Below are 60,948 nucleotides of genomic sequence, written 5' to 3'. Positions count from 1 at the left end.
CATTAAAATTCAGTTCAAGAGAAGTCCGAGTCTGATGTCAAAAGATGTAACAAAAGAAAATAAATAAAATGACAATAATACATAAATAACAACAGACTACTAGCAGTTAACTGACATGCCAGCTCCAGACCTCAATTAAACTGATTGAAAGATTATGTCTTCATCATATGAATATCAGGTACAATCCCTCCCGTTAGGGGTTTAGTATCATACTATCATAAAATATATTAGAAGAACATAACCCGTGTCATGCCAACAACTGTTTTTTTAGAAATAAATGTGTTTAGTTCCGATGCAAAGACCCTATCAGTGAATCAATGTTAAAGCCAAAATATGCAATCTTTAATGACCTGACAACAGTATCGTAACTATATCCCCTTTTAATAAGTCTATTTAAAGGTTTTGTTAGTTTCTGAGGAGAATACTGACATTTTTGTGCTTTATAAAGAATATTTCCATAAAATTTTGGATGTGAAATACCTGAACGTATAAGATGTCTGCATGTTGAGTTATATTTACGAATTATTTCCTTATACCGGTGATAAAATTTAGTAAATGTTTTGACCAGTTTGTGATATCGAAAACCCTGGTGTAATAATTTTTCAGTAATACATAAATTTCTCTCGCTAAAATCTAATACATTGTTACATACACGAGCGAATCGTACAAGTTGAGATATATAAACACCATAAGATGGTGACAAGGGAACGTCACCATCTAAAAATGGATAATTAACAATAGGAAATGAAAAATCATCTCTTTTATCATAAATTTTTGTATTAAGCTTCCCGTTTATGATATAGATATCAAGATCGAGGAAAGGGCAGTGGTCATTGTTATCATTAGCTTTATTTAAAGTAAGTTCTACAGGATAAATTTCTTTAGTATACATACTGAAGTCGTCATTATTTAGAGCCAATATATCATCCAAATATCTAAAAGTATTGTTAAATTTTTGTATCAAATGTTGTTTTGATGGGTCTTTGCTAATTTTAGTCATAAATTGTAACTCACTACTAGTCTGTTGATACCCTCGGGGACGAAACGTCCACCAGCAGTGGCATCAACCCAGTGGTGTAAATAGTTATCAAAGGTATTATAGGTCAAAGTATGGTCCTAAATGCGGAGCCTTGACTCACACCGAACATCAAGCTATAAAGGGCCACAAAAATGACTAATGTGAAACTGTTCAAACGGGATTACCAACGGTCAAATCTATATATAATACGAGAAACACTTATGAACTACATCAACAAACAACAACTACTGAACATCAGATTCCTGTTATACATGAACAGAAGTTGATCAATAATTCACAATTGAAATCTTTCTTTTTATAATTTTATTTGGGTGTAAAATCGTGAGCCGAAGAGGCGGGCCCCCTTTTTTTGGAAAAATTTGGTTGATTATATAGGGAATCTCTGAAGCATGACCGGAGCGGGCCACCTCCTGCGCAGTCAGTGGGCCCCTACTTATGAACATTTCTGGATCCGTCACTGAGCCGAAGCATATTTGGTATGAAAGGTGGAAATTAAAATAATGGAACCGTATGGAACGTTTTTGCAATTTTCTAATGATTAACTAATAAATAATTTAAAAACTAATTGAAATGAAAAGAGTGAACGATGTGTTTTTTTAACTTTTTTAATTTCATTTCTTTGTTTTGGAGTTAAGTGTGATGTTCATTTTATCTGACCTAGTTTACATTTTCGTTTAGATGCCAGCTGAAGCCCGACTTCGGATGTGGAATTTTCTTGCTTTATTGGAGACCCATTTGGGACCATCTTTCGGTGTTGTTTTTTTAATTTTGGTCGGGTTGTTGTTGTTTTTACACATTTCCAATTCTCAATTTTATGTTATCAAATAAACTATAATAACTTTAGAATGAAGTTAGGAAAATTTCGATAATATGCAACAGTCGAATCTGCGCATGCCTTTTTATTTTCTAATTAGCGAACTTCCAGTTTTGACAATTATATACTATTTTTTGTAATACTGACTTTTGACTCTGGAGTTGATATCTTTAAACAGGTAAGCGACTTCGCCGGTTGGACATTCTGGTACTCTTTCAAGTAGGAGCAATGAAACATATAAAATCAAGCTTTCAATCGGCACATTTTTTTTTGGAAAAAAGTAAACCACTTCTCTCCTGCCCACCCTTCCCCCTCAAAAAATGAAAAAAAATGTACCGATTATGTATTTGATTTTACTTTTTTAGGAAGCTCTTACTTGACCGAGTACCAGGATGTCCTACAACATAGATGGTAACCTGTCGAAAAATTATACAATCCGATGTCAAAAGTCGGTAATATGAAAATAATCCGTCTATTGAAGAGTGGAATTGTCAATTTGATGCTTACAATGTAACTGTAGATATTAAATTACTTTGAAAGCTACTTTTGAATCTTAATTTCCTAGAAAGATTACCAATTATACATCTTTAAAACTTGCAAGAAAAAGTTTAAGCGAAATTTCTATCAAAATAAAATGCAAATATTACTATCAAATATAAACCAATCAAAATGATCAATTAAAGAAAAAAATACTAGCCACGACAAGGACGAATTGTGATAATTTCTATGTAAATATAAGTCACATATTAAGATCTATATCAACGATATTTAATCAGTATATGACAAAGCATTTTTTCAAACTATTTACCTGTTATATACCTGTTATGAGTATAACCACAAATATCACAAGAGGATCAGTGTATAAGGAAAAATAAAAAGGAAAAACAAAGATGGGCGTGAAAGTTCATGTTGAATATTGGTAAGTTATTCGTTTAATTTCCATTTATTATTTAAGATTTTTTATAAATTTAACAAAATCAGCTGTGAAATTGATTTTTTCCTTTATCGGTATCAAGTTTCAGGTGAATTTCAATTTAGTTTAGGTAGATCGATTGCTTGTTGTTTGCTCAACGTCAAACGCAAATATGTTCTTATTGTTCGGGACATAGTTTTGATAGATAATAATTCCTTCCCCTCAAACAGATAAATAAATTCAAAAAAAAATATTAGAAGGCCCCATGCAAAAATGAAATTATGTTTATACTTGCGGAAATCGTATGATAGGTCAAAATGTACCACTGATAAGAATAACAGAGCTTATGTAATGGTATCATTTGAAAAAATAAAGAAAGAAGTGTGTGTTACTGTTTGGATTAAGCAACAATTATAGTAACAATGCGAGTATTCATTTGTATGTTTCGGAAATAAGTGCGGCATATGTTGTCTCTTTGAAACATTACTCATTTCCATTTTCTAATAATTCTATCTATATTTTAAAAATATTATTTATCAAATTTAAGTCGTTTAACTTGAATATCAATTTACCATAGAATCAATAGTGTATTTGGCTTGTTTATAAGAACAAGCACATACAAATGGAAAACTTTCATAAATATCGATATATAATGCATGACCTAGACTTCTTTTGTAATTAAGTAATTTTTAAAGGTACATAATACATTAAACACATATTATATAATCTATTATAAAATGGTCTGTGAACATATAAAGGATTATTCAGATAATGATGACACAGCAAGTTTTTAATTTCGAAAATAATACCTGAATAGGAACTAATTCTATATTTTATATTTTAAATTTATATGTTCCCCGACATGAGAACACCCTCAGGGTTACAATCAATTAATCGATCTTCCGACCTGCAGTAAAGCGACAACCGCATCCCCTTAATTAGGGGGGGGGGGTAAAATTAGATGCCTCATGTATAAATAGTACGTCGCTCAATGCAAGTGATGAAACTGTCGAACACCGGGGGTGGGGGTGGGGGGGGGTGCTATTGCAACTCTTTTATTCAACTGTCATGCAATTGTGAGCTTTAGCTAGCTACAAAACCAGGTTTACTCCACGTTTTTCTACAAAAGAAAATGCCTTTACCAAAACAGGAATATTTCAAATGATATCCATTTGTTTGATGTGTTTGAGCTTTTGAATTTGCAATTTGCTTAGGGACAATCCGTTTATAATTTTCCTCGGAATTTGGCATTCTTATATTTTTACTTTTTATATATAAATTGCTAACATATGACTTTACTTTATTTTACGTTTCAGTTGATTGAGGTTAAACAGGCAAGCTGACCATGGTATGGAACCAAAAGAGTTATAAACGTGCAGGAAAGCTAGTTGTGTGATTTATTAAACCGGGATGTCATTAAAAAGACGGGCATAAAAATGAAGCATTTTGCAAAATGTAAAATAATTCATGACGTTAACTGAATGAAAGAAAAGATGTGATAATAACCAAACATTTAACAAACTAAATTTAAAAAAAAGTTGAACTCCGAATAAAAAAAAAAAAACCCGAAAATTGAATATTTAATCTTTGTATACTAAACTGAAACTTTACGATACAATATAATAATTGTGTTTCTGATAAAGTAATTGAAGTCTATGGGGAAATAAAGTATGATAAGTGATGGAATATTTTGATAAAGATTAATGTATCTTTACATTAAAAACTTAAAACTATTCCGTTACTTGTATAAGAGAAATAAATTGGCGAAAAACTTAAGGAGACAACCACTACATTAAACAAAACTAGATTTAGTTGATAAACTACACAAGACGAAACTATTCGTCTTTGGTTAGGTCAAATCAAAATTATAAAAAAATGTTCATCAAAAAGTCGAGTACACCGTTCATATTTTTGATCTTTTTAATCGCTCTCATTTTATCAATAAATGAAAACTGTGGTAAAAAGCGATGAAGCCACAGTTTGATGTAGACTTGATGAATGACAGGTTTCTTAATCAATCACAAACAAAATTGTTCTGTATTTAGACTCAAAATTATTAAAAACATTAAAATTGAAAGTGTTTTTTGTCTGTTTCTTTAGTTATACTATGTTGAACATTTCGTCTGTTCTGGGTTTTTTTTAACGGAAAAAAATAAATGACGATAAAGGGGGTAATACCATAGAGCGAATACAATTATACTATATGTTGAATTCTACAGACAAACAATAAAAGACGAGCAGACAAATAATTGTCGACAAGCACTACATACTACATGTTAAATTACAGAACATCCCCCTCCTAAAAAAAGGTTGGGAACGGTTGGGAACTCTAGCTATATATATATATATATATATATAGGTGAATTGATGACACTCGTCAACATGACAAGTTTACAATTAGGATTCATAAAGCTATACGAAATGACATACATTCTATCGGCTTGTCGAAAGTTAAAACAAAAATCTAGCAAAGCTAATCCCATACAATGTAGGAAGACATTCTCACTATGGAAGACCTATTCGCTGTCAGGACAGTGGATGGTTTTTGACTAATTTCTATCAAGGAACCAGTTCGAACACAGTAGGAGGTGTTGGAACTTACACGTAACACGTTCTCAATTCATTTGCAATCACAAATAAAACAACCACAGTTATCACCCCTGAATATGTCTAGTTGTAATTTTCTCAATTATTAAACAATAGAAACATCTTAAGCCTATTACACTCAAAAAGTGAATAGAATGGTTAAAAACCATTTTACAAATGATAGCAAAATAACATGCGTTTCTTTTATGAAAATAAAACTGCAAGTAATTAATTGGAAAAATACCACAGCATACAAAATTTCTATTGATATAACATGTTTCACGTTCACTATAAATTTTTGCTCCTCTCCTAATGAAGTGTAACTGAAGGTGAGGGTGCCGATCGGATACTGGTAGGCAGTGGTGTTCTCCTGAATAGATGGACTTGTTCATTCAAAGTCTTGACGGAGCAGAACATAAGCACTGCCTGTACCAGACACCGCTTTGATGTAACTCCTGTTCGGCTGTTTATTGCACAGGAAGACGGATACTGGAAGGCAGTGGTGTTCTCCTGAATAGATGGACTTGTTCATTCATTGTCTTGACGGGGCAGAACATAAGCAATGCCTATACCATACACCGCTTTCATGTATCTCCTGTTCGGCTGTATATTGCACAGGAAAATATCCATTACATCAGCTTCTGAAGAGGGAAGCAAAGAGTTGGTAAGCAAGAGAGATTGTGAGGTAGCGAGAGTGGGAGACAGTGCAACAAAGCTAGAAAGCAAAAAAGTGAGAGTGGGACAGAACTAGTGAGCTAAATAGTGAGAGTGGGAGAGAGCTAAAGTGGGTGAGAGGGAGAGAGAGTGAGAGTGGTGAGAGAGCGAGAGAGACTGATAGTGGTGAGAGAGCGACAGTGGGATAGATCGAGAGTGGGAGAGATCGAGAGTGGGAGAATGGACAAATGGGTGAGTAAAACATGTAGAAGAGCAAGTAGCGAGAATGGGATAGTGGGAGAGAGCTAGAGAGTGAGAGTAGGAGTGCGCGAGAGTGGAAGAGAGCGAGAGTATGAGTGAGTGAGAGTGTGAGAGAGCGAAAGAGTGTGCGACAGTGGGAGAGCGAGGTAGCGAGGGCGGGAAAGTGGGAGAGAGCGAGTGTGGGAGTGAGCGAGAGTGGGAGAGAGCAAAAGAATTGGAGAGAGTGAATTCGAAGCGTGAGGGAGAAAGATGGAGAGCGAGTGTTGGAGAGAGCGTGGGATAGTGACAGTGGGTGGATGAGAGAAAGTGAGGATGTAGGAGAGAGGACAAGAAGGAGAGACACAATCACTAATAACGACAAGTCTTTCTTCGTTTTTGCATTAAGAATATATTTTCATCACTTTACCTATTTTGATACACATAACGCATGTAAAGGTATTCACGGAAACTATGAGCGTAGAATATGAGCAGTCCTTGCGCACGACAAAAAATGATACGCATACCTTGTGTCTTATTCTTCAGGTAGCAATACATGTTGTTTAACTTCAGTTGTACTTTCTTTTTGTCTATTGTTTTGAGTTGTAGGATATCTTTAATGTAAAGAAAGTTTATTCACAAAACAATTTTCATACTTGATGAAAATAAATCTTTCCTTGCCTTTTCTTTTATTTTACATATTTTGTCGTGAAAAACAATGTTTTAAGTAAGATATAAGCCTCTAACGGTCCATTATGTAAAATATTGAACAGGTCATCGGCGTGCGGCCTCAAACCTGTCCAATATTGTACAGAATAAACTGTTATCGGCTTATATTCCTTACTTAGTGATCTGGCCTTTTATCAAATTTCACAAAAAACAATCGAAATGATATATTTCATTCATATGTGTAATAAACAAAGTGGAAACTGGCATTTGTTTGACGTTCTTGACCCGTTCGGACGAATGCAGTTTTAAAACTACTATTGACATGCAAATGATTGAATAGAAATTAGAAATAGGAAAGCTAAATTTCAATTTTGGTTTCGTGTATTTTTTTGAACTGTACAATGTAGCAAAAGTGTGTACCAAATTAAAACAAAACTATTGCATATAAACAATTGAAGTCCAAAATGTGATGAAATAGCTTTAAGAAAAATGACGTAGAATAAAGAAAGAAGTATCTTTACATTTCATAGACGGAAGGGGAATTGATCTACATATAGATTGTCTTTTCTTTGCATGATTAAATATCGAAAATGTAGGGAAACGCGCGTATAAAGATGGCAGAAAAACCAAATGCACTACTATAAGAAAATCAATATACCAAAGAAAAGCGTTCCACTATTGCACTTTTTTATATTTCAAAGGTCAAATCCGATACAAAATAGCCTTGGGTGAATAGTGCATGTAACTACATGTATATACTTATTTACATAGGGTGTAAGTTGTCGTCTGTTGAAAATGTTCATAAGTTCAAAATAAACAAAGTGTTTCTCATTGCGATTACGAATGTTTTCATTTGTTATGTTGTTAGTTGTGAGTTGAGAGTATGCTTCAATCAGTAAACTCCTTCATGTATAATAAAGAAAAAAAGCCCTTTTATTTAACATCAAATGGATGAAGGTTCAATGGCATTTGATTCATAATACTTCGGATTCACTTATTTTCGTGGATTAAGGAAACCTTACACATGTTACATTTACATGAATTTCTAATTATGTGGTTTTGAAGAAGTTTTTATACAAGCGTATAGGAAATCTGTAATGTTTTGAAAATTTAGTTTTGTGGTGCACCCACACCCACGAAATGCACGAAATTTGGTATCCACCGAATAATAAGGTATCCACAGTATTCCATTGTTGATGCAGTCAGTCAAGGGAGGCAATCATTTTCTCTTTCAGAAATGAACATATGACAATGTAATATATTACGATGTAAGCATGTTGCGATTCGAGAGTGAGAGGGCATATATTTTGATATGAAGGACTTGCGGGTGTCTGAAGTATCAATGTGGGTCGTTTCACTCATCTTCGTTTGCCTTAGGGCGCTATCATATGGTTTTCAATTGGGGGAGGGTGAGCTAGGATGAGAGTAAAAAAGACAGGACATATTTTTTGAAAAACAAATGCAGCATGTCATTTTATGTGAAAAAAAGTCAGGATAAACAACTTAACCAAGGCTAGACCGACGAGAGTGAATACAAAAATGCAGGACAGAGATTACAACTAACAAAATGCAAACGTTTGGACTCGGAAGACTCAGATCTTGACCTAATGACCCATTGTCACCTTTCATTGTTTGAGACAATCACATATATAGTTGTTGTCTTACATTTTATAGTTATTTTCTGTGTTCGGTTGTTTTTTCCTTGACGTATGACCCACATAACCTTTTATTCATCTTTGTAGTTTGAAGCCTGAAGGCAGAGTCTTTTTTCTTTCTTTTATTTATTTCCTTTTATCTTTTGGTATCTTGAGAGATGGAAAGCAATTGTCATGTCGGCCTCGGCTTTAACGCCCTTGAACTGAAAACCAGAAATATGAATAGTCCATTTACACGGTTGATTCATATCAAATCATTTTGAGCGAGATAAATACGGTCAGATTTTATATCGTACATTTTCTATAGAAAATGATTCGCTTAGTATGTCTCAGTTTTGTTTGTCTTTGTTTTACAATAAGCCATGTTTATGGAAAACTGGAAAACGACAGAATTGATTTAAAAATTATTTATAAAGAAATGTTAGAATTGCGCGAAACCGTTCACAAATTAGATAATGTCGTTCAGGAACAAAGTGCCCGGATATACGATCTTGAAACAACAGTCACTATCCAAAGAACCCACATTAAAGATTTAATGACCGATAAGAAAACTGACATAGAATACCGTAGAAAACTGGAACATCGTTTTAAAATGATTGAAAATAATTTTGTCAGGAAACATTCCGATCCGAAGGAATATAGTGTGAAAAGCAGTAATATTTCTCCACTTGAAAATGGAGATATACCGGAAAATACGGATAATAAAAGTGGAATCGTTGATGGATTGGTCAAAGAAATAGTAAATACTAAATTGAATGCAACTTCTCGGAAAGGTAAGGTTTAAGTATTATATCTACCACGCTATTTACGAGTTACCATATCTAAACGACGAATCCGTAAGAAAAGTTCGTTTAAATATGTTAATGAGTAAGGCGTGGTGTATATGTTTTGTAATATCATTCAAAAGTAGCCTGGTGATTTTTTATCCAATAAATAACCAGTGGGATTGTCGTTCTAGCCCGCTGCTTAGTGCGCGCAAGAGAAAATCGATCCAGTTTGGAATACGGCACATCAGATATGACAAAAAGTCTTTTTTTCTGAATTGAGCGACACGGGTTCCTCTGAGGCACATACCATTCGATTTTTTGGGGGGCCTGGGAATTTTTAAAACAAATTATTCCGGCTCTGTAAAAAAAAAAAATCTAAAAAAAAAGATTTTCCCCACCAAAATTGTATTGCAACAAAATTTGATTGCTTTTATTAAATAAAAATATTGCGGCTCAGGTATAAACAGCACCCCCCTCCGATTCGTAAGAGGTGTGTCTAAAAAGTTCGTTAAAATAATAATAAGTCAGTGACGGAAAGTAGAAAGTAGAAATCATTTTTGTAAAACAAACGAAATCCTTGTCCTCATGCATTTACTGAACTGTTAATCACATGGAGACGTAACAAAGTGGGGGAGTTTCAGTTTTGGTTTAACATAAAAAAAAAATTATAAAATTAAACCACAGTCCAATCTCCGCCTATCTACATGAAGTTGCAAGGACAAAGTACGTCATGATTCTTTTTATAGGAATAACAAATCAATCTTTATATTTAACCATGGTTTTTCAAAAACCGAACTATTAAGCAGATTATCACGTAAAAACGTCAAAGGAAAAATGCCGTATTATTTTACAAACACTTTTAATTTAATATTTCGATATCGGATATGACTGTCAATTAAAGACGTAAACACTAGTAGCACGATTTCAGTCTGAAACGGTCATTTTGGTCTGATCGTATCTTAATTGACTGGATTTACCGCTAGAGGAAAACGTCAATACTTGTCAGATCGTTGAGTCTCCGTTCGGATCGATAGTCTCATTAGGTAAATTAGTCTGTTAAGACATGTCAAGATATTTAAGACTGTATCGTCTAGCGAGCTGTTTAGATTCGTTAAGACCGTGTCAGACTAAAACAGACCATGGATACAAACTGACGTCAAGATGTTGTCAGACCGTGTCCAGTCGTGTTCAGATTTTAATAATTTGGACACAAAACGAGTGAAACTTTCCCATTATTTATCAGGGGTTGTTCCCCTTTCAAGAATAAAATAAAACTGTGAAAGAAGACGATTTGTTTAACTGAAAGTCTACCACGTCCCCTTAATCATGTTATTTAAATAAAGCAAATATTCAATTTGAATTCTAACTTCTTCCTATTTAATTATTTAACATTGTTTTATAATTATATAAATAAAAAAAAAGTAGCTCAAAGTCATACTGCTGCACAAATCGCCGCGAATTGACTAAAAAAAAATCAACAGATTGCCGAAATAATATTTATTAATTGAATATAAGCACCTGAACCTTTATATTTAATGGTTTACAAGTGATTGCAATACGTTTTACATGCAATTACAGACTGTCGTACGTGGTGAAGAATTTGTCATTCATTTTTACACCCTTATTTAATAATAACGGATGTCGGCCGTGAACACTTAAAAACGTGATCTTAATATGTTAAATTAAATTTAAGATGTAACTATTTTTAAATATTGTAAATGAATGCATTATCATTTATCTTTTTATGTTACCTATATAAATTGCATTTGAGTAAATTTGAGGCAGGGAAAAAAATATATATATAACTCTGTCTTTTATCGTTTTCCGTTTATTGTCATGACATTGTCCGTTTATTTTTGCCAGACTCATGCGTTTGACTTTCCATCTTTATTTTTTAATGTGTCTATAATTCGAGAGCCTTTTGTAAAAAAAACTACATACCAGAAGCCTTCGTTAAAAAATAAAGTTTGAATATTATAGCAGAAAAAGGCTTATAAATTCATTCAAATTTATATTTGAAATAGGATAAATAATCAAGAAAATGTTTATAAATACGTCAGACACTGTACTACATTTAAAGACCAGGTTACATATATATTACATGCATACAGCATAATAAAGCTGGTTTAATTTGAATGACTATCCATTAGGGACATTTTTCGACGATAATTAATCAAATCTGACAAGTTTAATTAAAAACGGAAAATAATTCTTCGCCCGTAAACGATTTAACGTTACCGTACCCTCTTTATTTTTGTTGCATTCATGTCGCATGTGTGTCGGCAGTGTCAGCGCTTCTAATAGCTAACTTATTTTTACACAAAATCGTTGACATGGTAGAAGGAAACTATAGTACAATATAAGCTGAGCTGGAAATTGCAATTGGTGAGTAGAAATGAATATTTTAATACATGTCTATCAGAATAATCATTGATCATGGTCCATGCATCATCACCCAAGAGTTTGAAGGAAAAATGTTCACATTTGTTAAATTTGTGCATACAGGTATGAATCGACGTTCCAATACTCCACACTCTTGGATAGTGGCCTGTTCAAAGGCAAAGTAAGAATTTGGGCTTGTTAAAAAATTGTTCCTGTGATTGGACCCCCCCCCCCCTTTTTCATGTTTTATGGAAGATCAATGCATGATTTAAAAAGTTATATATAAACTAGTATGGTTTAAACCCCCTTTTAAAAATGGCTGGATCCACCCTGTTTATTGCCATTGCCTAACATGCATTGACATGTGGGGTATTCACAATGGTATGGTTGTGCTGGATGGCCTATTACAACAGTTACAAGACCTAAACCCCTGATCGAGTAATCCTACATATTGTATGTTAATGTATTGATAATGCCACGTCCTAAATTTGCATGAAATATTTGTCACTTTTTTTTATTAACCAATAACCAACCAATCTTCACATGTTACAATGTAGTCCGAGACAAGCTTGTCTGGCAAAACAGCCGTTTGGACGTCAGAGTAATCTCGGACTAGTTACGAAGATGATATACCTATTTATATAGCCACTGGTGGGTGATGTACAATAATTATAATTTGTCACATATGTGTTATGAATACCTTCAACATGTTCAAGGCTTGGGTTTGTATATGTGCAATAACCTCAAAATTGCCCGGTGCAAAAAAAGAGTATATTGATATTGTGCCCTGACATGCCTGATTCCAAATGATGAGACGGCATTGCGTCCTTAACAACAATTTTTAACACTTTTTCATCTTTTGTGATAAGAAATTTAAGATTTTACCGGGTATGATTCATTATTTTGTTATAAATGATTTGTTATGCTCTAAATTTTGTAGAACTTAAATATATGTTATAACAGAAGAAAAAGAAATTATGTTGAAATTTTTATTTTTATCTTTTGTATATTATTCACTGTCATGACTGTCATGACTAAATAAAAATTAGATCCCACGCATGCGCGGCATAGTTAAATAAGTGCCCGACACGTTATCATCAGTATGTTGATGGATTATAAAGAAGAAGAAGAAGAATCTTATAAATACTATTTGCTTTGTCACCATGTCACGTTGGTAGTAATATTCAACAAATTTTATTTTAAAAAAAAAAGTATTATAAATTGATCACAACAAGGATAGTGCTATATAGCCTCTATTAGCCAGTAACCCTTCATTGAAGTATACACCTAAGAAAACATTGATGTTGAAAGAGAGAACATTTTGTTTTAGAAATAGAACCTCAAAAAAGGGTTTTATTCTTCTTCTCATAAGGGACTTATCAATTAAATTGTACAAGTCATAAATTCATTTCTTTACATCATTAAACTTTGTTGTCAAGCAAATTATGATAGCTAGTTTTTCTTGTAGATAAATACAAGTTTATATATAATAAATACTTAATGTATATTTTTTTTGTAGATAAGATATCACATTGGTTTGAGCATGATTCCCAGCCAGATTATGAAGCGGCATATATCATGTATATCAATGTATATATAGGAAATATATAGTGTCACTAAGTTACTCTCATATGGTACCTCATTTGTACCTGTAGCTATAAATTGTGAAATGGTGGATTCATTCATAATTTTGTGTTACTTATTGGTTTGGAAATAACGTTGATAGAGCTAACAGCATTATGTCATGATGTACAGTTGACGGGATGATCTGATTCGACAAAAAGAAAATTGTGAATTGAACAAATAGCAAACTTACAATTCATAGAAAAAAATGTAGGAAATACAATGTACTACATTACTTGGTGACAGAGCATACCTTTGATATATATATATATATATATTTGAAATAAGTAATATTAACAATTTGAAATAAAGAGAATTTAAAGTTTTCTAGGAATATTAGTAGTGCATCATATCTTAATTCCATGATTACCTTGGATAGTTATATCATTAAGAATAGAAAATTGGAATAATGGAAATTTCTAGTTTCAGTGAATATCAATCATTGTCAATACTAAAAGTGCAGCATCATGATCATACATCATCTGATTCACCTTGGATAATTATTCATTTGAAATAAGAATTTGGATATAATAAGAGTTTCTATGCTGCCATTGCTATTGTTGGCTACATGTACCACCAGGGAGTGTTAAACCTCCTTTACTTTCCATGAGGGTCTGTCACGGTCCATCACTATTGGTTAGTGTCATATATATGCATGATGATGAAAGTTTTTACCAACCTAGACAAGCTTTACAGCCCTGGCATGGTTGTTGGTTAGAGTCGAATGACAGCTTGCTGTATAGTTATAATAGTCTGAATGTATCTACATGTATTTTAATAATCTTCTAAATTACTGTTCATTCTGAAACTGGCATTTTATAATAGTAGTCAAACATATTAAACAATACATGTACTTCAAAGTATCATTTTATTTTGTCTCGCCTTACACAAAAGTCATGAAAGTTGGTTGTATACAAGAAATTTGTATTACAGTCTTGGGGTGATGATGTAAGCTATTTTATAGAGCTTTACATTTTAAAAGCTAAAAGAGCTGGATGTTTCTTGTCTTGTATTCAGATTTCAGATGCTAGTAGCTAATTAATATGTTATGATGTTTCAGTTTGCCATTATATGTACATTGCACCTGACCCCATTTTCATGGTTCAATGACTGCATGTAAAATATACTGTTACTTAATCAATGAAATGCTCTCTTATACTGTATATTTTATATATGTAATTGGATACATTTTATTGTATATGAGTATCTTGAAAGATCTACTTGTCTATCAGGTTGGGTTGACCTGACCTTGACCTTCATGGATAATTTAAGTGATTAAGGTTATTTCAGTTTGATACAATGTTAACATGGTTAGGTTTGTTTCTCAGTTTATACTTCCTAATAAAATTGACACTGGAAATGGGGAATGTGTCAAAAAGACAACAACCCGACTACAGAGCAGACAATAGCCGAAGGTCATCAATGTTTCTCATAAGCTATAAGCTACATTGTACATGTATAGGATCACTACTTTTGGCATATTTATGGAATAAATGTAAGTTGTACATGTTTGACATTTTTGAATGGCTTATTTCATCTGACAATGACACCATTTTCATGGTTTTTATGTTTAGTCTTTTTCTCTGTTTCTATGGTTACTATAAACGTTTAACCATAAATTTGGGGTATGGAAGAACTGTGTAAATTCAAAAATTCATGAAATTCATGAAATTATCTGTCATATATCTGTCTGGCATGGTTATTTTGACTGGACTTCATTTTAATGGATTATTGATAATGTAAAGTTTATGTGATACTTATAGACTAGTAAAATCTTCTTATTACAGAATTTCAATAAAAAGGTCATGAATAAGGCCACATTTAAAAGAATGTCTGTTTCCCATCCCAGGGGGATTATTTTTTACCTGGGTGTGGGGAGGGGAAACAAACAATTTTTATTTTGGCCTAAGGAGATATGGTGAGACGACTATCAACCATTTAAACCATGTAGACCAAGTAATTTACTTGTTAGTCACTATATAATAGGTCACTGCACACCCTTCAACAATGACCAAAAACTAAAACTTTATAATGAGCACCCTATAAAAGGTTCAGCCTGTAATGAGGCATCTGACACAGTTAATGTAAAATATTCAGACGAGAAACCCAACAGTGATGACAATTTGATTTATTATACCATACCCTCCCCCCCCCCCCTTTGAAGTTAAATGTCTAATCCCTTAGTGTACTGATATGAATAGTATTTTACTGGAAATGTTTCGGAAAATAGATATTGATGCTAACGTAAATATTTTATCCAATAAAAAGACAGGAAATAAGTCGGTGAACCAAAAAGTTCAAATCTAATTGAAAATTAAAGTGCCCATGAACTCACTGATCATGCACGAGTGATTCTATTCATAAAAAGTGTCCGTGTAACAATTAAGAAGAGTCTGTGTATCATCGAAAAAGAGTCTGTGTAACAACCGTTAATGTACTGTTTTTCTATAGCTCTGCAAAGGGGGGGGGGGGGGGGGGGGGGGGGGGGGGGGTCAAAGTCATTCAAAGGTCACTGTACGGCCTTTAACAATGAGCAAAATCCATACAGCATTCTAGTACGGCATACGTTTTACCTCAGCGAACTCTCTGTCTTGGTGATGTATCAATCATTTGCTTCAGGTCGATCCATTTCGCATCTCGTCATGAATATGCGTGATATATTTGCCACTGGACATTAAGGGAGCCATCAATTTATCAGTTTCATTTAGTGATGCATGCTAATTATATATAGTTCTCAAATGATAATTGTCTAAAACTGTTTCCATTTTTGTGTATTTTATTTTTTAGCGTAAATTTTAGAATTTCTTTCCGAATCTTTCTCTTTGCATTTATTTGTTTGTAAACATTTAATAAAGTAGTCCATGTCAGGGGTTAGATTGTATACAGCCAATCTAAGACAAGGGCAGTAGAACAGAAAACAGTCTCCATTGTATACATACATATGCATTTATGTTATAGCGTAAAACAACGACATGTAGCTCGTTTTGTTGAAACAATTACTTAATTCTTTATATATATATATATATCTGGTATAGTTGTCATAAAAGCAAAAACGGACGAAAAAGTTGGCAACAATTTATAATAAGACTAAACTTATTTTGGCGGTTTCGTTTCTTCTAAAGTGTTAAATTCAACCATGCGACTGGCTTACTTGGAGATTCAGGTGACCTTTTTCGTTTTTAGAAATTTCAATCGAAGTTCGTATATCCCTTCAACGATTTATTCAATTTTTTTTAACGTATAGATAGCGCGAAACTCTCACTACACCATGCATAGACTATTTTTTTTCGACCAAATACGGCTGCTTATTTATACAACCGAACAACCAAACGTCCGCACCCAATTTTAGCAAAGATATACTGTCGAACGGGGTAAGTCAAGAGATGTGAATATTTCTATACCCAATCAATCATTTGGTTTTGAAAACAATTTTAAAGGTATACATTAAGACGACATCAACCCAACGACACATATCAATCAAAACATTAAGAGTCAACACACAGATTTTTGTTATTGAAAGAAACCTATACAGAATAAAAAGCCTAAACCGCAACAAGACTAAAGCAGTAATTTTTTTTAGACAAAAATGCAAGTGTTCCGTAGAAATATTTCACGTACCATTTTTTTTTATTTCGATCGTTGAAAATTATAGCAGGTGTGATATAAATCAGTAGATTTAGGACAAAACTATAATATGGAAATATAATATGAAAATTAAGCCTGCTTTGTACTAGACCGACACACTGAGATTGATTTTTAACGTGTAAGTTCACAAGCTAACAGTTCGAAAGAAAGAAAAAACTCTTTGTTAGACCCGTTTGGGATTCGGACTAAAGTCCTCTCGCTGTCGAGGTGAACTTATTCTCACGAGACCAACCAGGAGAGAGGTAACATACTCATACCAAAAACTCGAGCATAATAAACAATACAGTTTAACAGAATTATCACCGTTACTAATGCGATTTTAAAGTCATGATCTTATCTAAATTAGATACCGTTATGTGATGTTGGTATCTACACGTATGAATAGAGATGGCCGACATCAGAGTAGATTGAGAGGACCATCGCTCTCTGCAAATTGAAAACTCTCCCTCAATGATGTTAGTGGTCCCACTGTAGCGAGCTGTTGCAAGGCTAAATTTCTATCCTAATTAAATCTTCTCTCATTATCCAGTGGTATTTCAAGTTTACTTTTAATCTTATTGTCGAACGACTATTTGAAGTGCTTCCTATTATATTTAAAACTTGTGTTCTCGTTATGAACACGAATGAAATATTTGCAACTGGAGGTGACTGAGGCAAACAACAATGAACCACCATCACTAAAATATAAGTATTTGTTCTCACAAAATACTTTGTAATTAATTAGAAGAATGATGACAATTTCTCATCTATTCACGTTTTGATCGAGCCGCTTCAACCTCGAATCTTGCTGCAATTGTTTTACATTTAGGCTACTAGTATTAAATACTAAATATTGTATTCATTGAAGTTTACATGCGTAGTTTTTTTTTAATTCAAAAGAATAAATTAATATTTATAAATAAATTGGACTGAACAAACAACACTAATTATTTCGCATTTGCATGTAACGCAGTTTAGAAAAATAAAAGATTGGATTTTTTTTCCAGTAGATTAGCACACATGCAACGCATCCCCACTTAGGAGTCTTCCAAAAAGGTAAAATTTACCTGTATTGGAACATGTATGTGTGGTGTATGTAGATCACTCGTTCCATCTACAATATACGGAAATGACACGACCGGGTATTGTAAAGCTTTGAGGGACTTTTAATGTCAAATTCATATCCATGGGCGAAGAAATTACCTAGTTTGGAAAACACCGTGTGTACACTGACTTATAAAAGTGTTTATGTCTTTCATGCTGTCTAGTCTGAGAATGAAAGTTTGAGCAGTTTTTGAAGGTAAAAAATAAAGGTTTAATATTATTGCAAAAGTCTGTGAATTATTGAAAATAGGACGTTCCGGAAAACACAAGTCGCTATATTAAATGCTTGTAAATCTCTATTACATGTGGTGCGCTTCTATTTAAATACCTTTCTGTTAATTAAGAAAGTGTAAAAACAGTTATTGAAATCCGGCTGAAAAAAAGGGAAAACGAATAGTGACTATCTAACTTATTTTTCAAATATCGAATACACAAATAAATCTCTAACCATCCACGCTTACAATTTGTTTTTACTGACAGGTGTCTGCTGGCATTCGATTGGATATCAGTTTTATGTAGGCGTAACAATTCATCCCTTTTATCCAATCAGCTGTCTTGTGTGCGATCTCATACGGTTCACATAGTCTAGTTTTTAGCTCACCTGGCCCGAAGGGCCAAGTGAGCTTTTCTCATCACTTGGCGTCCGGCGTCCGGCGTCGTCCGTCGTCCGTCGTCGTCGTTAACTTTTACAAAAATCTTCTCCTCTGAAACTACTGGGCCAAATTTAACCAAACTTGGCCACAATCATCATTGGGGTATCTAGTTTAAAAAATGTGTTCGGTTACCCGGCCAACCAACCAAGATGGCCGCCATGGCTAAAAATAGAACATAGGGGTCAAATGCAGTTTTTGGCTTATAACTCTGAAACCGAAGCATTTAGAGCAAATCTGACAAAGGGTTAAATTGTTTATTAAGTCAAGATCTATCTGCCCTAAAATTTTCAGACGAATCGGACAACCGGTTGTTGGGTTGCTGCCCCTGAATTGGCAATTTTAAGGAAATTTTGCCGTTATATGGTTATTATCTTGAATATTATTATAGATAGAGATAAACTGTAAACAGCAATAATGTTCAGCAAAGTAAGATCTACAAATAAGTCAACATGACCGAAATGGTCAGTTGACCCATATAGGAGTTATTGCCCTTTATAGTCAATTTTTAACCATTTTTCGTAAATCTTAGTAATCTTTTACAAAAATTTTCTCCTCTGAAACCACTGGGCCAAATTTATCCAAACTTGGCCACAATTATCTTTTGGGTATCTAGTTTAAAAAATGTGTCCAGGGACCCGGCCAACCAACCAAGATGGCCGCCATGGCTAAAAATAGAACATAGGGGTAAAATGCAGTTTTTGGCTTATAACTTAAAAACCAAAGCATTAAGAGCAAATCTGACTATTAGAAAATTGTTTATCAGGTCAAGATCTATCTACCCTGAAATTTTCAGATGAATCTGACAACCTGTTGTTGGGTTGCTGCCCCTGAATTGGTAATTTTAAGGAAATTTTACTGTTTTTGGTTATTATCTTGAAAATTATTAAAGATAGAAATAAACTGTAAACAGCAATAATGTTCAGCAAAGTAAGATTTACAAATAAGTCAACATGACCGAAATGGTCAGTTGACCCATATAGGAGTTATTGTCCTTTATAGTCAATTTTTAACCATTTTTCGTAAATCTTAGTAATCTTTTACAAAAATCTTCTCCTCTGAAACTACTGGGCCAAATTAATCCAAACTTATCCACAATCATCTTTTGGGTATCTAGTTTAAAAAATATGTCCGATGACCCGGCCATCCAACCAAGATGGCCGCCATGGCTAAAAATAGAAGATAGGGGTAAAATGCAGTTTTTGGCTTATAACTCAAAAACCAAAGCCTTTAGAGCAAATCTGACAGGGGGATAAATTGTTTATCAGGTCAAGATCTATCTGCCCTGAAATTTTCAGATAAATCGGACAACCCGTTGTTGGGTTCCTGCCCCTGAATTGGTAATTTTAAGGAAATTTTACTGTTTTTGGTTATTATCTTGAAAATTATTATAGATAGAAATAAACTGTAAACAGCAATAATGTTCAGCAAAGTAAGATTTACAAATAAGTCAACATGACCGAAATGGTCAATTGACCCCCTAAGGAGTTATTGTCCTTTATAGTCAATTTTCAACAATTTTTATAAAATTTGTAAATTTTTACTAACATTTTCCACTGAAACTACTGGGCCAACTTCATTATAGATAGAGATAATTGTAAGCTGCAAGGATGTTCAGTAAAGTAAGATGTACAAACACATCACCATCACCAAAATACAATTTTGTCATGAATCCATCTGCTTCCTTTGTTTAATAGTCACATAGACCAAGGTGAGCGACACAGGCTCTTTAGAGCCTCTAGTTTATAATGATAGCGATAAAAATTATTCGTGCAGAATATACATACAATATAAAACAAAAATATCCTGTCCAAAAATGAATTACGAGACACCATATTAATTAAATAACTATTTAAAAACTAAGACAGCATACATATAAAATATTAACATTCATTTTTCACCTTATTTGCCTCTTTTAAAGATAGAAATGTAAGTTTTCTGGAACTGTCGCCACGTGCACAAGTATTATTTTTAGTTGGCGATATTGGTTATGCTTTTAACGATGAAATTGGTTCATTTTATGATGTTTATGGAAGAATGTATCTCTTAGAATTATTTAGATTACGTCAAACTATGGTTGAACCAAAATAAACCTTTGAGTTAACTTACTCGTATGTACTATTATATACTGATTGATCTTAGTTTTTATGCTTTATACATGCTGCATGGTCATATTTGTCTATGAGTGTTTTAATTACATGTATATTTTAACATTCTATAAATTGGTTTTTTTTTTATTATGATTATGTATTTTAGAAATCTCTATTTTTGTCTTATTAATGTGCCATGTATGTTATTGTTTCAAAGACATTCTATAATGAAACCATTAACTAAAATGTATATAATTGTAAATAATATAGTATAGACGCACCATCACTTCTACCCTGATGACTGGTGCCCCCGATGTAAAGGGGTAGTTTTCTAAATAAAATATATATATATATAACAATTACTATTTAAAAGGGAAATATTATACTATTAGTATCATGGTCCCAGCATTTTAACAAATTTATCAAAACAGGACGTTGTTGCAATGGTACGGAGCCCCGCTAGGGACATGCAAAGAAAAAAAAATATATTGTGCGCACAAAATAATATATTGTGCGCACAAAATAATATATTGTGCGCACAACTTAAATATATTGTGCGCACAAAATAATATCTTGTGCGCACAACTTAAATATATTGTGCGCACAACTTAAATATATTGTGCGCACAAAATAATATCTTGTGCGCACAACTTAAATATATTGTGCGCTCAATTTAAATATATTGTGCGCACAACATAATATATTGTGCGCACAACTTAAATATATTGTGCGCACAAAATAATATCGTGTGCGCACAAAATAATATCTTGTGCACACAACATAATATATTGTGCGCTCAATTAAAATATATTGTGCGCACAACATAATATACTGTGCGCACAATATAATATAATGTGCGCACGACATAATATAATGTGCGCACAAAATGTTATTCAAATTCATTCAGCGCTGATGGTACGGCGACTAATATCTTCTCTTAAAAGTGAAAGAATGGAGAAATACATAAGGGTTTATTTCGAAATGGGACTCGATTATCTGGAAATACTGGCACTTTTAGCAAAACATCATCACTACATTATTTCTTATCGACACCTGAAACGAATATTGAAGAAGCTACGTTTATTTCGCCGAAAACACTACACGCCACTTGAAGATGTCGTTGCTTTTATCAAAGACAACATTAAAGGATCTGGAAGGCTTCATGGTTATCGCTGGATGTTTATGAAGTGTAGACAAGCATGTTTAACTATACAAAAAGAGTATGTGCGAATTATAAAGCAAATTATAAACCCTGAAGGAGTTGAAATGCGACGAAAAGGTCGATTACATAGGAGAGAATATTGTTCGAAAGGGCCAAACTTTATATGGCATTTGGATTCCTATGATAAACTTAAACCTTTTGGAATATGCATAAATGGATGCATAGATGGCTTTTCTAGACTGATAATATGGTTGGAGGCAGGACAGACTAGTAGTGACCCTCGGGTTATTTCTGGGTATTTTGTCAAAGCTATTCTTCGGAAGGGAGGACCTATGGTGATAAGAGGAGATCTTGGTACCGAAAATAGTAAGGTCGCTGAAATGCAGTCTTTTTTACGACGCAATGATAATGATACGTATGCTTGAAATAACAGTGCGTTTCTTTACGGCACAAGCCAACATAATCAACGAATTGAATCATGGTGGGGAATTTATAGAAAAGAAAACTCACAGTTTTGGATGACATTTTTTAAAGATATAAAAGAGGATGGATTATTTTCAGGAGATCATCTTTATAAAAACTTGATAAGGTTCTGTTTCCTGAGACTGATTCAGGTACTTATTTTCGAACAAAATTATCCTTCCTATTTCCCTATTTTAACGCTAATATAATTATATAGACCAAGCAAAACAAAGGAAAATTGTTTACGTCCACAGTTAATGTAATTGTGGATAAATAAAAAGAAGTCATAATAGTGACTTATGTACCCATCAATGCATGGGCATAGACCAAATAAACGCCCTTTAAACTTCTATCCGCCCTCATGTCCGATTTTAATGCTTCAACTTAAGTCCGTTTATCTGTTCATTTATACCTTTTTAAGGCTAGCCATTTGTTTTAAACTTCAATATTTGTTTGTTTAACTGTTATTATACATAAGAATAAAACCTCTCTGAAAAACAAATCAAATGTCATTACAAGGCAGATTAGTACTCCCGACATGAAATTCATTTATAGTGAGGAAATTAATTGTTTTTATTTGAAAAAAAACCCACTGTAAAGAAATGTATATACTATAGCATATACTTCTGTTTATTTACGTTAAGCAGACAACAACTTAACTGCTTTATAAAGCTATCATAAAATTCTTTTCACTTAGATAATAATTGTGAACTAAAGACTATAATACGAACATATTTTGTGCAATAAAAATGTTATCCAAATTTTACAATGTCAACATCAGCCTTAAAATATATGCTTTAATATCATACATAATGTCACCTTCGAAAATATTCGTACCATCTCATGTCTTTGCATATAAAGTGTTTTATACACGAAAATTCATCGACTGAAACCTGAAACTAATTATTTATTTTCAATTCCAGAAAGAACTTTTAGAGGTTGTAAGTATTTGGAACGCCCATAAAATCAGAAAAAATAATAAACAACATGGTGTGTATGGACGACCGTATGTACTCTACTCGGTTCCTGAAGTGTACGGAACAAGTGATTATGTTACTAGCCCTGACATCGATGAAGTTGAAATTTGTTTAGAGCAATCTACGTATTGTAGTCTACCATGCGATGAAGACATTTACGATCTCGCAAACTTATACATGGAAGAATTAGGACATAGTTTACCAACAGATGCTTTTGAAGCTGCCACTTTGTATCGGTGTTTACTGGAACGATTTGAAACGGACTTAGCATTACAGTGATAACACTATCAAACTTATGTAGACTTCGATATTATGATTATTTTTTCTCTGGTAACATGTACAATTTTAAAATTATATTTGTGTTTATGCATTTTACTTTATGTCTGGTTTCGTTATAGTCCGAGATTACTCTGACGTCCAACGGCTTTTTTGCCAGACAAGCGACCGTCCCACGGCCCCATCTTGTCTGGCAAAACAGCCGTTGTACGTCAGAGTAATCTCGGACTAGTTTCGTTAATGTTGATTGACACAAGACTGACATGCTGCTCAATTTACGACATTAATTTTGTTATGCCACGTCGACGATATATTTAAGATGGTTATTATATTCAAGTCTTTCGTCCGTCCGTCTCTTTTTAGAATAAATGTTTTTAGTCATAGTAGTTTATGTGATATAGATACAATGGATAAGCGTTGATTCTTGAAAAATTGAAAAAATGAGCCCGCAGGTTATAAAGTCTTCAACTGAAATAAATTCTGTGGTTTCTCTGAAGATGTCATCGACAAATAGTGTAGCATATATAAAGTTAGCCAAATCGAATTAATACTTAGTTCACATATCAAAAGATTACTTTTATGTTTGATCATGTAAAAGTACGAGTTTGACCCAAAACTTACTGTTCATCAGTAGTGAAATGTGACTGTGTGATCAGTCGAAGGAGTTTACCATAAATGCTCACAACAAGGTAAAACTGAGTACATATATAATTCAGAAGATGAAATATGAGTGCCAATGAGACAACTCTCCATCCATGTCACAATTTATTAAAAGTTAAAAATTATAGGTTTAGATACGGTCTTCATCACGGAGCGTTGGCTCACATCGAATAGCAAACTTTAAAGGTTCTCAAAATGACTAGTGTAAGACAACTTAAACAGGAAAATCAACTGTCTAATCTATAAAGAAAACTAGGATCACTTATGATCACATCAACAAACGACACTCAACAGGATCCTGAACAGCATTCTAATTATGATGAAAACTTTGTAAGAATTGTATGAAATGTTTCAGGTCATGTTTTAGTTTCATTCTGGTTAATATGACAGATATTACAATAGGTCACAAGTATCTATTTTTTTTTATCGATCTACGATTAATTTGTACAAAAGTTGTCAGTATACATTTTGAAACTGTAACAAAGCAATTTAGGAACAGTCAATGAAAATGTATACCTCAGTAGTATATTTTGAATCAAAATATACAATTATGAATCGTTTTTCCCAAATATGGTCCCTTTTGGTTCATCATTTATTCAAATAGTTTTGGTGCGATTGATCGCGATCAATGAGACAAATTAACTGCATATCCATCATATCCCATAAAAAGAAAAAATCAACGAAACCAATTTTGACAGACGTTTATCGATGCAAGCCTTTAATTGCGGAATCCTGACTTTAAGCAGGCAAACATAAAATGTCACAGTTTAAACATGTTTATGAACGAGCAATCATCCACACAACTGTGACAAAACTGAATCAGCACAAAACAAGAATAACTTGTTGAAAACGGATTTATTTATGAAATGAAAAAAAGGCACGGAACTTGTAATAAATAAACCCAATAAAGTACTGAAAACTAGTTTAAATTCAATTGCAAAAAATGGAAATCATTTTCCCTAGTATAAGATATTATCAATAAGCATACACAGATATAATGAAAAAAAACAAGAGTGGCTATATTTTTATACCTTATGATGTCTGCTCTATGGTCGGGTTGCTGTCGCTTTGACACATTTCCTTTCTCAATTTTATTTATAAGATATTTTACATATAAATCACAAAAAGTTAACTTTGAAGGACCACTGAACCAGGATCCCTTACCGAAAAATCAGCCTTCTGGCAAACTGTTGGTGCCGCAAACACTGCGGTACGGTTCAAATAGTTTGCCGTAACTTCACCACGACTTTTTACCATGCAAACGAAGGTTGCAGCAGAACTGCCGCTAAGTTTTATAGCCTTACATAGTTTGTGATGAATTTCTGGCGACTATTTGTGGTGAACCTCCGGCAAACTTTGATCTATAGCCTGATAAAGTTTGTGGCGAACTTCTGGGAATTTTTGTGGTGAATCTCCGGCAAACTTTTAAAGCCTTAACAATTGTATAGTTTGCGGTGAACTTCTGACAAAACAAATGATAATGATGCCTTATGACCACCTTTCTGTTGATTCTTTTTCAAAACTGCACTTCTTATTCAAAATGATGCACATGAGGATCAACATTTGATTAATTATTATGACCAAAATTATTATTATGCAAAAACTGTCTAAATTAACTTACAAAGAGATGATCAATGATGAATGGCCTGTTCCAGGAACTAATCAATCATATATAACATCCGTTTACTTTTTACATGAAAACACCAACATTAAAACTTCCCTCCTATTTCAAATTCAAAGAAGCAGCAAGTCTGACTTTAGTACATGGAGCATGCTCAGTATGGGCGAAGGATTGCTTTAAAGTTTGTTTACAAAGTTCCTTCAAATTTAAGAAAGTTAAGAGTTTGCGGCAACATTGCGGCAACTTTTACATATATTTGCCGGAAGGTCGCTGCTAGTGGCGAACACTGGTGAACAACTTTCAGGTCTTCTTGCAGCAATGTTTCTCTTTTCATAAGGGATAATGAGAACAAGGTCAGATGCCTGCCAGTTGGAAACCTTGGGTAAAATCATTCCATACAACCAAATATAGAGGGCCTATTATCACGAAAACATAACAGTCTAACACAAGGATCTTGCTAGATATGCATACACCAAATATAGTCATCCTTTTTCTTATAAAAAGAGAGAAATTAACATAAATAGTTTCCAAGTAGTCACTTTAATTCGTACATAGGTGTATGTCCAGACTACTCAGTGAACAATATTTTCTACGTAGTCAAGTTCGTCGCTTGTTGTTAGCAAATGCGTGTAAAAGAACTTAAATTTTACTTTTATTTTATCATACTATTGCTTGTATTTGTCTGGAGTGTCATTATGATAAAATAGGGTTCGTCTTCACCGTTTGACCAAACCATGTACTTTTCTACATTGGCTAGATGTATAGGGGGAGGGTTTAGATCTAATAAACATGTTTAACCCCGCCGCAATTTTGCGCCTGTCCCAAGTCAGGAGCCTCTGGCCTTTGTTAGTCTTGTATGATTTTTAATTTTAGTTTCTTGTGTATAATTCGGAGTTTAGTATGACGTCCATTATCACTGTACTAGTATACATATTTTTTAGGGGCCATCTGAATGACACCTACGGGTGCGTGAATTCTCGCTACATTGAAAACTCATTGATGGGCTTCGGCTGTTGTCTGCTCTATGGTCGGGTTGTTGTCGCTTTGACACATTCACCATTTCCTTTCTCAATTTTTACTTTTGTTTACCCTTACGACCCATGTTCCCGCTTTATAATATTTCTGTTGTATTTCAGTAAGGCCTGACTATTGTAACCGAAGTCCTTTCATGTTTAGGATAAGGTTAATTAAGCTCCTGTTGCCTATTTTCCGTGAACTTGTAACCTTAGATCCTAAACAGCGTCAAGCAAAAGGCAACATTTACCGGAGACACAAGCTTCTGTAACAGAAGTATAAATACATGTGCAATCAAGGGTTCTGCAACCAGGGTATTCACATTCAGAAAATGGCCAGAGAAAAATCAAAAGTGTCACCATATAAATAGTAAACATTGAATATGTTTATTTCACAAGACAAGACAAGACAAGACAAGACAAGACAACAAGATATATATATATATATATATATATATATATATATATATATACATGAATCTAAAACACACTTTCATGTTTGTTGTCTAGTTATTAAAAAAAAACCATACATATATCTTACTGAAATTATTTATTTCAAATTTAATAAAGTATTCAAATATGTTGAAATTAACAATCACAAAAGTTGCATTTCAGCAACCATTCATTAAAAATTAACAATGCAAAACTCTTTAATCAGTAAAATCTTTTCTTTCTCTTAAGCTGTATTTCACCAAAAAAATACTCTTCTTTGTCATACCTTGCTTGTAAGCTCTAGTTTGTTTATTTTACATTCATGAAATAACAACAAAGTGTATGTTTGAGTATGAAACAAACTGAAAATACTGAACATGACCACTCAATGATTTTTCCACTTGTGATTATGTTAATTAATGCAATAATCATACAATGTTTATATAAACATACACATACACAAGTGCTTAACATGCTGTTAAATTCACCACATGAAGAAATGACTGCTGGTCAACGTCCAAATTATTTTAGGAGAACAAGGTCTACACAAATCAAAAATTGTGAAAAATCTCTCAAATAAAATATAAAAAAAGTATACAAAAGTCAAGTTAATCCAACTTCCTTGTTTAAGGGTACTATGTATAGCTAATAATGAAGTTGCACTTCAGCAACAAACAGTTTTATAACAAAATTAAAACTGTATGAACTAAAAAATCAGTTGCATTTCAGCTACTTACATGACTAATAAAAAACAATTGAAATCTCAATAAAAATGTTAAATCTTAATATCTAATAAGTTGTGTATTTCACAAAAAAGGACTTAAATGAACAAAACCAATATCTTATTTCCATTCATCATAAGCTTTATCATGCCTAATTTGTAGGTTCTTAGGCTAGTTTCTTTTATTGTCATGTGAAAAAAAAACAGGAAATACTGAACATGATATTGATACAAAGGCAATCAATGATAAAATCCTGCTGCTGATTTTACCTGGTTTGATGTAAATCAATGCAATTATACAATGTCCATTACCCATACAGAAGTATTTAAAATGTTGTTGAATTCGCTACGGAAAATAGTAAAATTTTCATAATTTCTTGGTATTCTGAGAACACGACCACATGTATGGGCTATTGGTCGACGCCCAAAACCATCAAGAACTACAAATTCAACAGTGATTGTATCCTTTCCATCCAAAATTAAATCAGATCCAGTGCAAAATCTAAGAAATGTTTTCAACAATACTTTATCAAGTTCTCTAACATACCGCTGAAGGTGGTTCATAACTTCACGTTCCAAATTAGACAAATTATCTGAAAAATGCAGCATTTTGGTAACTTTGCGATTGCTGGGTTCCATTTTACTGTATATTTCTGTCAAATTCTCATAAGAAAGAGACTGTCCGAGTTGAGATAATATCTTGGCCCAAGCATCAGTTATAAAGTTGCACTCCTGAACCATTTCCTTGTGTGCGATTTCTAGCAAAATACGCGTAATGCTTTCTTTTGTGACTGCAGACCTGCAGCTATGGTTCTCTAAAGCTTCTATAAGTTCATCATTATCAACTGACTCGTAATCTTTTAAAGCAGTGGAAAATAATGTTTTGTCTTCCTCAGTGATAAAACAAAGAAAATTTTCCATTAAATCTGACTTAAACTTTCCATACATTGCATTTTCCATAACAATTATGGAAAGTCCAATAGGCAAGTAATTGGCTATCTGCCATCCTTTAAATATAATTCTGCCAATGGACAGCCACTGCTCCTCTTGAAAATCGTGTCTTATTATAGGGACTTTCTGTGAATTTCCAATGCAACAATTGTCCATAAACTCATTCCAAAATTCAGTAAGGCAATCTCTAAAAATTCCTTTCCCTATCCCTTCTTCCGCTTTTCCAGTTGGCAATATCATACTGACATCAAAAAATGTAGCATACATTATTGTTGGATCTGAAAATATTTTCATCATTTCTATCATTAAATTTCCTCTATGAACTCTAATTTTCACAGAATGGAATGGATCAAGAAATAATTGTTCATTATTTATTAATCCAGGACCATCGGCGATTATTCCAAGACTATTAGTGATTATTCCAGGATCATTGGCGATATAACTATTCTCTGGCTGACTGTCAGATTGAGTGTGGATATCATTCAAAGGAATTGTTGAGTCATAGATATCATCAATATCAGCCAATACAGGTCCAAACTGAATTTCATCATCACTGCACATGTTCAAACTGGTATGCTTATTATAAGAACTATGAGAACTGTTATTTTCATGGTTTTCTAACCTCAACAGCTGTGAAACACTTTTTTGGTCTTCATTTTCTTTGGTCCTTGTTGTTGAATTCTTTTCTTGTTCAGTGTTATCCCTTTCTTTAGGTACAGTTAGTAAATAAAACCTTAACAGCCTCATTTTGCTTCGGTCATAAATATTCTCTACAGACAAATCTAAATTAGCTGACTGGCGTTTAAAGTCCATGATGTCAACCACAAAATTTTCAATCTTACCCCTGGGTGATATTCCTTCTGGAAAGTAAAGTTTTAAAGCTGTTTCTTTTATGGCACTCACTAGAGTATCTTTATCAACAATAAGATGTCTCGTCCCCCCTCCAGTTGGCCCGCGAACTTGTTTCATCCTATCCCCTTCTTTCATCAGCCAACCAAGTTCTATACGCCTTTCACTTTTTGCTGCATGATCATTTCCAATATTCTTGGAAGTAGAAGGATTGTCATCACTATCACTTGAGCTTTCATCTATATCTTTTTTTGTTTTAAACAAGTTTCTTTTTGATGATGGATGGAGTCTTTTTCTTATCTTTTGTAATAGTGTCTTCTTTTTTTTGGACTTTGAACCTGTACCACCCTGGTTCTTACAAAAATCTTTCACAGCTATCCTGTCCCCATAGATAGGGATGTACTTTGTCAGTTCATCATCAGACAATAATAATATCACTTGACAATCAATCTGAAAATATCAAAGAGACAAATGTTGATATAAGAGCTTGTATCATTTTGTTTGTACAACAGATGTATGTCAATATACAACAGAGCCTAAAATTGCTCACCTTGCAATTTACACTTTCTATTTACAACAATATTAACTAGAGGCTCTTAAGAGCCTTTGTCGCTCACCTTGGTCTATGTGCATATTCAACAAAGGACACAGATGGATTCATGACAAAATTGTGTTTTGGTGATGGTGATGTTTTTGTAGATCTTTACTTTACTGAACATTCTTGCTACTTACTATTTTCTCTATCTATAATAAACTTGTCCCATTAGTTACAGAGGAAAATATTTTGTAAAAATTTACCAAATTAATGAAAATTGTTAAAAATTGACTATAAAGGGCAGTAACTCCTTAAGGGGTCATGTTGACTTATTTGTAGATCTTACTTTGCTGAGCATTGTTGCTGTTTACAGTTTATCTCTATCTATACTATATAGTATTCAAGGTAATAACAAAAAAATGCAAAATTTCTTTAAAATTACCAATTGGGGGCAGCAACCCAACAAACAGTTGTCCAATTCATCTGAAAATTACTAAGTGGATATGTATTGACTTGATAAACGATCTAACCCCTTGACAGATTTGCTCTATTAAAGTGCTTTGGTTTTTGAGTTATAAGCTAAAAACTGCATTTTCTATTTCTAGCCATGGTGGCCATCTTGTCGGTCGGCCGGGTCACCTGACACATTTTTTTAACTAGATACCCTAATGATGATTCTGGCCAAGTTTGATTTAAATTGGCCCAGTAGTTTCAGAGGAGAAGATTTTTGTAAAAGTTAAAGACGACGGACGACGACAGACAACGACGGACGCAAAGTGATGGGAAAAGCTCACTTGGCCCTTTGGGCCAGGTGAGCTAAAAATATGGTTAAACATAAATTTGAGGAGAACAGCTTGACATAAGTATAATTTTTTTTATGTATGCAGATTTTAATAATATATGTTGCCTTTTAAAAAAAAAAGCTGTTTGAAAACATTTTATTTCTAATTTCAGTCTATCCTTTGTTAGTACGACTTTGACCATGACATTTGATTGATGGATGGTGGTTTTAAAAACATGGCATTCAGATGCATATTCATAGTCTTTTTCTTATAAATTGTAATATATTCAAATTCATGCTTACCTTATCTTACTCTACCTTGTCTACAGGAATGTTTCATTCTTTTAAAAATTCTATCAGGGAGACCATTTTTCTTTATAATTTCTATCAAAGATACAATCAATAATTAATTCTTATCAAAATACATTCATTTTGCAATAAAAATGGTTTTTTTTAAACTGTGAGAGCTACAATACTGTTTTGCTACTAATTTTTGATACACAATAGGTTCTGTCTATTGCATCAACTCCTGAACATGCTGGATAGCTTTAAATTTGACAATATACATAGATGTTTATTTACTGAATAATGTTAATTTTAGTTTATGACATGTGTAAAATAAAATTGAGAATGAAAAAAGGAAATTTGTCAAAGAGACAGCAACCTGATGCGAACAGAGAGCAGAAAACAGGTGAAGGCCACCAACAGATCATCATCACAGCAAGGCAATGCTTTGGCTGGCCCCTAAACAAAAACATGTACACATTTAGGGACGAAATCAAAAGATCAATGTAAGATTAAAAACTTAATTCAAATAGTTTGGGGGTGGGGGGGTTGAACTGCTGCATGATTTGGTTATCCGATATTGATTTTTACATATCCATATGGGTCAATCATTTTTTCTCAAATTAAGTTAATAGGGGGGTAGGGGGGGTCAGCGAAAAAACTATTTGAATTAAGTTTTTTATCCTTCATTGAACTTTTGATGTCGTCCCTTAGTGATAAACGACATCATACTATAAACATCAACATACATGTATACATGAACTAAAATTAAAAATCATAAAAGACTAATTATTAATAAAGGCCACATTTAATGATTCAATATCAATTTTATATTGTTCTACTTTTTTAACCAGATACAGTAAGTGGTGTCATATATGCTACTTATTTATATACAATGTTTTGCTAAGTAAGCATACCCATACTTCACGGCCGACACTCGGCTAACCGAGAGATTGGTCGGTTAATCTATATTGAGTATGCGGCTATATCGGCTGTTGGTCTGTTAATCGGGTTGGCTAAAGTCTGTTAATCAGGTGTTATCGCGAAAATCATTGAAAACTCAGCATGTTTCATTATATAACCTTTTAAATATATGTTTATCATAAAAAATATTTATGTCTAACAAAACTATTCAATGTACTGAATCCAGTGGTGTAATTATTATTTTTCTAGCTTCTATATACGATCTATAAAATGAAAAGGCAAGTTACTCATCAATAAATTTATACACATTTTACACACACAAAATGTACACAAAATGACACTTGAGTTGAATTTACTTGCATGCAATATTTTGAACATCGAAAAAAGACAGGCATTAGGTGTGTTAACCAAATTGATATCATTGTGCGAAAAATCTGCACGAAAATCTGTATTTTGGTGACATAAATCAATCTTGATTTAAAACCTGGTCTGTTAATGGGTCGGATGTATAAAACCCGGTCTGTTAATTGGTCTGTTAAGAGTTATGAATGACAATAAAAGTGTAATTTTATTACTTTATTGTGTGTTTAATTTGTAGGCTCAAGACGAGCGGCTAAAATATACGGAAACAACACTTGAGCAATGGAACATAAAATATATACGGAAACAAAACATGAGCAATGGAATATAAAATATATGGAAACAAAGCACATGAACAATTAACAATTTAGGCAATGATATTGAAAATTGATAAAAATGGTTTCAAAAAGTGTTAAATTAAAGTAAAATTGATTTTATCCGAGAATGGTCGCCTATATATATCATGTGGATTCTGTTTAATTGTCATGCATGACACAATTTGTCATGTACATTGGTAACCATTATATAAATCAGAGATTAACGTCGTAATGTAACTAAACATCAGTAAGTAAAATATATTGGATGGCTTAATATAAGGAATAGAGAAAGAATAATGAGTAAGATAAATAAAATGTAGAGAAAAGTAACATAACAATTTAAAGAATACAGAAATAAACAACATCCCCAATCCGGACCATCATGGTATACACGAGAATCTGGATGGAGGTACAGAATATAAATAAAAGATAAGGACAGTAGAGAGTGATGGATTGCTAAAAAAAGAGAAAAAAAAACAATAATTGTTTAAGAATAAAGACATGACCCCCCCCCCCCCCCCCCCCCCCCCCACCCCCCCCCCCCCCCTGGGTGTTGAAACAGTAACGGATTACGATGTACTCATATTGGTGACAAATGCTTGAAGTTTACATGTGGACAACTGCAGTTCTCCTCTGCACATATGTAGAAAAGGAACCAAATGGAATAAAATGAATTAAAACTTAATACAACCAAATGTAGATGCATTCGCTCCTTTCCATTTACTTCTTTAGAATGAGTTGTAAACCACAGATGATTAAGTAATAGAAGAAAAGATGATGCTGACGAATTAGGGTTAAACGTCCAGTGACAAATAGCATGTGCATATGAGAACGATAACACGTTATATGTACCCTGTGTTGTATTAGAAAGACACGTTCAGTCGCATTTGAGTGCATGTTACTTTGAGCAGACACAAAAATTAAGGCTGATTGAAATTGTTAATAATAAATTCATGCATATTCCAGCGGCCAACCCAGATCACGCTATATTGAAGTGATACACTCTTCAATAAAATGCAAAGAAAGTCAAAATAAAAATGCTTTTACTGGAAGGATAGTGATGCACCGTATTATCATTTTTTAACTCAAGAACATCTCATTCTTAACTTTTTCAATGGGAAAATATAAAGGTAGAAAACTATTTTCGTGGCTAAATAACTCTTAACTGACACAATTTCAATTGTCCAACCCATTAACAGACTTTATTCCCATAATTTTCACTAAAACGTGGTGTTACTCACGTTATATTACAATTATGAAATATTTAGTAATGTCAATTTATATTTAAGAACCAAAGTAGTATTTTGTATCTTTTAAATGATATCTAAAATTGTTTGTTTCGCCTTTTATTAGAAAATTTGCTATGCGTGTAATCATAAATACTACATACTTGCGGGACGCCTTTTACTTTTACTGAACACTGCGCATACTATGAAATGTTTTTAAAGGTGGAAAATGTTCTATGATAGATATCATTTTGGCAGACACTTTTCTTTTTTTGATTTGATTCTTATAATATCCTAAAAATCTGTATATTTGATAGAGTTTAACATTAAATTGTGCGTTTTACTCTTAACAGACGTATAGCCAACCCGATTAACAGACCAATCGCCCATATAACCGCATACTCAATATAGATTAACCGACCAATCTCTCGGTTAGCCGAGTGTCGACCGTGTACTTGGATGATGGTCAAATTGAAGCGTTTAAGTAATGAGGGGTGAAGCCGGACCATGCATACATTTTCTGCTCAGTTTAGATCAAATTTTGGTGGCCAAGGTGTTTTTGAGATTATACCAATTTGTACAAAAATATGGAGAATAATTCAACTATTGGTCAAATTCAGTCTGCCTCCTAGTTTATAGACATACACATGATGTGACATAAATCACCTTCTTCGTTCGGTTGTACGATCTTTGACTTTGGGATCAGATTATATTGCGTTCCAAAGATGGGTGGGGAAAGGAACGATTATCGTCACGGTGGTAACTTCAATATTTTTTTGTAAGATGTCCCCGGGTGTGAATGTGCCATTTCTCCATTTAAAATATACCCATCTTTCTATATATATAATACATTAAAATTGTGTATCCATATTATTTATACTGAAAGAAACAGAGATTGATCTGTACTTTTTGTGTCGGGATGTATAAATACCCGGCCACGTCCACTTGTATTTTGTGTCTATCTGATGAGTTCAGCCTTTTTCAACTGATTTTTATAGTTCGTTCTTATGTTGTACTGTTATACCACTGATCCAGGTTAGGGGGAGGGTTGGGATCCCGCTAACATGTTTAACCCCGCCACATTATTTATGTATGTGCCTGTCCCAAGTCAGGGATCCAGAGGGGGGGTCCGGGGGTTGGAACCCCCCCTTTTTGTGGACGATCAATGCATTTGAATGGGGACATGTAATTGGACCCCCTCCCTTTGTCCTGGGTTAGGAACTCCCCTTTTTAAAATGGCTGGATCCGCCCCTGCTGTAATTCAGTGGTTGTCGTTTGTTTATGTGTTACATATTTGTTTTTCGTTCATTTTTTTTCTTAAATGAGGCCGTTAGTTTTCTCGTTTCAATTGTTTTACATTGTCTTATCGGGGCCTTTTATACGCGGCTGACTATGCAGTATGGGCTTTGCTCATTGTTGAAGGTCGTACGGTGACCTATAGTTGTTAATGTTTGTGTCATTTTGGTCTTTTGTGGATAGTTGTCTCATTGGCAATCATACCACATCTTCTTTTTTATAAGTACATTATTGCCAAAAATTACTGCCAGTTTATTAAAAACCCTAACTGGGCTGCTTAGTACAGACAAACTGGGCATTACTACAGGGCCATAACAGAAAAAACAGGGCAATTACAGAAAAACACATACACTTTTGTTCAGTTGGTTAATAAATGTATTAAGAAATGGGTGTTTTTATCACGGGGGGGGGGGGGGGGGGGTCAACTTTCTATTATTGGGTATACGGGGATGTGCCAAAAATATGGGTCATAATTTTGCGAGATTTTATATAAAAATGACCCTCCTTTTTAATGACATCCTATATAAAAATGCATTTACGTTTGATAACTGTATATTGATTTGGGGAATGAATTTCATATCATATATAAAGATGCTATTGAGAATGTCAATTCATATATAAAAAATTAAGGGTAGATAGTATATTTATGAATTATGAGTGATGATGAGTTAGTGCTTATATAAGCATGGGTCATAAGGTAATGACGTTGCTAACGTAAAATGTTATTTTCGCGACGTCAAACTGTGACTTATCGGGAAAAGATGCATTTTTCGACTGATTTTTATCATTCAAATTGATTTAATTTGAAAACGAGTTCATGGACCCCTATTTTTCAAAACAGCAATTTGTTTCATTTTGCAGGGAAATGATGTGACCCAAATTTTATAAAACTGTAAATAGAGATTTTTTTTTAATTTCAATAAACATGCAGCAAAAAATGACGTATTTTCCTCTATTCATGAACATTTGATAAATATGAGTTATTTCTGAATAAAAAATGCATAATTTTTTAGGATACTTATAAAATACAGAAATTACCGATAATTTAACAAAAAAAAATTTGTGACACAGACATTAACAACTATAGGTCACCTTACGGCCTTCAACAATGAGCAAAGCCCATACCGCATATAGTCAGCTATAAGAGGCCCCGATAAGATAGCCATTTCAAAAAAGAAAGTACCCCCACCCTTTCCCATTTCCGAAAACCACTATATAGAATACCTTTTATTGTTTTGAATAAAAAAAAGAAGCTTACCTTACATACATAAACCATTTTGTAAACCTCTTTCCAATTAGTCTTCTTGAACACATGGTAATGTCAGCTTGAGCTTTATTCTTCAAACGTGTGGAGCAACATGCAGTTATCTGTTCCTACTTATTTTGTGCGCACATTATATTATGTCGTGCGCACATTATATTATATTGTGCGCACAGTATATTATGTTGTGCGCACAATATATTTAAATTGAGCGCACAATATATTTAAGTTGTGCGCACACGATATTATTTTGTGCGCACAATATATTTAAGTTGTGCGCACAATATATTTAAATTGAGCGCACAATATATTTAAGTTGTGCGCACAAGATATTATTTTGTGCGCACACGATATTATTTTGTGCGCACAATATATTTAAGTTGTGCGCACAATATATTTAAGTTGTGCGCACAATATATTTAAGTTGTGCGCACAATATATTTTTTTTTCTTTGCATGTCCCTAGCGGGGCTCCGTACAATGGTGTGACTGGGACTTTACGGTGCGTCTAAAAAAAATTTAAACCTAGGCCGCCTCGGTGCACTATAAGCTCTCGAAACTGCACTAAGACCATGATGGAACACTATAGCGAACTTTCTATACTAATGAAATGTCCATGTGTGGAAATACAACTTACAGAAAATAATTATTACAAATATTCGATTACATCAGTGAAATATATTTACGTTTAAACAATTAGTCAAATAATCATATAAGTAGGTATACCATTATAACAGTACAGCAGAATAGGATCAAATGGAATTTTAGCATTAATGAATGAATTTAATTTCGTACCTTCTCAGTCAGAAATAAAAACTTCCCTTTAATTGGTAAGTTCCTTTATATTATGAACAGATACTGGTGAGAACCCAACCACTTTAAAAGGGGGTCCCAACCGAGCATAAAAAAGGGGCGAGTTCCAACTGTATATATATGCCCCCTTTCAAATGCATTGATCGTCTAAAAAATTTAAGATTCGACGGTTTTCTCCAACAATATGGTTTGATAAATTTCTTTCGAAGTTCATTACACTTTTCACATACTAAAGTAAAATGATATTCATCTTCAATTACTTGTTTATCACACCATATTACAAAATCTCGGATATCTCTCAATATTAAAAAATCGACAAGTTTCTATAATATTCAAACAGTGAACAGACTGATTTATGCGGTATTTACAAATAAATGATTTTATAAATATAATTTACAGCATGATCTAAATAAAATTGTTGGGGTCAAATGTCAAATACATCTATGCAACATACATTTAGGCGAGTCTTCAAAAAAATAGTTCATTTCACTATTAAGGCAGCAACCATTTGATTTTCTTGGGGGGGGGGGGGGGTCTATGGATTTTTTTTCCAAACATTTTTTTGGCGACAATTTTTTTTTTCTTTCAATATCAGCATTACATATAGTGTCAGCTGAGGGTGAAACAAACATTTTTTTCTCAGGGTCAAAAACAAATTATTTTTTCTCCAAAACTGGAAACAAATTTTGTTTCCAAAAAAAAAACATAGCCCCCCCTTCCACCCCCAGAAAATCAAATGGTTGCTGCCTAAAGCTACCGTTTAATCTATCTTTGAATTCAATTAAAAACAAGTTCACATTTTTTTTTTAACCCTAATGTAACCGTATGTTAAAGCGTTGTCATCCGTATCAATAAATTGTTTATCAAAATTGAAGTGCATGAGTATTATTAACGTCTGGGATGAGTGTGAGATTTCTCTGTTGATGGGAATAAACAAAATTTAGCTGAATTTGTATTATTCAAATTAATGAAAAGGCAAGCTAGTGTGTGTTTAAAATGATATTGTTGGAATGGATTTATAACATTAAAAATGTGTGTAACCGATTTTAGGTTGACTTGGACTGCGAATTTGAAAATAATTTATTTGTGAAATCACATTCTTTAAGATGACATATTTTGTAAGTACGTTAACCTTTTATTCTAATTATAGTATCTTTGAAATGCATTTTATAGCTGACTATGCGGTATGTGCTTTGCTCATTGTTGACGGCCGTACGGTGACATATAGTTGTTAATGTCTGTGTAATTTTGGTCTCTTGTGGATAGTTGTCTCATTCGCAATCATACCACATCTTCTCTTGTATATTTTTATAGCTGTTACTTACAACTGTCATGTGTAAATGTTCCAGGCTCGTGCCGCTGAAAGAGGTCCCTTTTCAAATTTGAAAGTAGGTGAATAGGTCGGGAAAACTATCAGAAATATATATGATAAAAAAAACAGTAAAGTTCCCACTACTTTTTTGGTAAACTTTCTTGCTATTCCCGAGTGTGTTTTTGTGATTTATGCAATTTTATTCATGGACTAGCTAGCATAAAGAATTACATGTACTTTAAATGTATAAAATATTTTTTTTCTACAATGATATATAATTAGGAATGGAAATTAAAAAAAATTCAAAAACATAAAAAGAATTTTTTTATTTGTATCTTTAAATATCCTCGAAAATAACTGCGTTTGAAAGCTTCTTTTAATATAATTTACACGTATATCGAAATGTGTTCATACCAATTGTCGCAATTAATACCGAACCCGCGTAGCCTTAAAAATTAAGACATTACAAAATCAAAACATTACAATTTTGTTTATTACAGATATTTTATCATATCCACGGTTGAATGCACAATATCCCCACCAAGAGAACCGTCTACTGTTAGAGGTGGGACGACAGCCTAGATGTCGTGTGCAAAAATAATAATCACTTGGTACGGTTTCAGCTTGCGTATTGTAATTTTAAATAGTATAGATCGATTCGTGTTTTAAAATCAAACAAACGCTACTGCTTGCACTGATGATAAAAAAATTACTTTTATATATATATATAAAAAAACAATGTATTTGTTACATGTTATTGGTATTAAATTGTATATTTTGAAGATCATATTCCGTAATGTTATGCCCTGAATTCTATTCGATGTCTATAAAGCAAATAAAATCTATTTGTACTCGTAACAAAAAGGAGAAAAGATTGGGCTGCCTCTCTTCAATTTTGTCCAGTTACCAAAGTAAAATCAAAATTAAATTCTCCGACAATGCACATGTTGATATATTGTATATGTCATTCCAACACTTACACTTGTTCTTTTATTTGTGTGGCAATTTTAATAACCATTTTAATTCAAAGCTTTGATTTGCATCCTTCATTCTCCAGTACGTTTGAATTTCTACATACATCACAGTCAGTAATTAAAGTTGTGTGTTAAACGTCAATACGAAAGCAAACAATCCATAGTAAAAAAGATATTTAGAGGGCACATATGTATCTTTCGTCTGACAGCACGTATACACCACAGTTATCGTAAATTATATAAACATATAAAAAAAATCGAAAAAAAATAATAATTCTTTTTTTTAAGACAAAAAAGAGAAAAGAACTGATAAGTGCGGGTAATCCATGCGCCTTGCCTCCTTTATGTTTCGATATCTTAAAAATTAATTATTCTTTTATCTATTATAACACGTGAAAACTACACCGGTGAGTTCCATACATGTCATAAACATACAGCTGGTCCTGAACATGCATGAAGTATTTGCCACTGGACTTTATACAACAATCAATCACACTACAACTTATAGTATATATAGTTGTGAAATACAAAATGTATATTATAATGATACATTTAGATAAATAAATAAAATACAAATACACACTACTTTATATAACTGACACAATTTAAAGGAATACTCTCTAAACTATATAAGTAGAGAAGCGAAACGTTTCTTTTGAATACTAAACAAACTTCCTAACAGTACATGTTTTTTTAATGGTTTTACATGCGGCGCTCAAATATTTTGCATGGTCTTCTGGTATAGGGTTTAGACATAAATGATATTGTAAGAACCTTTAACGTATAATAGATTCACATTCGTTACTTTGCTCAATATAAAAAAAACATAAGCATTAATTTATATTAAAAACTGAAGGTCAGACATCACTAATACGTGTTCATTCATTCTTTATTAAAGTTTAGACCTTTTTATCAAGAATGATGATGAGAGTAATTGTAAAATATAATAGGCATGTACTTTCTTACGATATGGATCATTGATTTTGTTACCTGTTGACCCGGTTGATTACTAGCACGTGCCATTGAACTCGACCGTTTTAACTAAAACAGATTTTATTTTAAATCAACGCCATATATATATATACAAAGTATATACAAAGTACTATATATTATATGGATAAGAAAATAAATATTATAAGGATATATTGTTTGAATGAACATTTTTATACGGTGATACTTTAACACCGTCCCGACAGAGACTGAATGCAGTATATGATCAGGTTTCGGGATCCGGGAAGTCTTTTTTCGAATTTCCGAATGTCGGGAATATTTTTTTCCAACTTTAATAGAGTAACTCGCACGAAAAAAAAAAACATACCAAAAAAAGCAACAGCTTCAACGGTAAACTAGGACATATATCAACAGAAAACGAATTAAAGAAACTGTCATGCATAAAAACAAAAATATGCATGACTGTGTTAATTTGCCTCTGCTGCATTTCTGTGGATTGTCTCATTGACAATCATACCACATCTCCTTAACTTTTTTAGGTTACGTTTAGGATTTTCCGTTACTAATCTTCAAATACAAAAAACATTTTTACCGGTGTTCACAACATTTCAAGGTTAAATTTATGGCATACATTCTGGTTTGTATACAATTAACGTACGTCCTTGCATTTAATTATCAAGCATTTAATTATCAATATATATTTATATAAACTAACATTTATTAAAAAATAAACAACATATATATATATATAGACGAATAATTTATTAGTTCCTCAACAAAACAAGAAAAGAAATAAAGAATTAACACAAGATTTAATCTTTTTTTTTTAATTAATCAAAATATACTTCAAATTCTAATAATAAAATACATATATACATGTATTAATCTAAAATGCATTATCGAGTAGAAGGGGCGCAACTCGTGGTATCAAACCGGTATTCTGAACGGATCAAAACAGGGTCTGAAAATTTTGAACGTTCTTTTGTATCCATGGTCTGTTTTGGTCTGACACGGTCTTAACGGGTCTAAACAACCCGCTAGACGATTCAGTCTTTTCCGTCTTGACACGCCTTAACGAACTGATTTACCTAATGAGGCTATCGATCTGAACGGCGACTTAACTATCTTAAATATCTTGACGATTTTTTCTAGCGGTAAATCCAGTCAATCAAGATGTGATCAGACCAAAATGACCGTTTCAGACTGAAATCGTGCTACTAGTGAAAACTAGTATGCTTGTAAAAGTACATAATTATAACATAATTCTCAAATGGATTTAAAACCAAAAAAAAAAAAACAATATATCGCCAGTATGCAATGTTTTGATTTGTGTGATACAGATCGTTTTCGTTTTAAATTTGATGTTTGGCGCACGAACTGGCATAGCTCGGGCTTTACTAGAGATTTTTCGTGCTGATCTGTGTTACTGTCACCCTCAGAAAAAATTAAAACAAATGAAAAGGAGGGAAGACAACGAAACAACTCTCCATCCAAATGACAATTCATAAAAGTAAACCATTATAGGTCAATGTACGGCCTTCAACACGGAGCCTTGGCTCACACCGAACAACCATAATTACTAGTGTAAAATCATTCAAACGGGAAAACAAACGGTCTAATTTATATACAACATCGAGAAACGAGAAACACGTATAAATTACACAAACATACGACAACTACTGTACATCAGATTCCTAACTTAGGACAGATGCAAACATTTGCAGCGGGATTACACGTTTTAATGCAACCAAACCTTCTCCCTTTTTTGGAAACAATAGTATAACATCACAACATAGAATAACACACGCAAATATTAGTTTGGATTAAGACAGGTATCTATTAACTGTATTTACAGTGTTTGTGTAATCCGAACTATTGCTAAGAAAAGATGGAATGTCTTCATGTTTATTATGTGTAGAATTTTGGGCTGTATGGCTTTTTCATGTGGAATTTTTGGCTGATGGACGCTTACTTAAATGTCACTGTCCGGAATACAGGATTCACCTTGTTTTACTAAATACGTGTATCTTCTTTTTTTTAAAACGACTACTTTTACAACCAGATAACACGGCCAGCGATGGACTTGTGGCATTCTATGCGTATATGTCCAATAATGAAAACAACCCTAGTGCCCATCATACGTTGATATATGACGTCTCCAATACCAATGTAGGAAGCGGTTATAATCACGTGACAGGAACCTTCACTGCACCAACAAGTGGGGTATACGTGTTCATATGGGTTACCAGAGTTTATAATGGGGAACACCCTACCGAACTCATGATAAACACCGCCGTGTATGGTGTCACCTTTCTTCGAGCAAAAGGCAGTAGTAATGATGGCTCAGTAAGTGGGACCGTTGTAGCTAACGTTACCAAAGGGGATTCAGTCTTCGTGCGCGTTCATTCTACATATCCTGGAGATGGATACATCGCCAGTAATGAGCATGGTCATCCATCATTTTCCGGCTGGCTTCTACATTGAATTCAAAACCACATAAACTTAACAAAAAGAAACAAATTGAAATAAAAAAATGCATTCAAGATACTTTTTTTTCTTCAATTTACAAGGTTATATTTTCTCGGAAATATAGCTTCTTTGCAATAATAGAGCTATGATTCAATGAAGACCGTTAGTTCCTCTGATTTTGATTATATAATAGAAACTAACTATTAAAAGAGAACAACTGTGTATTTGACAATGAAACAAACATCTATGAAGAAGGGAGGCACAATATACATATAGAGATATTCAAACATAAAGGTAAAAAACAATCAAACCATATCTTCTTTTTTATAATGACAATGACAGGTAAAACCAAAAAAGATCAAAACACAAACAATATACACAAAAAACAGCACATAAAATTGAAGATTTTAGTAACATGAACACCACAAATAACGGGTGGGGCTTTGGGGGTGGGGGTTGTGGGGGACACTCATGTTCTTGAAGGATATAAATTTCCTGCTCAACATGTCAAATAACCATAGGAAACGAATGTTAACAATAATAACAAATCATTTTAAATGGATAAAACTTATACTGGAAAGTAATTGAAAGCCAATAAATAAATGTGAAGCATCTCTCTGGTCTGATTGACATTATGTGCACTCGATCTTCGAAAAAGCAGTAAAACGTATTAGAGCGGATGGACGTCATTCATTTTAGTAAATTAAGTACATAGATCTTACGTTCAGTAAATGAGACCATAATAGATAAATCATCATAGTTCACTTTGTATTTCTCTTAGAATCAACATTTGAAAGTCGTCTAGCAAAGTGGCATAATTCAGTCTTAACTGGTGACTTTTTAAAACAATGTTTGAATAAGCGTTTTTACTTGATACCATTCAAAAATGAATCGAATCAAATGTTAATCACATTACCATAAGTAGAAGTGTGAGAATTAATGGCACTTTATAAATAAAGCAGGGTTTTATGATATCAAAGTATGGATGAAGGATGAAATTGCTGGTGATTATATGAACATGTTCGTCCATCATCTTCTGGATGGCTTCTACATTGAATTTCAAAGAATATGAATTTGTCGAAAAGAAATATTTTGAAACAAAATATTGAATTAAAAAATAATTTTTTGATATGATTGTTCTAAAGGTATATTTTTTTTTGTGAATATATGTAGCCTTATTTCAAAACTATTGTTTTGATTCAATGGGTCCCAATGCCTTTTTATTCTGAGTATACAATACAAATTAAATGTCAAAATTGGGTCGACTACATAAAAGAAGAAGATGTAGTATATATGCAACTGAGACAACCATCTTTAAAAAAAAAACCGATAGATTCTAAAGTGATATTCAAACACATTTCACATCAAACACAAACTGACAATGCCAACCCAATTAACAAAAAACGACCAAAATATAAAAGAAAGTATATAAAACACAAATACAATAAAGAAAACCAAAGTCTGAGCAACACGAACTAAAAACATTGATTGATCTCAGGCGCTACAAAAGGGTACGCAGATCCTGCATCATACGTTACAAGACCATATGACACGGATGTAAACAATACGATATCACCGTACGGCATTCATCAATAAGCAAAGAGTTATTGTCCATTCTGTAGACTTGTTGACCTTGAAACTAATTAAGTTATTGTGAGTTGAGAATACGTACGCTTCAATAAGACCCTTAAAAACATAACACACCCTTTCATATCACAACTGGATACATAAAACATGCCAAATGAAAGATCAAATGGTATATCGATATTTATTTATGGAAATTTGAAAATATAAAATCGTTACATTTGCCACTGGTCTTAGTTTTGATATGAATACAATATAATGTAGGGTAATCGTGAATGTGACAGCAGGTCAACGACACATAATCAGAGAGACGTCTATAGATTTTAACTTTCGGTCCTCAAAGTATTTCATTGTTCGAACAGCAAAACATACATGCTGGACAAAAGGCGAAGCCTATACAAATTCATTCCCAAACAAGAGTGTAGTGAGTTAGGGGAGGTAACCCCATATCCTTTGTTGGTCTTCCAACAGTGAACACGTGACTTTACAATATATAAAACACGAAGTCATCCTGGAGTTTACATTGTCTAAATATGTACATTTTTTTGTAGTACTAGTACTTTCAAGTGTCTGAAGTACTTTTGCAGGTAATTACTTTCGAATCAAATGTTTTCAAGTAAACAAACTCGGACGATTAAGAGCTTGACATAGTGAACTATTACCGCCTATCATTGTTTGAGACAATCACTGTTATAGTAGGTTACTGTCTTATATTTTAGAGTTCGAGTATTTTCTTTGTTCGGTTGCTGTCTCATTTAGTTATATCTCTCATATCCCTTTCTTTTTTTTTTAACTTTGTAGGCTGAGGACGTTGAAGACTTTAGTCACGGTCCTTTTCATTTGTTTGTGGGGAAGGGGAGCAATTTTGGTACTTGTCTCGGCTCCTACGCTCCTGATTTTATAAAGTTCATTTAGAAGGTTCGTTCTTATCAAAACATTCCGAGCGAGATAAATATCTTCAGATTTAGAACATACCCTTCTATAGACAATTATTCGCTCACTTTGTCCCAGTTTTGTTGGTCTTTGTCTTACAATAATCCATGCTTACGGAAAACTGGAAAACGACGGAATTGATTCTAAAATTATGTATAATAAAATGTTAGAATTGCGTGAAACCGTTCAGAAATTAGACAATGTCGTTCTGGAAAAAAGTGACCGGATATACGATCTTGAAACAACAGTCACTATCCAAAGAAGTCATATTCAAGATTTAATGACCGATAAGAAAACTGACTTAGAATTCCGTCGGAAACTGGAACGTCGTTTGAAAATAATTGTGTAAAGAAATTTCTCGATCCGAATGAGTATGGTGTTCGGCGGCAAAAAAAACTTAATAAATATGCATTATCTATAACATATGAGTAAAAACGAATCTCATAATAAAATTATTATCCATACATTTTGTACACAATAAAATCACCACTGTAACTGCACGAAGAAAGACACAAATGAAGTGTTACCATCCGATAACGGTGTATGACAAATACAAGACACTTTGTAAGTAATTTATTGCACCAACTTAGTTTATGCAAAAGAGAGGGGTATGTTTTTTTACCTGTATTGTTTTGTATATATAAATATCTTTTGATAGAGTAAAAGGTAAACATAAATTTAAAAGTTAAGAACTGACACGAAGACGAATATAAATACATGTAGGTCACAGTATGATTTCATATTCAGTGTTTATAGACTTGAACATGCATGAAATATTTGCCACTGGACGATAATCAAGCAACCAACAATCTATCAACGTATTCAGTATGACTCAATAAAATTTTCAAAATCTTACACGCGAATATGTTAAACCTGGCTTTATTCTATGAAAGTCTACATTAAAATTAATGTCACATATATGATAATATGTCTGTAATGTAGCGATAAATTAACAAAATTTACGTTAAATTTGTTTCTAAAATTAAAATGCGGGCAAAGTCGATTTCTATTACACCTATCATCGATCGAACTTTAAAAAATGAATTTCCAAATCGGCAACAAAAAATATTCCGACGAATATAATTTTGAAGTGAATGATAGGTTGCATCTTTATCAAGGAAAATAATGACTTCACACATGTCATTATTTTATGCCTTGAAGCATATTTCATTGAAACATGGTATCGTCCGCGTTGATTCTTAAAAAAGAATAACCTATGATTCTGAAAGAAAATAACTCCATATAGGTATATAATTGTTATCAATACCCTCCGAAAAATTTAAACCAATGAAAAGGAAGGAGGCCTTTATGATATTCTAAATCAATGAAAATGAACGGAATAATATGGTTTGAATAAATTAAGTATTTTGTTTAGTTTTAATGCAGACAAGTATTTATCAACAGTATTTGAGCAATTCCTTTATGAACTTTTGCTATAAAATCAGATGGTATCGTGATTTATTTTATGTGGAATTCTGGGATTGTGAACGCACACTAGAATCATACTGTCCGATGTAAAGTATCTAACTTCCTCATGTTATTTTACTAACTTCAATTCCCGCCTCTCATTTCTAGAGCGTGTTCTATGCATATATGTCCAATCCAGAATATAACACTAGTGCCCACCATACGTTGATATATGACGTCTCCGTTACCAATGTAGAAAATGGTTACAATCCCGTGACTGGAATCCTCACCGCACCAACAAGTGGAGTGTACGTGTTAATATGGGTTACCCGAATTGCCTCTGGTGAACATCCTACCCAACTTATGATAAACAACGCCGTGTATGGGGTCACCTTCCTCCGAGCAACGAATGGCGATGATGGCTCTGTAAGTGGGACGGTGGTGGCTAACGTTTCTAAAGGCGATTCGTTTTTGTGTGTATTCATTCCACATATGCTGGAGATGGATATATCAATAGTAATGAACATGTTCATCTATCATTCTCTAGCTGGCTTCTACGTTAAAATTTCATGGAATGTGCATTTGTCGAAAAGAAACTTTTTGAACTAAAAATATTCAATTCAAGAATAGTTTCTGATAATATCGTTCTTTGTATGACAGTCGCATAATCATTCCATATACTGACAACAATATGTTAATAGAACATACATACACAATAGGTATAAATGTCAATAAAGGGGTACATCAGTCAACATTGTAACATAATCTTAATCACTATAAAAACGAAAATATATATGTCAACAAAGAAAAAGAAAAAGGCATAAAGACAAAGAACATTAACAAAAACGAAAGATACAAATACAAAATATACCATAGCAGCTATCATCTCAAAGATCAAGTATATATAATATATATATAAATTGTTATACCTTCACTTTGGTGGAAACATAAAAAGTCATTGTCCGGTTGTATAGGTCATCATGATAGTACTCATTAACATATTTAAAACTTTTATTATTGGATAATTTTCAAGGATCTGTTTGCACGTATTTTTGTTGTCTGTAAATGATTAACATACGTAGGGCTTGGTCATTACAAACAATAGAAAATCTTGCACATGCATTTAGAGAAAACTTTGAAAATTCAGCTGCTCTTTTTGATCTGTAATAAACTACTACCCTTAACTAACCTTGCTATTAGAAATTCCTTTTACGAGTTGTTTCTCTTAGAAAGGATACGCCTTTCCACTGACTATGAAGAACTAGTGAAAAGAACATATTTATCTGTACGCAAAGTGTGGAATCTTTTTGTTCGTGTAATCGTTTGTTGCGTTTATCATTTTTAATACCAATTATTATTTTGCATTAAAAATCTGTTAAAACGCTTATACATGTAAATCACTTTCAGTTATTAATGCTTTGCATAGACAGCAGTCTGTTTTTGTACTGTATACATCTACAACCAGTCTACGATTGACAAGGGAAGCAACTTGTATCAAATGTGGGTAATAACAGAATCAAATTGGTAATTGGCAAATGGAATATAAGATAATGAATTTTTCAATAGTATTTCTAACCGCGTTGTAATTAGAACACGTAGAAGTTGTTAGAGAAATCAGGGCTGATATGCGACAAATGAATATTACCAATAATGTAAAGATATCCAATCGGAGTACTGATTTATCGTAGAATATGTAAAAAAATCCGTCTGTTCGGAACAAATCTTAACTAAATTAGTTCTATGCATCAGCCCAAAGTTTAAGCATTTTCATTATTATTTGAAATATGTATTTTTTTTTTATACGTATCTAAAGTCACGTTCGTCTTGAAATACAAGTATTCAAAATTGTATGCATGTGCACTAAACATGTTCAGTGTTATTGAAGTAAGTGTGCATACACATGTATATTGATGTATAATGAAACAATTCATAAGAATTTTAATAATTCATCTAAACAATTTGGTGTAGTGGCTAGTGCATCAGACTTCTAACGCAAAGGTTCCTGGTTTGATCCTCGCTCCGGGGATTCAATTGCAGGGTCTGATGTTCGGTCCTCCCTTGACGGCAAATGCGATTATGGTCTTGAGGAAACGGAAGGGAGGGAACAATAAATGGCTGACCCTTGTTACGAGAGAGCAATATCTCTTGCACGTTAAATACATCCTTGTAGATTTAAAAAAAGAGCACGCTAATACCACTACAAGGCAGCATTCACACCCACATTAGAAATGACGGTAGTGATGGTGAATAAATTAGGATTTCACATAAAATAGTCCCTCTAGGATCAGTAACTTGAGTGTGTAAATGTATTTTAATTGTACATTCTATCTGGATAGTTCCCTAGTTGTGTGCCGCAAGAAGTTTTGATTGTACATTCTGTCCGAATAGTCTCCTAGTTGTGTGCCATAAGAAGTTTTGATTGTACATTATGTCCGCAAAGTTTCCTATTTGTGAAACGCAAGAAGTTTTGATTGTACAATATGTCAGCATAGTCTTCTAGTTATGTGCCGCAAGAAGTTTTCATTGTACATTCTGTCCAGATAGTCTCCTAGTTGTGTGCCACAAGAAGTTTTGATTGTACAATCTGTCAGGATAACTTCCTAGTTTTGTGCCGCAAGAAGTTTTGATTGTACATTCTGTCCAGATAGTCTCCTAGTTGTGTGCCACAAGAAGTTTTGATTGAACAATCTGTCCGGATAGTCTTCTAGTTTTGTGCCGCAAGAAGTTTTGATTGTACATTCTGTCCAGATAGTCTCCTAGTTGTGTGCCACAAGAAGTTTTGATTGTACAATCTGTCCAGATAGTCTCCTAGTTGTGTGTCACAAGAAGTTTTGATTGTACATTCTGTCTGGATAGTCTCCTAGTTGTGTGCCACAAGACGTTTTGATTGTACGTTCTGACCGGATAGTCTCCTAGTTGTGTGCTGCAAGAATTTTGGACTGTACATTCTGTCCTGATACTGTAAACAAACTTATTTTCGCGGATACTTTATTTCGCGTTTGCCCATTCTAACCCATTCCGCGGCGATTTTATTTCGCGATTCTAAAATTTACTTGATAAAGATAAATAAGGAACAGTCCAATGTTGACATATTCGCGACGATTTATATTCGCGTTATTTTTCTACTCGCGAAAGTCGCGAAAATTAGTTGGTTTACAGTAGTCTTCTAGTTGTGTGCCACAAGAAGTTTTGATTGTACATTCTGTCCGGATAGTCTTCTAGTTGTGTGCCACAAGAAGTTTTGATGGTACATTCTGTCCGGATAGTTTCTTAGTTGTGTGTCTCAAGAAGATTTTTTGTACATTCTGTCCGGATAGTCTCCTAGTTGTGTGCTGTAAGAAGTTTTGATTGTACAATATGTCCGGATAGTCTCCTAGTTGTGTGCCGCAAAAAGTTTTGATTGTACAATCTGTCCGGATAGTCGTCTCCTAGTTGTGTGCCACAAGAAGTTTTGATTGTACAATCTGTCCGAATAGTCTCCTAGTTGTGTGCCACAAGAAGTTTTGATTGTACAATATGTCCAGATAGAATCCTAGTTCTGTGCCTCAAGAAGATTAAGAGTTTATATGTTCAATTCCTGGACAGGTCAATCAAACATTTTAAATACAGTTTTTAAAATTTGTTTTCATGGGTTAGTCCTAAAGCCAGGTCATATCAGGCGTTAAATTAGTCCAACGTACAAAAACGTGCTCAGTGAATTGTCTTCAGGTTGAGTGCAAACTTTAATATTAGCACAAAGCAAGGTTCATAGTATAGCATATTGAACTATATGTCTGTAATATTTGCCAATGAACGTTATGTTTTAGATCTGCATACAGCACATTGAAAGTCTTGTATCAGTACTGGAATAATTTCAAGCAAAGTGAACATGACTGAACGACTTTATTGTTCAGACTTTCATATGATTTTCAGATAAAACTTGGTTTCATGGCACAGGTATTAATGCACAGTAATCCAGGAATTAAATGTCCTTCTATAAGCTACTCATTTTTTCGAAGATAAACGTAAATTGACTTCTTAATTACTTAAATTAGTTCCCTTTTCTTTTCATATATCTTTTGGGTAGATGTACGCACTATACGCCGCTCTTAACCCGCCGCTAAGGTATACCCGTCCCATTCGAATATGTAATCACTGTTTATTAAAGATGTGTAAGGTAATTTATTTAAAGCCTTGGATCAATTTAAATAAATTGCAATAAATTACATAGTTCCCTTTTCTTGTCACATGTTTCTGGTAGATGTACGCCCTATACACAGCTATGAACACGCGAAAATAACACGCTAAACGGTATGTTGTGTAAACATAAAGACAACTATATTAGCGACAATACTTTTGATATGACCCATCTACTATTGTACTCACAAATTGGTTAGCTACAGGGTCTAAAAATATCTTCTTCTTTTTATTAACATAAATACGAATGCGATTTAAATTTACGCGCCGATTCAGTCGAATCACCTTTGTAACATTTTAATAATCTCCCTTTAATTGAATGGGAACTTCCACTTAAAACGAAAGTAACTTTAAGTTACCTCGGTTGATTAAAAACAAAAGACTCAGTTTTTGTTTAAACAAAACGAATAGGTAAGTTTAATCTAACAATCAAAGACTAGTCTTCAAAAAAGAAAAGTAAAACTTCTTATGATTAAGATGATATAACAAATCGTTTGTTAACGTCGGTATACATTATTAGGTCTTTCCACTTTTCTGTAAAAAGACCTATTGTTTTTCTTCTGATTATTTTTTTTTTTTTTTTTTTTTTCTTCCGCCTAATTTTGTTCTTGCGATAAACATTTGTTTCGCAATATGTCGCTTAGATATTTGGTATATGATATCGAACAGTTTATGCGCTTTTGAAATTTACCCTGCGTAAACGAATACTTTTCTTTGTAGGAGTTATCTCCCCAAACACTGTTTTCCTTGTTAGCGCATCTCCTTCGCAACCGTAAAAGATTATGACAAATTTATTTTACAAAATTGCTCGTTATATCCTTCGCATGATTTGTCCTATTTTGACCGAAGCGATATGACCGCTCCATATGAGAGTTATTTCCCCTTATGCATCTGATATAAGTGATATGAATTTCTATCTTATAAATCATAAGTGATAGAGACCTAGGATTTTTTGATTTGAGGTCCTTGGTCCCAAAAAATGAAAATTAGGTCAAGGTCAAAGGTCAAGGTCATATTCTAATATTTGAATTTGGCTTATTTTCACTTATATCCAAAGACTGTATAAGATATCAACAAATTATTTTTACTAAATTGTTAGTTGCGACATGTCGTAAGATGTAAATTTTGAGTGCAAGCGTACGTTGAATGTAAAAGGGAGTTTTCTCCCCTCTTGTATTTAAAAATACGCGTTTGGTGATATAACTCATTAACTAAATATAATAAAGACCTATGGTCTTTTGATTTGAGGTCCTTGGTTTATGACCTTGAAATTGATCTCAAGGTCATAGCTTAATTTGACGTTCTAGATTTTGACCTTTGCTTTTATTCTATATGTATACATGATAAAGATATACAACTTTTAGAAAAAGGTATCAAACCATTTAACCTTGTAAAAAACAACCGGAAGTGACCTTTTGTAAACCGGAAATAGCTAATTTTTTGTACTTTATTAATATAAAAGTATATAGAACCAGATATTTTTGGAATCAGTGTCAAGTAAATATTCAAATATAATCGGAAGTAACATTTTTCAAACCGGAAGTAACAAATTATCTCCCTTATTTAAAAAAAAATGTATGGAAACAATATATTTTTGGAATCAGCTTACCAGGAGCTATCATTTGACGATTGAAATGACATTTTAAACTTAGTTTCACAACTTTTCATATCAAAATACATTGTTTTGATGGAAAGACCTTCAATTGTTCTCTGAACAATTGGTTTTTAATTATTATTATTATTATTATTATTATTACAAGGCATTCTTATAGCGCATTATATAAAACTACAATTATTCTAAGCGCTTTACATGATAAAACAAAAGTACACAAGTTCGTACATACACGAAATTACAAAGTTAAAAATAGACCAAATTATGTGTAAAAGCATTAAGCATCAAATCAATTATAACAAGTTAAGACTGCACCAACTTGGTTAAAAATGAATTAAAAGAATATTATTAATCAATAAGTAAAAATTTGAAAACTTGTTATCTTAACTAGATATTACTAAAATTGCTGAATTTTGATTTAAAAAAAATAGTTACTAAAATACTCCAGTTTGTCAAAAATAAAGATACAAATGTTATATCAAAATATACACAAACACATAAAATCAGACTAAAATGTACAAAATATTAATAATCAACATCAAACCAAAGTTAATTATAGTAGCTTACAAACCACGATTTTGAAAATAACACATACCAAGTATGTATGTTATGATTATTTGAAAACTACGTGCAAAGGCATTTTGAGGTGCTTTCATTTAAGAAATGAATGCTTCTTTTTGTAACTTCATTGGGGTGTAAAAGCGTTGACCGAAGTACATTTTTTATGAAGCGCAGAAGCGCTTCATTCTAAAAATGTGCGCACGGTCAACGCTTTTACAACCCTATGAAGTTACAAAAAGAAGCATTCAATACTTATAATTACATTTGTTAGCTAGGATCATGAAAACAAGAAATTTTATCAATTTTTTATTTAATTCACCTGTGCACTTTATTGTGGGGCCTCGTGTTATGAATGAAATGTTTTATCGAGTAATGCAATTGCTAACGGAATAACATGTGATGTGCAGTTATCCAATCAGAATAACGTATTATAGTGAAACATCCATCTAATGTAATTATATTAAATTGAGATACTGAATTGTCTGGATTTTTTATCTTTTTCTAGCTACGGCGTTGTCTGTTTATTTTCTATCTATGAGTTCGAATATTCCTCTGCCATTGTCTGCATGGTATCTTTCGCCCTTCATTTGTAGTATACTAACAGTTTGAAGAAAGACGTCATTCGTTAATGCATTAGCATGAAAAGAAATGGAGACACCTTAAATAAACACACAAACAATTTACCAATGTTCTCTTTAAATATGCTTACATTTACTCCACATCTAAAGTGAGAGCGTTAATCTCTGATAAATACGAATCGATGTTGCTTTTTACAATGTTCTTGAAATTTGTCTGGACCAAAGACACTTTGCACGGAATGCCCTCTCCAGTCTCAATTTTGTTTATTGTTATAAGACTACATTATTTTCTCTACTTGGTGTTTTCTTACGATATTAAAACTACTGAGGTTTGCTTATATTTTCGTACTATCTTCTTTCCACTTTTCCAAAATTATTTAAAAACATTCTTACTCGTCTATTTATTCAAACTGAGGTATATTTTTATTCTCAATTGTATCTGATATTTTAAGATATATTTTTGGATTTTTTTTTCACCCTTTATAATATGAAATAGATTTTGTAGTGTCACAAACTATCATTCAGTTGTGTTATCTAATGTGGAGAACCTGAAGTCTAACACATTTTTTTTAAATCTATAACATTTCTTTTTTTTCTGCAGTTTTACAGTTAGTTATTATCTGATAAGGAGTTGAGACAGGTCTTAGTGATGAATCTCGCTGTAAAAATAATAAAATGTTTGTGTATCATTTCTTTTGAAAATACAATAAGATAAAATACTATCTCTGTCTAAATAAGTTTTGGAATGAGGTATAAGGTATACCTATAATTAGAGGATGAAGGGTCACACCAGTCGATTTCATTATTCAAAATATCCATTTCATTACTCAAAATTGGCTATTTCTTAAATTTTACGCGAATTTTATCATTGAGGTCCTCCGTAACCGCTCTAATGCTCATTGCTGCAAAATCGACTCGCTATTTCTATACACATAGAATTAAGAATAGCAAAGGTCCAGTGAAAAAAAAACACAATGCAGATTATTTAATTATAATACACATGTTTTGTTATTCAGCTCGTCGATATATTGAACCGAGGAATTTCTGTAAAAAAAAATTCCATACGAAAACCCACTAGTTTATCCTCCGAAGCTAGATAAATAATTCAAATTATAGTTTAATCAGTGTTTCTATTTTTTTTGTTCTGATATTAATTTGAATATTTGTTATATAACACCAAACACACGAATTTAGAAATGCTGGATATAGGTATATTGTCACAGTAGTTTTGTTTTAATTTTTATTTCACTATTCACCGCTTCAACCTGATTAATGGAACTTGAATAATTTCATTATTCATTATTCCTCACTTAACATTGAATAGTGGATAGTGAACTATTTCATTATTCAATATTGAACTTTGAATAATGAAAAATGAATAATTAATGTACGTACTTCGGCGTGGTTTGCAAAAGTTAATAAAATTATAAAATCTCGTAATATATATATTCAACAAAATTATATTGAATATAATACTCTAATCTCAATCAGAAATGACCCCAACTTAAATATTCGTTACAATTCTGTCCAGATAGTCTCCTATTTGTATGATGTAAGACGTTTTGATTGTACATTCTGTCCGGATAGTTCCCTAGTTTTGTGCCACAAGAAGTTTTGATTGTACATTCTGTCCAGCAATCAGTTTTGATTGTACATTCTACCCGCAAAGTCTCCTAGTTGAGAGCCACAAGACGTTTTGATTGCACAATCTGTCCGGATAGTCTCCTAGTTGTGTGCCACAAGAAATTTTGATTGTACAATGTGTCCGGATAGTCTCCTAGTTGAGTTCCGCAAGAATTTTTGATTGTACATTCTGTCCGGATAGTTTCCTAGTCGTGTGCCACCAACTGTTTTGATTATACAATCTGTCCGGGTAGTCTCCTAGTTGAGTGCCACAAGAAGTTTTGATTGTACAATATGTCCAGATAGTTTTCTAGTTGTGTGCTGCAAGAAGGTTTGATTGTACATTATGTCCGGATAGTCTCCTAGTTGTGTGTCACAAGAAGTTTTGATTGTCCAATCCGTCCGGATAGTCTCCTAGTCCTGTGCCACAAGAAGTTTTGAATGTTCATTCTGTCTGGATAGTCTCCTAGTTGTGTGCCACAAGAAGTTTTAATTTTATATTCTGTCTGGATAGTGTCCTAGTTGTGTGCAGCAATCAGTTTTGATTGTACATTCTACCCGCATAGTTTCCTAGTCGTGTGCCACAAAATGTTTTGATTATACAATCTGTCCGGGTAGTCTCCTAGTTGAGTGCCACAAGAAGTTTTGATTGTACAATCTGTCCGGATAGTTTTATACTCGAGTGCCGCAAGAAGGTTTGATTGTACATTATGTCTGGATACTCTTCTAGTTGTATGCCACAAGAAGTTTGGATTGTACATTCTGTCCGGATAATCTTCTAGTTGAGTGCCGCAAGAAGTTTTGATTGTACATTCTGTCCGGATAGTCTCCTAGTTGTGTGCCGCAAGAACTTTTGATGGTACGTTCTGTCCGGATAGTCTACTAGTGGTGTGCCGCAAAAAAGTTTTGATTGTACATTCTGTCCGGATAGTTTCCTAGTCGTGTGCCACAAAATGTTTTCATTATACAATCTGTCCGGGTAGTCTCCTAGTTGAGTACCACAAGAAGTTTTGAGTGTACAATCTGTCCGAATAGTTTCCTACTCGAGTGCCGCAAGAAGGTTTGATTGAACATTCTGTTTGAATAGTCTCCTAGTTGTGTGCCACAAGAAGTTTTGATTGTACATTCTGTCTTGATAGTCTCCTAAGTGTGTGCCACAATAAGTTTTGATTGTACCTTCTGACCGGATAGTCTCCTAGAAGTATGCCACATGAAGTTTTGATTGTACAATCTGTCCGGATAGTCTCCTAGTTGTGTGCCGAGAGAAGTTTTGATTGTACATTCTGCCCGGATAGTCTCCTAGTTGTGTGCCACGAGAAGTTTTTATGGTACATTTTGTCCGGATAGTCTCTTAGTTGTATGCAACAATAAGTTTGGATTGTACATTCTATCGCATAGGCCTCTAGTCGTGTGCCGCAAGAAGGTTAAGAGGTTATATGCTCATTTCCTAGACAGGTAAAAAAAAGAAAATAATAGCTTTTAACATCTGTTCACGGGGTAGTTCAAATCAGGCGTTAAATAAGTCCAAAATACAAAAACGTGCTCAGTGAATTGTCTTCAGGTTGAGTGCAAACTTGCATATTAGCACAAAGCAAGGTTCATAATATAGCATACTAAATTATATGTCTGCAATATTTGTCAACGAAAATTAAGTATTAGATCCGTCATTGATACATGCGTACGGTATATTGTTAGTCTAGTATACGTTTGTGTCAACAATTTTCATAAATACATTCTAAGGTTCTAGGTTACAAAGATTATTTCCCATCTATTTCAGTGAAATGCTTAAAATATATTGATGAAACTTGACATTTAAAAACTGATTAAAAGAGTTATCGCCATGAACCAAGGTTTACCCTTAATTAATTGTTAGTCTTTCAATTTCTTTGAGGTAAATTCACAACTGTTCAGACAATCTGATTGGTGTCAATTGAGGACTGTGCTGTCCATGTCCATACTTTTCAGTATTCGTTTGATTTTAGTTGTAGAAAAGTATCGAATAAGTACTGGAATAACTTCAAGCGAAATGAACATGACTGAACGACTTTATTGTTCAGACTTTCACATGGTTTTCAGTTAAAACTTGATTTCCTGGCACAAATATTAATGCACAGTAATCCAGGAATTTAATGTCCTTTTATAAGCTACTCATTTGTTCGAAGATAACGTAGATTGATTTGTTAATTACTTTTATATGTATATCTTTTGGGTAGATGTAGTCTACGCACTATACGCCGCTCTTAACCCGCCGCTAATGTTTCCCCGTCCGCTTCCCTTGGCATAATTGTTTATTAAAGATTTGTAAGTTAATATATACAAAGCCTTCGATCAATGTAATTCTATTGCAATAAATAACATTCTTCAATTTTCTTGTCACATGTTTCGGGTAGATACACAGCTCTGAACACGCGAAAATAACACGTTAAACGGTATGTTGTGTTACTATAAAGCCAACTATATAAGCGACAATGCATTTGTTATGACCCATTTAGTATTGTACTCCCAACTTGGTTAGCTACAAGGTCACCATCTTAAAATATCTTTTTCTTTTTATCAACATAAATACAAATGCGAATTAAATTTAAGCGCCGATTCAGTCAAATCACCCTTGGAACATTTAAATAATCTCCCTTTAATTGAATGGGAATTGCCACTGAAAACGAAAGTTATTTTAAGACACAGTTTTTGTTTTAAACAAACTGGATAGGTAAGTAAAATCAAACAATCATATTTATAATAGAAAAGTAAAACTTATAATGATAAAGATGACAATACAAATCGTTTGTTTACGTCGGTCACCAAGGTTATTTAAAGTAGCTTACAAACCACGATTTCGAAAATAACATATAACAAGTATGTATGTTATAATTATTTGAAAACTACATGCAAAGGCATTTTGAGGTGTTTTTATTTTTAATTGAGATACTGAATTATCTGGATTTTCTTTCATTTTTAGCCACGGCCTTGTCTATTTATTTCCTAATTAGCCACGGCGTTGTGTGTTTATTTTCTATCTATGTGTTTAAAGATTCCTCTGCATGGTATCTTTCGCCCTTCATTTGTAAGATACGGACATTTTCAAGAAAGTCGTTATTCGTTTCTGCATTATAATAAAAAGAAATGGGGACATTATAATGACACGCAAACACTAAAGATGTGTTCATATTCCAACTTTCCTTTGAATTTGCTTATAGTTACTTCACATCAAAAGTGACAGTGTTAATCTCTGATAAATACGAATCTATGTTGTTTTGACAATATTCTTGATTTTTCAGACCAAAGACGCTTATGCACGGATTCCCTTCCCCAGTCTCATTTTTAAATTCTTATTAGAGTTCATTATTTTAACTGATTGATGTTTTCTTACGATATTAATATGACAGAAGTTTGCTTATAATTCCGTACTTTCTTCTTTACAAAATTAGTAAAGACATTCTTACTTTAGTGAATATCTTTACTGCAGACGCTATCTTTTTCTATTCTTACAGAATGACGGACAGTAAATTCTGTGCTGGTTGTCTGCGCGGTGATAAAGACATTACAGCTGTATCTTGGTGCAGTGACTGCTGTGAACTTGTATGCAAGGCGTGTTCTAGAGTTCACGCACAGATGTCCCCGCCCCACAAGGTAAAACTAACGCAAGAGATACAACAACTGAGTTCGTCGCTTCTTACATTGTCAAAGAACTGCGACTATCATCTAGATCAACAGATTGGACTGTACTGCTGTCAACATGACAAAGTAATCTGCGATTCATGTGTTCCTGTATCACACCAGAATTGCAACTCTATCTTTTCAATTGAAAAAGCTGCGAGGGGCGTGAAAGATGGTACCGCTATTTCTGATCTAGAGAAAAGAATTTCAAACCTATGTAAAGTTACAGAGAACAGATGTAGTCAAAGTGACAAAACACTTGTAGATTTGCAAGAAAGTTGTACCAAAATAAAGACAAGGGTGTCTGAAATCAAACAGAAAGTCATTGCTCATTTAGATACGTTAGAAGCAGAGATGCATAAAGAAATTGAATCTAAGTATAAACATTGTACTGAGAGTGTGTCCCGAAATAAAAATAGCATACAGTCCAGCGCAGACTCGCTGTCTATATGGAAAAGTGATATACATTCACTGAAGCAACAAACATCCGAAATTCATCTATTCCAGGTGGTAAAATTTCTAGATGCAAAAATTTACGAAAAAGAAATGGAAATCAGAGAATTCCAAAGAGCTACTGTGCCGATACTTAAATATAATCCGTCAGAATCTTTGTCGAAAATTGAGAAACTAGTTCCAGACTTGGGTGTAATAACGGTAGAAAATGTCCAAGTCCAAATGCCTGTACTAGATATTGATCAACAAGCTCAATTTTTAGTGAAAGACGAAAGAAAGTTATCAATCTCACATTCATTCCCGACCACGAAATTAGGTAATGGAGTACGTATAAATGGAGGATGCTTTATTTCTGATGACAAGTTACTCCTCAAGCAATACATGGGCAAACAACTTTTTGTTTGTAAGCTTGATGGATCAAATTTAACCTTGATTGAGTTGAACCCAAACGTGATTGATTTAGATTATAAACCACAAAATGTTACGTTATTTGACAAAAACCTTGCTGTAGTATCTGTTGGTGGTGCAGGTATCCAGATCATCGACCTGACATCATTGACGCCTGGTAGAGGAATCAAAGTTGATGGATCCTGTAGAGGAATCACCAGTGTTAAGGATAAGATCTGGGTAAACAATAAATCGCACACTCTAACAAAAGTGGATATTAATGGTGAAGTTCTTAAAGTAATACACACAACATTTGCTCCTTGGGATATCTGTGCCAATCAGGATGGTGATGTGTATTGTACTGACGCAGATAGTAATAAAGTATTCGTAGTTTCTTCGGATGGAAAAGAACGTGAGATATACAACAGTCCTGACCTGAAAGGTGCTAATGGTGTAGCCGTAGATGAACGTGGGGATTTGTATGTAGCAGGATATTTATCAGACAACATACATAAAATATCTAATGGTGGACAGAAACATGATATT

General features: G+C 33.3%; 2 protein-coding genes and 1 long non-coding RNA gene across 4 annotated transcripts in view; 2 read left to right on the top strand and 1 right to left on the bottom strand.

The window, feature by feature from the left end:
- The first annotated feature begins 11,036 nt into the window (after nucleotides 1–11,036).
- Nucleotides 11,037–14,199, top strand: LOC139503135 (uncharacterized). The gene is made up of 2 exons (XR_011659037.1): nucleotides 11,037–11,719; nucleotides 13,236–14,199. It is a non-coding gene; the product is annotated as an uncharacterized lncRNA (long non-coding RNA).
- A 14,053-nt stretch (nucleotides 14,200–28,252) lies between these two features.
- On the bottom strand, nucleotides 28,253–32,453 carry LOC139504205 (uncharacterized). The gene is made up of 3 exons (XM_071294271.1): nucleotides 32,450–32,453; nucleotides 31,561–31,631; nucleotides 28,253–30,381 (listed from the first exon to the last, which is right to left on the bottom strand). The coding sequence occupies exons 1-3, from the start codon at nucleotides 32,451–32,453 to the stop codon at nucleotides 28,426–28,428; spliced, it is 2,031 nt and encodes a 676-aa protein (XP_071150372.1). The 3' UTR covers nucleotides 28,253–28,425.
- Nucleotides 32,454–51,857: 19,404 nt separating this feature from the next.
- Nucleotides 51,858–60,948, top strand: part of LOC139503169 (uncharacterized) — a 9,465-nt gene continuing 374 nt past the window's right edge. Inside the window, exons 1-2 of one of the 2 annotated variants that reach the window (XM_071292901.1) lie at nucleotides 51,858–51,945; nucleotides 59,397–60,948. The exon at nucleotides 59,397–60,948 is cut by the window's right edge and continues 374 nt beyond it. In XM_071292901.1, the coding sequence (XP_071149002.1) occupies nucleotides 59,398–60,948 (1,551 nt within the window). In that variant the 5' untranslated portion in view covers nucleotides 51,858–51,945; nucleotide 59,397. Of the gene's footprint in view, nucleotides 51,946–58,540; nucleotides 58,616–59,396 lie in introns of those variants that run through there. The other variant, XM_071292900.1, reaches the window with a different exon arrangement.

This window comes from Mytilus edulis, chromosome 14, assembly GCF_963676685.1.
Source record: "Mytilus edulis chromosome 14, xbMytEdul2.2, whole genome shotgun sequence".
Lineage (NCBI taxonomy): Eukaryota > Metazoa > Mollusca > Bivalvia > Mytilida > Mytilidae > Mytilus > Mytilus edulis.
The sequence above is the reverse complement of the archived record's forward strand: the minus strand, read 5'-3'. Positions and strand labels throughout refer to the sequence as shown.

Coding starts and splice junctions, on each gene's coding strand:
- LOC139504205 (XM_071294271.1), bottom strand. Junction 30,382..31,560: donor ATTCCTGTAGACAAGGTAGA/GTAAGATAAGGT, acceptor TGATATTTTCAG/ATTGATTGTCAAGTGATATT.